The 72,089-nt window shown below is 44.8% G+C and overlaps 1 protein-coding gene and 1 pseudogene across 2 annotated transcripts; one reads left to right on the top strand and one right to left on the bottom strand.

Moving 5' to 3' along the window:
* Positions 1–14,678: 14,678 nt before the first annotated feature.
* LOC119187445 (S-adenosylmethionine synthase) lies at positions 14,679–54,980 on the bottom strand. Of its 2 annotated transcripts, none has more exons than XM_037435556.2 (9): positions 54,766–54,980; positions 53,041–53,118; positions 52,784–52,906; positions 52,408–52,520; positions 43,537–43,680; positions 42,098–42,316; positions 39,235–39,417; positions 37,533–37,666; positions 14,679–15,504 (listed from the first exon to the last, which is right to left on the bottom strand). In XM_037435556.2, the coding sequence occupies exons 1-9, from the start codon at positions 54,905–54,907 to the stop codon at positions 15,402–15,404; spliced, it is 1,239 nt and encodes a 412-aa protein (XP_037291453.1). In that variant the 5' UTR covers positions 54,908–54,980; the 3' UTR covers positions 14,679–15,401. The 2 variants fall into 2 exon arrangements, with proteins under 2 accessions (XP_037291453.1, XP_075734840.1); XM_075878725.1 differs by lacking the exon at positions 54,766–54,980 and adding an exon at positions 53,828–53,966.
* Positions 17,292–17,879, top strand: LOC142776006 (uncharacterized; annotated as a pseudogene).
* Positions 54,981–72,089: the final 17,109 nt, after the last annotated feature.

Here is a 72,089-nt window from a genome sequence, read left to right as displayed (position 1 = left end):
TTCAAGAATGCTTTCCTGTGGTATTCACGAATTTGTCGCCGAGTTTTTACTCTCATCGTGTGCCTAAGTTCTTAAGAAATCAGCAGATACAACCTTTGTGCCGGTGAGTGGACTTTTAAACCGTTTTTGGGACATTTTTACACGGCAACGCCACCGAGGGATTTAGGCCTAACCAAGGAGGCGATTGTCGCCGATGCGCCGGCCCGGCGCCATCGCGACTCAACGCTCGGCGCGTTCCAGTATCTGCAACTGAGAATGGAATACCAAGTAGATGGAGAGGAGATCTCTCCAGAGGATTGCACGGAAGAAATGGGTTGGAAGGAAGCCGAAACGAGACGCTCAAGGAATAAGCAAGCCGCGGTTAGCGTTCCTGCTGCCAAGGGTTCGACCGAGGCCGGCGTTGCGGGAGACGCTCGAGCCAGTCGTAGTAGGTATGACACCAAGCATACAATCGTGCAAGCTGGACGCATGCCGCCACTACCTAAGGACTTCAGCAAAATTGTGCTACGACCACGTGGAGGATTAAATATCTCGAGAATTGGCACTGGAGCCGTGGCAGACGCGATAGTACTGGCAGCCGGCGTCAAAGAGGAAGAGGCCATGCAGGACATCATCTGTTCCAACTTGCAGCAGAACATTTATTTATTTCAAAATACTGCCAATCCCTCAAAGGGATTATTACAGGGGTGGGAGTTGATTTATACATGAATGTACAGAAGTAATGCGGAGAGCATATTATGCGCTCTGTAATAAATAGACATATACACGTATAAACGAAAAGACACACTCTAAATTTACACACAGCAAGAGATTAAAACAAGCATACTACATCCATAACACAATAACAATAACCAGAGTGACATGTGTCTGTGTCACACAGCTCTCTCCACGAGTTCAGAGAATAATTCTAGCGTAGGCTGAGTAACAGTAATTTCATCTAAGGCATTCCAGTCTCTTACAACTCGTGGAAAAAAAGAGAAGCGAAATACATTATTAGTAGGACGAAATTCTTCTAACGTGAATTTGTGTTTGTGTCGCGTTTCTCTGGCAGAGCTGTATGTAACAAATGACCTGGGGTTGATCTTAAAATTATTTTTTAACAACAAATATAGGAATTTCAATCTGTGCACTCTCGCTCGGTTAGACAAGGTAGTGAGACCAGCCTGCCGAAGAAGTTCTGTTGGGGAATCGCTACGCCTGTAGCGATTGAAAATAAAACGGACAGCTTTCCTTTGTACGCGCTCAAGCGCAGCGATGTTGTATTTAGTGTGTGGAAACCACGTAATACTGGCGTATTCCAATGTCGGTCGGATAAGACTGGTGTAGGCAAGAGAACGTGTTTCAAAGGTAGATCCGGCAAGCGATCGTTTGAGAAAGAACAATTTATTCATTGCTTTTTTAGAAATTTGCTGCACATGCGCATTCCAGCTTAGGTCACTGCTTATCGTTACACCCAGATATTTGTACTGTGAAACATTTCGTAGTGGGGTGCCGTTGATACTGTAAGGAAAGGTAAGTGTTGATTTTTTGTTAGTAATGTTCATGTAGACTGTCTTTTCTGCATTTAACACCATTTGCCAGTCTGAGCACCATTGAGACACTTTGTACAGAGAATTACTAAGTTTTGTTTGGTCATCTTCAGTTTGGATTGTGTGGTACAGTACACAGTCATCTGCAAATAATCTAATGTTTACGTCGACGTGCTTAGTAATATCGTTTATATATAGTAAGAATAGCATCGGGGCTAATACAGAACCCTGCGGTACACCAGATAGAACGGGAACAGTATCAGATACATGGGCATTGTACTGTACGTACTGATAACGGTCTGAAAGATAATCTTCAATCCAACGTGTGAGTGGTCCTTCGCCTAATAGACATCTTAGTTTATAGTTAAGCTTCAGGTGGGAAACCCGGTCGAAAGCCTTTGAAAAGTCCATAAATATTACATCTGTTTGTAGTTGGCTGTTGACATCTTTGGCAAAGTCATGAAGCGTTTCTACTAATTGAGTAACAGTCGACAGGCCACTGCGGAACCCATGCTGATTGGAGTGTAATATGTTGTGACTTTCGACAAACTCTGTTAAATATTTCAGGATGATATGTTCCAGTATTTTGCAAGATGTGCATGTCAGAGATATGGGCCTGTAGTTAGCAGGGGAAAACGTATCACCTGATTTATGCACGGGTATTATCTTTGCTAATTTCCAGTCAGCTGGAAGATGACCAACGCGAAGTGACTTTAAATATATTAGCTGAAGGAATTTGCTTACAGGCTCAGCGTACCGCTTTAAAAAGGCATTTGGAATGTCATCTGGACCAGTGCTTTTCTTTTCGTCGAGGTTTAGCAAGAGGGATAATACACCCGCCTGCGATATGAAGGGGGTATCTAATGGTGTATCTACGCCACTTGGTCTGAACTGGTCGCGTTGAAGTAGGCCATTATCAGCGGTGAAAACAGACTGAAAGTAGCTGTTGAAATGATCGGCTGTCTGTTTTCCTCCCGGGGTAGGCGTATAGGCTTTGTTAGTATGTTTCACACTTATGTATCGCCAGAACTTATGAGGCGCTGTTTTGATAAAGCTGTGTAAAGAGTGACTGAGAAAGCGCTTTTTTGCCAAATTCACTTGTTTCTTAAGGGACCTAGCTAGTGCTGGGATTTCCGACGCAATACAACTGCGTGGGTGAACTTTCTGAGCTTTTCTGAGCCTTTTTAGTTTACGCTTCATATGAATTATGTCGCGCGTGATCCATGGATTGTGCTTTTTGATGCTTTTTGTAACTGTTGGAACAAAGTTGTCTATGCAGTGCCTGACAATATTACTGAATGTTGACCATATCATATTTACCGTTGAGTGTTCATTTGAGTAGAGGTCCAAAAAGTTGGAAAATTCGAGAGCAAGGTATGTCATGATGGCAGCGTCGTCCGCTCTTTTAAAAGCAGGTACCCGTTTTGTTGTAGCTTTCGTATGAATAGCGCTTGGATATTGCAAACAACACGAGACTATTTTATGATCAGATAGGCCTTCTAATGTTTCTACGTTAATAGGATATTTTAAAAAGTGATCACTTACAAAAAAAAGATCTAGAATAGAAGCGAAAGAGCCTTGATTACGTGTAGGAACTGTAACAACTTGTGTGAGGTTAAATGTGAACATGATATCAGCAAGCACGTTGCCAGTCTTCGTCGCCAGATTCAGCGAGTCCCATTTCACTTCAGGCAGGTTAAAATCACCTGCTACAATGATTTTTTTACCGCGAAGAGCGTGCGTAAGCATATAATCGTACAGTGCTTCTAAAAATGAAACTTCAGCATCAGGTGGTCTGTAAACGACGCCAATGTAGGTTATTTCATCCTTGACGTAGAATTTACACCATACTGCTTCGATGTCAGATGCCATGGGCATAGCTGTGTAGGGAATACCGTGACGAATTAATAAGGCTACTCCTCCTCCTCTCGTTTTTCTGTCCTTGCGTAGAATCGCATACCCTGGCGGTACTACCTCGTGGTCTAGGATACCGGAATGCATCCACGTTTCAGTGAGCGCTACAATATCAGGTTGATAAGACAGTAGGACAGCTTCGAGTTCATGTGTTTTATTGATAATGCTTCGACAATTCACATTCAAAAGTGTCAACGTGGATGGTTGCGAGTGTGTCGCGTTTTTGCGCGTCTTTGTTCTTCGTTTTTTTCAGCCTCAACGATGTCATTTCGTTCACTGTCCCAGGAGAATAGGCGGCCATTTATGCGAACTTTATCGTAAACTAATGAGACCTTCTCATGGCGCTCACGATTGACTTTTGTTTTTTGCCACAACTTTCTTCTGATGTCACGAATTGGCTGGGAGAAGTCTTCGCTAATCGAGAAGCCTGTGTCTTTGAGTCTTGAACACCGTTTTAGGATGTTAATTTTGTCACGGTAGTCCAATAGCCTTAGGATTACTGGTCTTACTTTTTGTTCGTTACCCGGTTTTCGAGCACCGAGTCGGTGAATTCTCTCTATTCCTGAGGTAGTGAATTCTAGTACATCTTGGAATATATTTTTCACAACCACATCGTGTAAAAGTTTAGACGTTTCATTCTGTTGTTCTTTCACACCATAAATGATAAGGTTAGATCGCCGGCTTCTGTTTTCTAACTCGTCGACTTTTTTCGCCATAGCCGAGAGACCGTTTTCCAGCTCCGATATTCTTTTCGTGCAGTCTACTATTTGTTTTTCAAGCCCGCCGATTTTCTCAATCTTTTTATCTATTGCATTCAACTTTTCGTTGATTTCAGTTTTTCCGTTCTTAATTTCCTGAATGTCTTCAGCTATCAGTTTTAGCTGTTCTGCTACTGTAGGTCCCGGATTTTCTTCGATGTCGCCACCGAGAAGCAACAAAAATGTTAGAGAATTAATGACATCGTGTAACATTTCACACAATAGCGTTATGGACCGTGGGCACGGCAGCAAAAGTAGGCAGACGTCATCGCTATGATAAGAATTAGCGTTGCGTTTTCTCACCTGCATGAAAAACAGCAGCGGGTTTGAGCACTGCATCTTGGTGTTGCTGCCGAGCCCACTGCCACACGGTCCTTGCGGAGCTTGCTTTATAGCTGTGATCCTCGATGCCGATAGATCTGCCGGTTCCAAGAATTGTAGTGTAGCGCCGCCCGGGACGCCATCACATGGCCGGTAGCGAAGCACGTCATGGGGCGGTAGTCCTTCGATCGTCGTGTTGGGCGCTAAATGTTGCAGCTGTAGCGCATCCCATTGTGCCGCTGTTGATGATAACCGCAGCAAGCCAAGCAATATCTGCATGAAAAACAGCAGCGGGTTTGAGCACTGCATCTTGGTGTTGCTGCCGAGCCCACTGCCACACGGTCCTTGCGGAGCTTGCTTTATAGCTGTGATCCTCGATGCCGATAGATCTGCCGGTTCCAAGAATTGTAGTGTAGCGCCGCCCGGGACGCCATCACATGGCCGGTAGCGAAGCACGTCATGGGGCGGTAGTCCTTCGATCGTCGTGTTGGGCGCTAAATGTTGCAGCTGTAGCGCATCCCATTGTGCCGCTGTTGATGATAACCGCAGCAAGCCAAGCAATATCTGCATGAAAAACAGCAGCGGGTTTGAGCACTGCGCACAGCGGGTTTGAGAACATAATGGTGGCAAGCACTCCGGACCAAGAAAGAGCTTCAAGATACCTCAAGGTCAAGCAAGTTGACATTGGAGGCAAAGTTTTCGAGGTTAGCGCGTACGCCGCGGCACCCCACGACACTTGTAAAGGAGTGATTCGCGGGATCCCCGTAAGCGATACTCAGAACATTTTGACCCGAAAGATTGTGAACGCGAACAACCCGCTCGCGCTGCAGGCCAAGAGAATCAAGAACACCGGGACAATCATCATAGCGTTCGAAGGACACAAGGTGCCCAGATTCGTGAGATATGGACCTTCACTTTTGCAGTGCTCCCTTTACCGCAAGAGCATCGATATTTGTTACGTCTGCGGAAAGCTGGGACATCGGGCTGACGTCTGTCCGAACCCAGCTGAAACAATCTGCAGAGGCTGCGAAATCAAGAACCCAGATAGCCTGCACCAGTGCAATCCAAGATGCAGGCTGCGCGACGGTCACCATCCCACGGCAGACAAGGAGTGCAAGAACAGGTTCTTAGTGCCATACGTCGTCAGACGCAGGCGTTGGGAAAGATCGCGAGCAGCCGCAGAAGCCCGGGACGCGTCAATCACATCGAGTCCAGACATCAATGACAAGCAGCTTATTCCAGCCTACGGGACCCAGAGCATCCAGACTACACAAGAACAGGAAAGGCGGCCCCACTCCAGGGGGAGGTCGCGTTCCAGAACAGGTTCTAGACCCAAGGCCCGCTCCCAATCACGGGGGCGCTCGAGTTCTCAAGGTCACCATCAGGGTCGGGAGCAGCCTGGGCGGCACCCGAATGGCCAGCTACCTGGCGTTCAGTTCGAGATCACGGCTTCACGCCCGGGGAGGACGCCTGCAGTTACTTCGAAAGGCAGCTGGGCTGAGCGAGTGCGCAACGGCGGGGCAGAGGTGATGACAGGTAAGCTGCCAGAGCATGATAGAATTGCACAGCTAGAGCAAGAAAACGCGAGACTTACAAAATCAAATGAGAGGCTATCAGCTGAGTTAAAGGAAATAAAAATTCTTCTCACTAAGCTAACCAGCGCGCAATCTTCACAGCCAATGCCTCAGCCAATTGATGTCCCTGTGGCTGAAAACGTGGGGGACTCGAGAACAGCGAAAAAGAGGGCAGTCATGGCAGAACACGTGGAAGCCAACCAAACGACCATGTCAGATATGAAAGAGGTGTTTGACACGCTCAGCAAAGTAGTAGCCAATCTCAGCGAGCAGATGGGTAGGCTACAATCAAGCGTGGCGGCACTGGAAGAGCATATGACTTTGCGCATTACAAAGGTCGAAGCATATCTGCACAACACAGCAAGGCCTCCTCATGCACCAAGCTCACCCCTTCGGCCACCAATACTAGTGGTACCAAACCTGTCGACAGGTGCAGCATCAGGCTCTGGCCACCCATGTAATAACCATGATGGCAGCGCTACGTGAAGCATTTCGTATCTGGCAATGGAACTGTAGAGGTTACCTTAAAAAGAAGGCAACCCTGCAGCAGTATATCAGGAGCAGCCAAGAAAAGCCTCATATTATATTATTACAAGAGACCCTTTCACCGCAAGCAACACTGCCTGGATTCCGGCCTGTAATAGGGGATACTGAAGGGAGGGGAGTCTGCACCTTCGTATGCAACCAACTAACGCACGTAACCCATGACCATAGATAGAAGCAGGCCGATTGGAACACGTCTTGGTAGAGATCGTGCCGGGTACCAGCAAGCGTCAGAGCATTTTCATTTTTAATATTTACAGCAGTCCAAAGGAACAAAAGCAAGGGTTCAAGGCGGTTCTAAAGAAAGCTGTTAATATCGCCGGGGAATGTCCACTCGTCATAGCAGGTGATTTCAACGCCCCTCATCATACATGGGGTTACAAGTACAACACTGGGAAAGGAAATCGACTTTGGCAAAGTGCCAGTGAACTTGATCTCACCCTAATCACAGACCCCAGCCTACCAACAAGGCTTGGTACATCTTGCTGCAGGGATTCCACCCCGGACCTTACATTTGTAAGGAACATCAAGAAGGCCCAGTGGATGAACCTTGCTGTAGACCTAGGGAGTGACCACTGCATTCTTGCCACTACCTTCTCCGTGGAACGTAAAAAGCAGAGAGAATTCCACTTCACAGACTGGGATAAGTTCAGGAAGATAAGGATGGAAAGGGAACAAGATGGCCACAGACAAGGCTTGGAGCAGTGGGTCAAACAGATTAAAGATGACATCAAATCCGTCTCCTCCACCATTACCACAGATCTTCCGGTTGAAAGAATGGATAGCCGGCTTGCTCATCTTCTTGAGGCAAAGCAAGCACTACTGAACCGTTGGAAGGGTCAGCGCCTGAACCGAAGACTGAGGAAGAAGATAGCTGAGGTAAACAGATCAGTCGAGGAACATTGTCGCGCACTATCGAGGCAGCAATGGGACGAAATCTGCAACTCTGTCGATGGTCAGATGCGCAATGGCAAGACATGGAATATGTTAAAGCATCTCCTCAACGAAAACACCACCAAAACAAATCAAAAGCATGTTATCGCTCGAATTTTGCATAAAGAGATAGGGCGCACTACAGAACAGCAAGTTGTCCAGCAGCTCGTGCATAAGTACCTCCCAATCAAAAGAGGATTGGCACCACCAAGTAGACAGTACCAGGGCACGCCAAATCCAGGTCTTGAGGGCGACTTTAACATCGAGGAGATCAGAAGAGCCTTGCATGATCTCAACGGCAGGTCGGCCCCTGGCCCGGATGGTATATCAAACAAGGCCCTGCGTAACCTTGATGACGATTCAATTGAAACCCTGAGGGATATGATCAATTCAGCATGGAAAGAAGGCAGGGTGCCAGAGCAGTGGAAGCTGGCCAGCACGATCCTTATTCCTAAGCCAGGAAAGCCCCCTAACTTGGACAACATGAGGCCAATATCCTTGACATCATGTATCGGCAAGGTCGCAGAACATGCCATACTGCCCAGGATAAACAAGTACTTGGAAGATAACAACATATATACACACAATATGGTTGGATTCAGGGCAGGGCTATCCACACAAGATGCATTGAAGCTTATCAAACACCAGGTCATTGACAATGAAACCAGAGACGTGAGAGCCATTCTGGGCCTAGATCTAGAAAAAGCGTTTGACAACATCCACCACTCATTCATACTCGAAGCACTTTCCAAGCTTGGTCTAGGGAAAGCCTTCTATGACTACGTATGGTCCTTTCTTACAGATCGGAAAGCCGTGATGAAGATTGCAGATATCGAGACCGCAGAAATCGAACTTGAAGCAAGGGGCACGCCACAAGGGGCAGTGATTTCACCAATGCTGTTTAACATTGCCATGATTGGACTGTCAAAGAAATTATCGAACATTGAAGGATTGAAGCACAGCATCTACGCAGATGACATTACCATCTGGTGTACAGGTGGAAGCGAGGGGCAGATTGAGAGCGCTCTGCAAGAGGCGATTGACACCGTAGAAGACTACCTTCGCCCTTCCGGGCTCAAGTGCTCCTCGAGTAAGTCAGAACTTTTGCTTTATCGGACTGCACGCCGGGGACCAAAGCCCAGGGGATGGAAGCCGTTAAACCAGATAGACATCCATCTCCGTACAAATCAAGGGGATGCCATCCAGAGGGTCGACTCCATCAAAGTCCTGGGAATGCTGATAGAGTCTACCGGCGCCAACAGCAAATCTATAGCCAAGTTAACTCGGAAATCAGACAGTGCGGTGCACCTCATACGCAGAGTGGCCAACAAAAGAAATGGGATCAAGGAAGACAACCTCATCAGGTTGATGCATGCGTTTGTTCTAAGTCACTTCACATACGAGGCAGCAATGCACAACTGGTCAAGAGCAGATACCGAGACACTGAATGTGCTCCTCAGGAAAGTTATCAAGAAGGTCCTGGGCTTACCCATACATACCAGCACCGAGCGTCTGCTTGAGCTTGGCATACACAACACGCTCGAAGAAATAGCAGAAGCCCAAGAGAGAGCACAGTTTGCAAGGTTATCTACTACAAGGTCGGGGAGAATGATCCTGCAGGAGCTGGGCCAAAACCCAATAGCAATCAGACGCAATTACAATGATATCCCTGACAACATCAGGGAGACTATCACGGTATCTCCTATACCGAGAAACATGCACCCAGAACACAACGTCGGAAGAAGAGTAGCGAGAGCCAGGACTATACTTCGTCAAGTCTCAAACGAGGAACGAGGGGTCGTATTTGTTGACGCGGCTTCCTACGCCAATGGGAAAGCGTTTGTGGCAGTGGTAGTCGATGGGGCTGGCCATGTCGTCAACTCAGCGACGGTCAGGACGAAAGACCCAATCATTGCGGAACAAGTGGCCATCGCCTTAGCACTCAAGATGGATAACATTGAAGTGGTCTACAGTGATTCCATGGCAGCACTACGGGCGTTCGCCAAGGGGACGGTCTGTGAACAAACGCTGAAAATACTGCAAGGCAAGAACATAACACATCATCTTCTGAGTTGGTTCCCAGCTCACCTTGGACAAATCAACGATTCCCCTCCCAATCTCAACGAAGCAGCACACGAGGCGGCGCGAGAACTCTCCAACCGCGCCTCCCCGGGTATGCGTTCTAGCGGTGAAGGGGATAACCGGGAAATTCTTACAACATATAACGAGCTCACTAAACATTTCTACCTGTCTAGAAGGATTTTCCCTCCACCTCACAAAAATCTAACCCGGCCCCAAGCACTTACATTAAGGCTTTTGCAAACGCGGATGTACCCTACTTTGAAAATGTTACACATCATGTACCCTGACCTATACCCAAGTAATCTTTGTCCACATTGTGGGAAAGTGGCTTCATTAGAACACATGCTCTGGCAGTGCACCAAATTCGCTCATTTATCGCACATCACCTCTGCCAGATGGGAGGCGGCAATCCGCAGCTCATCCTTGGCAGATCAGCTCTGGGCTGTCCACCAAGCCCGCGAGGCGGCTGAGGAGCTTGGCATCTCAGTCCCCACGTGGGAGCTGCCCGCAACACAGTGATCTGTGTTTTGGAGGACCAAATAAAGTTTATCCAATCCAATGAGTGCACCGCTTCATGCCGATCGACCGACGATGTCGGCCGAAGCAGAAATCCCAAAATGAACTTTTAGCACACTGCTACAGTCATCCCCATCCCCTGATATCTTTAAAATGGTGATTTTCGTCTGCAGTAACGTATCACACAATGAAAACTGTCTTCTGTATCGACTGATCTGCTAGTCAAACTGACAGTACACCCGAACAGCGTAAAAACATTGCAGATCATTTTAGTGCGATAAAAAAGTTTCTTTACAGCTCATGGCGTTCATAGCTTGTCATCGTCGCAGTCACGGTCAGCAGAAACAACACACCAACTTCTAAAGCACTGAAGTTGGACACAGAGGTGCTTTTTTCAACGAAGCGGTACAAAAATGCGCGTGTGCCGTTGCTAACCCGCGTGGTGCGTCGAACCGGAAGCCGTCGTATCCCACAGTTCCCTGCGATTGCCCATATTACCGGTCACTAGACCTGTCACGCCGGTTTCGAAGCACGCGGCGGGCCATATCCATGTGCTTTTTCATCCAGCGGCAGTGCTAGGTAACTCTATCTATACAAGAGCGGCCTCCGAGATGGCAGGAGTGCGACGGGTGTACACGGCGCGTACTTACCATCTCGAAGGCCATTGTATTCGTAGCGCCACACTTGAGAGGAAGTTCAAAAATTAGCGGAAAAATAGACAGTCTGTCGTAAAGGGCGAAAAACTGGGCTACGAATTCGGGTAATTTTTTTTTCTACATGAATTTAATCGAAACAAGCACTTGAGGCATTAGGCCAACGACAAAAATGTTTTTTTTTCCCCTTTGTAGAGCCTGGTGACACATTAGTTACCACCCCGTTTCAGAGGACACAGCACCTAACCATCTATCCAACCATCCACCGCGGGATTGCAGGAAGTTTTGAATCATGCTAAATATCGGTGACATAAGTCAATAAAACAGATCGCTATTCATCCCTCAGTTGCATTTTCGGTCACGAATCATGGCTAGGGCGTCAACAACTACTTGCGAATTCAGAGCTCTTTTAACATGTGTAAATTTGATGTCTGTCCTTCTCCAAAAATCATTTTGCGATACGAGTGTCATTTTTTAGAGCAGACAAGAGGAGTCTTGAGGCGACAACCAAATGAAAACGACAGGAAGGAGGTCAAATTTACAGTTGCTGCGATGAATTATTGCAAGTGTAATCTCTTTTGCAGTCACTTCAGATAGGATAGCGAAATCCAAGAATGAAATTTTCGGAGCTCTCTGTTACGGCAAGCCTTATCCTCGTATTGTAGTTTCGGCACGCAAGACCCCAGATATAATTACTGAAGTTTGGAGAATCAAATCCTGAATAGTAATCCATACGTAATCCTAGGGAATAACACAAGCAGTACGACAGATATGCATTTTTCAAAGTCTATGAAGTTTGATCACACTTTAGATATGTTCATGCATGCGGTTCTATGTGTGCGCATATATTTGTTCGCGAAAGATCCCCGGCCAAAAGTTTACGCCCCCCCCCCCCCCTCCTCCTCCGGCTATGCCACTGATTTAGACTGTCTACAAAATGAGGCCCCGTGAGGCCATGTTCTCAGGGTTCCAGTCATATACGCGCCAAATTTTATTCTACGAGGTGGAAACACCTTTGAAGCCACATTTTCAAACCGCATACTTGAACACCAGGGACTGCAATGTTAATTTGGCTAACATTGCGGGTGCAAGAAAGTAGCCAGAATGTAGTCAACACTTCTGTTGCACCATCAGCCTAAAAAAAAGTAGTCAAATTGGTGCACTTCAGTAAAACCTTGCAGCCCTCGTCTCATTTTGCGATGTTGAATTCAGTGGGTAGGTAAAACATGGGTGAACGGGCTCCTTTTTTCTAGGGTTTTGGTGAGCACTTTTTATTCTGGGTTGCGGTGCAATGAAACAATGGAGAAAAAAAATGAACAGAGCACGAAGTACAATACAACAGAGCTAACGATCAGTGTGAAGTAGTACAATATAGCATCGTTTCAACACTTTAGCATGTTTATGCTGCCAAATAAAAAATTAAACTGGCACAGCTGCTTTCCCTGCATTCTCTAAAATTTAGAAGTTTCTATTCAATGTGAACAGAGCACAAAGTACAATACAACAGAGCTAACAATCAGTGTAAAGTGGTGCGTCTCTCATAATCATATGGTGGTTTCGCCAAAGGATGTTAAACCCCACAAATCAATCAGTGTAAAGTTGTAGAATATAGCATCTTTTCAACACTTTAGCATGTTGATGCTGCCAAATAAAAAATCAAACTGGCACAGATGCTTTCCGTGCATTCTCTAAAATTTAGACATTTCTATTCAATGTGTTTTAACAGTTATACTGTGCATCTTAGCTACTTAAAATAAATAAAAAAGAAAGAAGAACCTAAAAGACATTCTGTTTCAACCTACCAACAGTGTAGCAAACACCTTGCATAAACCTAATGCATAATTATGTTGGTATTATTCACTACACCAGTGAAAACTCATTATCAAATTTACTAGCAGAATTTCCAAAGCATGTATGTAAAATGATGCATAACATTTTTTCTAGCTTGCAGCATCTCCCCTATTCTACCCCAATTCAACTTTGCAGTGGAATACTTGAAGGGCACCTAGCCCAAGCATGATAGTAGCACTCTCCAAGGAGTTTCAAGAGAACTGTATACAATGGCTTATTTAGCAACCACAACAGAGCAACAAGCAGGCAATTGAGAAGTTCGTTGCCACTGTAGACAAGCAGCAGGATAGTGGCCTGATTGAATATGCACTGTAAACACAGAACTGTAATTAGGTGAACATGGTGCAGCAAAATTCACAGTCTCTTTCTTTCCTCTTGACTTCAGAGCCTCAGGCCGACAAAAAAGATTAAAAAAAAAAAGAGTGGCCACACATCAATGGTCTCGCAGCATCAAACAACTGTTTCTTCATCACATCAGCTGCACACTCGCTCTGACAAAGTCTGGGCACAGCGATACTTCTTTGAAAAAGCACCGACACATGTGCGAAGTGTGCAAGCATACATTTGTGTAGAGCGCTGGAAACAATTGTATGCAATACTTTCGAATGCAACATGCCATTTGAGCTTAAAAAAATATGCATGGAATCAGCAAATCAGGCAATTATTTATACAAAATATGTAATAAATGCATCAAAAATTTACCTGGTTGTACAAGGAACATCTCTTTAGCTTTTTAAAAAATGCTGTTGCAGGGAAAGTTACAGGGACACCCAGTAGGTATGATAGAGCACACATCAATAGCAAGGCACCTCACAACTATAAAAAGAATTGAAGTAAAACAAAAGGCTTGTGGCTGGGCTATGAATGCAGAGTGCTCTATGATTGCACAGGGTGAATTTCATGAAGGAAAGGGGGGCCAATAAAAAAAGCCCCATTACATTTTATAAATACACTGTATACTGAAGAGCCTCGCCCATTAAGGATTTCACTTTGTATGCTAAAGACTATTGCAAGCCTACATGCCAAGAATTCATACGCAACTGAACCAACTTGCGACATACATTGGCACACATCATGTATATACCTGTTCTAACTTATTCTAACTTATCCCTGCACTTTGTTCAGATGTTAAATGACTTGATTAGCTCGCACTACTACAGCAGAACTCCAAAGATGCATGCCAGATTCGAGGACAACACACTGCACAATGTTCTTGACAAAGAGGATAGCAAAAACGATGCAGTCGCATGCGAATGCCCCACACGCCAGCATGCCATAAACAGACTTCCAGAGGATAGGATGCCCTCTCTGCATAATCATGCATAATTATTGCAGTATTTTACCTAGTCGCATTGCATGGCTTAGCTGTACAAACAATATGGTAATCCACTGTGTGGCACCTAGGGTTTTCCTAAGGAAGCAATTACCATTCACAACTGAGGCCAGCAGGGAGGAACATGCAGTGTGCTGAAACATGGTTTTACAACAGTATGTTTGTTCTAAAACAGTTTATAGCAGCTGTTGCACCATTGCTCTGCAGCTGTATTATCACAGCAACAGGTTGCACTTATATACGCGTTTCTTTGGTATATTGAGAGGATCCTACTATGAAAATATGCTGGTGTGGGGCATTCAAATAAAAACATTTATAAGTGAAAACCAGGTTAAAGTAATGACCCATATGAAAATTTAAAAATTTGTAACGAAAGTACAAAAAAAATTTCCAGCCAGCAAAGTTGGCCTCATGGTAGTGTGTTAGAACAATGCAAGAAAGCTGGCTACATGGGGATCATTTTCAGGAGATTATCCACGAATCATACTTGCAAGTGTGCATTATATGCAAGAAAATACAGCATTTGTGCTTGACCAAACCAAAATGTGTACAATGTGTTACCATATGCCTGGTGTGCAGCACTGCACATAGTCTACGGTTATCAATTTGCTAGCAATTATACTTACCTATATTCCTTATTGACAAACATTTACAAAGACTGTCATAGGACATAGCTGGTCAAAAGGACCTTTATTCACAATTCACTTCCTGACAGCAAAAGATCTGTCAAATGAAGAGCAATGAGTGACAAACAGGAGTTTAGAATGTGGCATTTGTTTTTGAAAGAAATACTGGTATATACAGATTTCTTTTCAGTAATATTATGAATGCCCATACAAACAATTGCTTAAAGCATTCAGAACCCCTGGTAATTAACGGTACTACAATTCATTTATCAGTCACCACTGAAAAACACAGCTCATGACTGTACAAAAAATAACATAAGCCAATATTTACCCATAAAAAGGAGACAATAAAAAATAAGCTAAAAACAAACATTGACAAAATACACTACAAGAGGTTGACCACTATTATAGATCTTCGTAGGGTATACAGAAACCTTATAAAAAAATTAAGACAGCACAAACAATATAACAACATGCTTCATTAATTGGGTTCTGCACCACGACAAATTCGAGCAAATAGTAGAAATCTCAACCCCCATACTTCCTAGAACACTAAGACGACGATGGTTTTGTGTAGTCGCACACACAACATACACTTATCTCGTGGCTATTCACGACACACAGGCAAAGAAATACGTGGCAGAGAAATTCATTATACATGATTACATCCTTTCGTTTAGCAAGGTGAATGAATGCAAAACCTAGACATGGCACAAAACAGTGCCCACCTGAATAGTATGCACAAAATATTGCTGCACACAGCATGTGTTAAAGAACCAGTTTCTTGGGAATTTCCCACGGGAATTCTTTGCGACCAAAATGTCCATATGCACTGGTGCTCTGATAGATGGGGTTCTTCAACTGGAGGTCCCTAAAAGGTAAGAAATCAACAATTAAGTACATTTCCAATCAAACTGTCAAGCACAGAGAATATACAGGTGCGACAAAGAGGAATCATGGGAGAAAAGTACTACAGCAAGCAATGGTTGCCCCTCATTTTGTGTAGCGCCCAATGCATGAGAGGAAGCACCCTTCATGCATGCATTGAGAAAAAGCCAACTCCTTTGGGCATATCACACTGTCTCACGTTCTATATGTCATGTGTTCCCGCTATTTTTGTTAGATGTAGCTACTATGCCAGTATTTGTGTTAAAGCATCACCACATTCACAAATTGTCCAATATGAAAGATAATTCGATACTACAGTCAAACCTCAATATATTGAACACGGATATATCGAATTATTGCCTATATCGAACGGTTCCTATATCACGCGGGATATCGCATGCATTATTGATTTTTTTTATTTCGAACAAAGTTTGACATATAATGGATATATCGAACTCAGCCACCCCAAACCGCCAGCGCTCCATTGACTGGCGGCGAGTTTTCCCGCAACTCTCGTCCCGCAACTCTCGAAAGTAGCGGTAGAGCGGCGGGCGTTTACGAAGCCTGCACACATCGATGGCGCCGAGAGCGCCACTTTAACGTAGCGCCGTATGCGCGCCGCAGCCTTGCAGCTTGCAGTCGTTGCAGTCTCTATGGTGTCAACGGCACACTGCGCACTTGTTGCAAGCTCTTCCCCCGTAGCATCGGCAGGCATCAGTCGTTGTGCTCGCAGTGTTCGTGCGTTCGGAGTTAGGCCTGTCGCGCGCTGTGGTGTGTGTAGTGCAAACGCGAAGAAACGGAAGACCCTGACTTTTGCTGCAAAACTGGAAGCAATACAGTGCGTCGAGAATGGCGAGAAGAAGTCGAGCGTTGCAGATGAGTTACGCATACCAAGGAGCACATTGAGTACCCTGCTCAAAAACAAAAGAGACAAAGGCCAAAGCCGAGAAGAGCCAGCACTCGGGCGTGAAGCGTGCACGCAAAGTTGCTTTTGAAGATCTTGAGAAGTCGCTCCATAAGTGATTCATCGAGGCAAGGGCCCAAAATATTCCTGTATCAGGACCGATGTTGCAGTAGAAGGCAAATAACTTTGCATTCGTTCTCGGCGCTGAGGATTTCAGTGCTGGTAGCGGTTGGCTGCAACGTTTCATGGCTCGCTTCAACATTGTTGGGAAGACTGTGTCGGGAGAGAGTGAGGACGCCAATGACGAAGAAATTCAGAAGTGGCTTGATCACGAGTGGCCCAAAGTTCTCGCCAAGTATGAGCCGAAGCAGATCTTTAATGCTGACGAGACGGGCCTATTCTGGCAAATGCTTCCGCAGCAAACGCTGGACACTCGCGGGGACAAATGCCACGGAAGCAAGCAAGGCAAGGCCCGTGTGACGGTCCTATTGACGGCCAATATGGATGGAAGCACGAAGCTGCGGCCACTTGTAATTGGCAAGTTTAAAACCCCGAGGTGCATGCGGAACTGCCCCAATATTCCGGTGACTTATGCCTGGAACAAGAAGGCATGGATAACGAGGGATATTTTCCTCAAGTGGCTTAAGGTGTGGGATTCGGACCTGGCGCGTCAAGGACTGAAGGTATGCCTTATTGTCGATAATTGCACGGCACACCACACCGACACCCAGCTGAGCAATATCGTAGTGGTATTCCTGCCGCCTAACACTACTTCGAAGCTCCAACCGTTGGACCAGGGTATTATCCGCACATTTAAGTCTAACTACAAGCGTCGGCTGATCGACATTCTGCTTGTAAAACTCCGGATGGGCCAAGATCTGAAGATCGATCTCTTGGGAGCCATCCAAATGCTCAAAGCATCGTGAGAAAACGTCAAGCAGTCGACGATAGCCAACTGCTTTCGGCATGCGGGCTTTGGTCGCACTAACGAGGAATCAGTGGAAGAATTCGAGGAAGCTGGGTTGGCATGCGCAGATGAAGAAAGCGAGCTCGCCGAAACGTGGAGCAAGCTGGAGAGCTTTGTAGGTGACGAGCCGCAAAGCATGTGCATCGAAGACTTCGTTGGGGGTGATGACATCACTGGTACAACGGCGGAGCTCACGGATGTTGAGATTGTCGCCGAAGCTACTGCTGAGCAGCCAAATGAAGTCTCTGCCGAGGTGGATCTCGCAAGCGCTGATGGTGCCCCGCTCCCGACATCAGCTGAGGTCGTAGCTGCCTTGGCCCTTGTGCGCCGCCACTGCGGTGCCATTGAAGGCACCGGCTTAGCACTTATGGATCGCCTGGATTATATTGAGGACGCAGTCGTCAAACACGCCATGGCCAACAAAAAGCAGGCTACTCGTTTTCAATATTTTAAACCAACACAATAAATACTATGTTTCAATCTTCAAGTGAGTATTTACTGCACCACGCTTGAACGGTTCGTTGGTTGTTTTCAGCAAGCTGTTGATGCATTTATTTCGCGATTTTTTTATATCGAATTCTGGATATATTGAACTATTTCGCGATCGCCGCGCCGTTCGATATATCGAGGTTCGACTGTATACCCAAGTCTCATATAGTCTGGTCTGACTGTAATGACAACTAAGCTTTGCTACAATTGACAGTGAAGCTGCATACCACACCCACCATTTCGCTGTCACAGTACAATACCATATCAAAATAGATTTGCCACTCTGACTTCATATTTATTTAATTACAGTGACGTTAAGTTATATATATACACAATGTTATGTTGGGTGTCGTATTTACCAATGCGTACACGTTCCGCACAGGAATGGCCAACAATGTTGCATGTGACCATTGCGACAGTGGCGAAACAACTTGGCATATTCTGTGCGAATGCCTACAATACTGCTCGCAGAGACAGTCATTCTGAAGGGCACTAAATGAAATGGACAACCAGACTCTTTCAGAAGAAAGAATTCTGCACTACCGACAGGACTTTACGTCTCGGAAGAAGGCTGTAAAGGCGCTCCTGTGCTTCTTGCGTTCAACTGGCCTCTCCAAACAACTGTGATCAGAACGCCCTGCATGTGTGTGCATGTGTAGTTCCTTTTCCCAAATTATTTTATATCTATCTCTATCCTCTTTCCAACCCTCATTTCCACACCCCTGTACAGGGTAGCACAAACCGGTTCTTCTTGGCTAACCTCTCCGTCTCTTCCTTTTATTTATTTCTCCCTCTTATTGAATAGAAGAAACGGTGGCAATGCTTTTCGCACTTGCCAACAATGCAGTCGCTCTTTAGTTGTGAATTTTTTCATATTTATCAAGAACACATTTTTTCTTTGTACACACAAGACCACCTTATCATGGTGAGAAAGTGTAGCAAGGTTCGCACAGGTTCCCAAAACGAAGGACTTTCAAGAACTTTCCAGGACCTGTCACAGGTTTTTCAAGAAATAAAAGTGGCATGCAATGTTGAAAATTTTTTACTCTAAAATTTTCAGAATTGACTCACTTTTATTGCACTTGCGTAGTACATGCATACTGCAATTATAACAAACATGTATAGTCTGCACTTTAACTCACTTTAGATTCACCGCTCGCAATTTAGCAAAGGAGCCAGCATCGAAGAGTATTAGGAGTCTCTCACTTCGTTTGTTCACGGCTTGACGCAGTCAAACTTTATTCCCCTAGCAGTTTTGATAAACGAAACTATATCAACTCACGCCAAATTACTATTCCAAAAGTCGAGAGTTGGTCAGGGCAATGCCGATGCATACCTGCCAAGTTCAAAGATATTGAATGTCGGCGATTTATGCAACGGTAAGAGTGATGGGGGGGGGGGGGAGGGGGGGAGGCGTTGCGCTCTTTTTTTTTTTTTACAAAAAAAAACATAACGAAAAAAATAGGGATGGGGGGGGGGGCAGTAAACATCGGCGTTGTGCGGTCTCACACCGACTGGCAACTCTTGAGGGTAGGGTTTCATAATTACAGTAAAAAGTGCGTGTCTCGAAAGGGAGTGAACATACTACTCCTATCACTAAAAATTTTCAACATCAAAACAACTAGAAAATCTAGTTCTGTCAAAAGAACTCGAATATGTCTCCCTGGGACAAACGCGAACGGACGGAACGACACAGTCGGTTGCTGGGAAAGCGCAAGTCCAAGCTTTGCTAAGGCCGACTGAAAACTTAACGTCTAAGTATAGCCAAAGTACCCAGATAGACAGGAACATTGTTAATTCTTTGGAAAAGAACGCCAAAACGCTTTTAGCATTGTTGACATCTTTATCGCCTTTACCGCTGGGTTAGCCATGTCTGCAAGCGCGGTTTGCCCGCGGCGGTTGTGGAAACCGGTACTTTCATTATCAATCCACAAGCATTGGCCGCGCACATACCTTCAAAACCATGTAGTTTTTTAACTATCTATGATCGCATCTGCCGCGATTTTGTCTGCAGCGTTTGTGGAACGCAACATCGCTTTAACTAGTCGAGCATTGAAGGCGCGCGCACTTTCGCAGTTCTCCAACGTCATCGCCACACATAATCGTTTCAAGAGAGACCGTGGTTTCGTCCACAGTGGTTGTGGCAAACGATAACCGCAATTCTGACAGTGCGCGCTAGCTGCGCGCGTCCTTCCGAAGCTTCGAGCGCGCTGCTCTCGGCTTTCGTTCCATAGATTCGGCACTTAAGTTCATACCACCCACCGCAATGAGTAAAAGAGCTTGGAACATTCGAATTATGGCTCAATGGACAAAGTGAAACTTGGCTGGGGAATATCACGAATTTGTATATGTGCCAGTTTCACATCATTGAGATTCTTCAGCACGTTAGATGAATGCCTCCTCAATTCGTTCATAACAAAATGCGATGGGTTCGCTAAAATCCTGGCTTATATTGGGCTGCATTTTTGTCAATGCGGCTAGGTCACACACAGAAATTAAATTTCCGGGAGATTTTCTCGACAACCGTACAAACGTAAGAACTGGTCGAAACCCAAAAGACTTGGCAGGTATGCCCATCTACCACATAAAGGAGGCCACAATGTCGGTTGAGAGTGCTCAGGAAATTCAAAGATTTTCAGGGATGGGAAAAAGTTCCAGGACTTTCAAGGGCCCTGAAAATGCATTTTTCAAATTCAAGGGTTTTCAAGGACCTGTACGCAGCACCCTGTGTAGGGCGATTCCACATATGAACGAAGTATAACTGATTGACCTCTTAAATTTCTTTCAAAATTTCATATATTGTTGCCCGATGATTGGAAAAAAAGAGATCCTAAATTGGTTTTGCTGGCAAAATTTTATGAAGTACAGTAAATAATAATGACGAAAAGGTGGAGTGCCACGCTCACCTGCTCTGCTGCGTTTTTTTTTACTTTGACGATGAATCACACAAAATACATTAAAAGCTACGTACCTCATATTTGTTCAGCTGAATATAAGCGTACTTGCACTTACGTTCAATTATATTTCGAATCTCGGCATAGTGTAAATTTTTAACGAAAATTCTCAAATTTGACATAAATTTTTTTTTTTTGCCGAGCTTACAGGCCTTAATTTCAAAAAGGGGCCTATGACAGAGTGGTGAAAATTCCGCATTATTTTCTCAGCATCACACTGCCAAGTTCAAGAATGTTGAATCCGGGAGATTTTTCCATAGGGGGGGGGGGGCGGGGGGCCTGAATTATTTTTCTTTATATTTTTTGCCACCAAACAAAAAACAGACAAACACACAAATGAGAAAAACATCACGAAAAACAAGAGGGGGATCTCATTCGCACACGCCAACATGAGCGTTGCGGTCTTATAGTGGCTTGGAGTGGCCAAACACACAAGGGTAGGGTTTCCCACTCAGGTGAGAATCTCAAAAGATCAACAAAACTAGCAAAATCTATTTCCATCAAAACAACTCGTGTACGTCTTTTTATTTTGCCAGCAAATTGTGAAGGGCTGTCCCCATACGCTTTTGCACAAGGTTGACACTCCTCCTTTTGGATGTCAATGTATCCGTACACTTCCGTCTCCTTCAGGGCAAGGAACATCCTGCTGTCACCTTCTGACAAACAGTTGTGTATCTTAGTTGGTGGCTCTCCTAAGATCTTTTGAATAGAATAAGGCCAGCCACAACTTCTATTTCGCCCAACTTCTTGTCAGAGTTTTTGAACTTGTGAGTGGCCTTCCACTCTTCATAGTAGGGGTCGTTTGGTTTAGGTCCGCTTTCACAACCAGCGCAGAAGTTGTTCAGTACAATGTGGTCCGAGACGAATCTTGAGAATAGTTCAATGACAGCGCCAACTGGAATGTGGGATGTTCGTGGGTAATTCATGACCCGTCGAAGGACACTGCGATATTGCCAGGATTTTTCACATCAAACTCGCTGTACAGTTTCTGGACCCCCTCCAAGCTCTTATTTTTTTTTTTGCGTCTCAACCGCGTGCATCGCGACCAGCGTCAACTTCGTCTTTTGATAAGCCTGCCGTGTTTTCGTGTGAAGTCTGCGGTGAGAAATATTCATAGTGGCAAAAATAGCGTTCAGGGCCATTTATCTGTTGCCAGTAGTTTGCAGCGCATGCCCGGCCGGAATGTTTATGGCAAACAGACTCACTTTTTTTTGTCCCCGTCTATGCACGGCGAGCTTCGCACAGTGGCTTTTATTACAGCAGTTGCTGCAAAAAAGCACCAGTTTCACAGCAAGGTCATATTCTCCCTTGTCTTTGTCCACCGCATACTTTCTATTTCTTGTGCCGGGGAAGAGTGTTCACTAAATCTAAACACACTACGGTAAAACAGGTCTCGTCAAGCGGGCAGGCACCGGAGTCGCTTGCAGCCAGCAAGTCCACTTTTCCTTGTGTTGTGGCATCGACGCTAGTTCTAACTTCATTTTTGGCCCTGTTTTTCCGCTCATCCATATTTCGAAGAGCCAAGATGACAGTGTCGCAATGAACGCAGCCGACGTCGGGGTAGCGATCATGGGTGTTTCTTGTCGGGCACGTTAGGGCTGCCCCTGTAGGGCACTCCTCAGTCGGCTCGGTGGCTCCATCGCTCGATGCCTACGGTTGCTCATCTTCGACGTCCCCGTCATCCTTAACGACACTCGATCGTTCTGCAACTTTTCGAATGCTTAATATATGAGACTTTTTTTCTCTTCTTGCCATACCTATGGTCGCACGCAAACTTTCAGGGTGGCATCGTTGTTGCAATGCGGGCAGCAGGAGAAAAATGGTGGCCGTATCAATGACGCACTCGCGCTTGCAGACGATGCTTTCAGCCAATCGCGTAGCTAGTTTTTGTCGTCGGCATGCGAAAATTCAAGACGAAGGAATGCTGTTTTAAATGAGACCAAGGTAGTTGTGCGAGAGGCTGTGGCACGAAAGCTGTGCATCTTTGAAACCGTGTTGTTCTTGGTTCTAAAACTATGCAAATTGAGACAAAAAAGTGATATTGTGGTTGAAATAGATGTGTTTTAGATATGATACTTTTCAGATAGGAACAACAGTACATTAGATACCAAAAATAGCATTTTTGAAAATTCTATTTTTTTGAGATTTTTCAGTGCCAAAGACCCATGTTCCCTTATTTAACACGCAATTGTGACCTGAATTATCATCAACCCATGAACACAGAAGGAGTGTGAAAACGTCGCTAAGTAGCTCGATTTTAGACAGCCACGACCTGGAGACGTACAACAAGCAGACGACTATCGTGAAGGCGTATGCCAAAACGAGCATTGGACCAATGGCAAGGCATGCTGGAGCAATGTGGCAGAAGCAGCCAATCAGAGGCCCAGAAATTAATTTCAAACGTTTGCTTTTTGAACATTGAATGCTCTTTACGAAATACATTTACGACAAGCCCAGAATGGTAGCGGGTAGTTGTGCCGCCGCTGCAAAGCTATAATTTTTTTAAATGCAGTTTTTGACTTCCACAATGATTTTCACCCCCTCGACAGGCAAAAAATTTTACAGCACTTCTATACAGTTTTCAGTGAATATATTTTGAAATCAGATAAATCAGCTACAGAAAGTGAAGATGCGATTATCAATTTTTTTATGCCCCATTAAGAATTCCTGATTCCCTCCAGTTATAACAAACTCATTCAGTGTTTCCATAAAAGTCTGTTGTAACAGTACTTGGATTTGATAATGATTACTAACGATAAAAATAATCCATGGTTCAACAAGACTTTACGCAGACTTAGAAACAAAAAGAAGCGGCTTTATAGGTCTCCCAAATAATTCACGTTCACAGACTTCTTGGGATGGTTACGAGGAACGCCTAAAGACATATTGCCATGAATTACAACTGCCAAAAATAAATACTATTCTCAGAGTTTGCCTTCACTCCTGAAATCAAGAAGTCCCGACCGCGAGGATAACATCATTTCATAGCACGATGAAAATAACACTCCTTTCGCAGACACCGATTGTCCTCATGTCTTGATTCATTCTTTTTATCTGTGTTTACTAGCGAACATGACCATCTTCCAAAAATTGTCGAACACAATTACTCATTCATGTCACCTCTCAAATCACAATTAAAGGTATATCTAAAATGACGGGAAACCTGGAGATATCTTAATCTTCTAGTATTGATGATATCAATTTTAAAACATTAAAAAACACTGTTTATGTCTCTAATATCAATTCTAAAACATTAAAAAAGACTATGTCTCTAGTACCATCCTGTTTCACATTTTTTGGCAGTCGCTCACTACAGAAATGTTGCCTTCCGACTGGAACATAGCGAAGACTACCGTAATTACTCGAATCTAACGCGCACCTTTTTTCCGGTTAAGCGAGCTCATAAATCGCATGTGCGTTAGAATCGAGTACGAAAAAAAAAAAAAAATGAATATGGTCGTTCTATTGCCATCGGCACTCCGAAATGGCCGCCCCCTATGTGCATCGGCCATTTCTGCCTATGTGTTTCCCATGGGCGGCACTTCGTACGTGCTGAGGAGTTCGTCATCTTGGTGTGCATTAGCATCGACGGCATAGAAGGGCCGACTCCAAAAACTCGACGAGTGCACCACGGTGCCGCTTTTAAAAGAAAAGTCATCGCGTGTGACGAAACGGACATAAATCGGGCTGCATTGCGGTCGTTCGGAGTTCCCGAAACGTGCGTGCGTGCGGGACTGGCGGAAACAAAAGCACAAGATTGTCGACAGCAAAGCTTCACGCAAAGGCTTCAGTGGACCACAGCAAGGTCGGTTTCTGCAAATTAAAGAGCTGCTCGGAGAGTATGTGCTTGAGCGGCACGGCAGCCCGTGACGACAGAACTGCTCCAAGTGCGGGCTATGCAATTAGCCTTAGAAAAAGGTCTAATGCTGTGGGGGTGCTGACACCCCCCTGTAAAGTTGTCTGCGCCGCATGGCGCACGTGTCTCGCCTCAAGGCTTTATTTCGGTGGCGACCACCGCCGGGCGATAGATGGCGTTGTGTTCGCTTTGAGTGTCACTGTTGGTTGAGTGGTAGCGCCGGCGGAGGCCCCTGGCAGAAGGCAGGCCTTGGTGGTGGGCGAGAGTTGAGCGAGCCTCTTCTGCGCGTGGCGGCTGCCGCGAACGGTTGTCTGTAGCGTGGGTCCCCGGTGCTCGGCACCGCGGGCTTCGCGCCGGGGTCCCACGTGGAAAATCAGGCGTTGGCGACGCCGCCTTCGGTATGTATTAGTGTGTTTAGTGTGTGACTGCGTTATGTTGTTTGTATGGTAGCGTGTTAATTGAAATTGGTGTATCATTCGGCGGACGATATCGTCATCTAAATTAGTTAATAAATGTATGTATGTTGTGTGCTTTGTACCGACCGCGCCTGCTGTGTCCGTTCCCTCCAAGAGCGTGGCGTGGCGATGCGCTCGTTCGCCTCGCCGAGACCCCACAATGCGGAGCCAGTTTAATGCGAGCAGGTGCTCGCTAACTAACTTTATGAAGAGGAAAGGCTTTTTCCTCCGAAGGGGAACGGGCATATGCGAAAAGTTTTGCGGAGGAGTACGATAAAAGCTTCACAGCTTTCAGAGGTTCGTCCTAAACTTGCGGCACAACAACGGCTACCTGTTTAAGCAAATCGGAAATGCCGATCAGGCGCCTCTTTACTTCGACATGCCTGGCACCACAACTGTCGAGAAGAAGGGGGCGAAGCAAGTTTGCGTGCCGACATCGGTCCACGGTAAAACTACAGTGACGGCAATGCTCTGTTACACGTCAGATGGGCACAATCTTCGCCGTACCTCATATTTAAATGGAAGACGCTCCCGAAAGAAGTCGTTTTTTCGAGTGGTTTGATCGTGCGGGCCAGCAAGAAAAATGGGTGTGCATTGCAATCGATGTCTTATGTTTTTTTTTTTTTCGTCGTGGAAATCGGGTGCGCATTACAATCGAGGGCGCGGCAGAATCGAGTAAATACGGTACTGCCAGTCCATAAAAGTGGCAGTGAAAGTTCACCTGGAAATTATCGCCCCATTTCCTTGACATGCATGTTGCAAGATGCTTGAGCATATCAGATTCTAGCATTTATGCACATCTAGAACCTAACAATTTGTTTTTCTCTAACCAGCACGGGTTCGGAAAGGGTCCTTCTTGAGAGACTCAACTCCGACCTACATTGTAACATGAACAGTAATCTACAGACAAATTATTTATTTCTTGACTTTGCAAAGGCATTCCAATGTGTTGCTCATTGACGCTCGATTTTAAAACTGTCATCCCTAAAACTAGATCCACTAACGATAACATGGCCCAGAAACTAACAACCAACAATTCACGACCACGAACAATAACTCATCACTTTGTTACGTTTCATCTGGTGTTCCACAAGGCAGTGTTCTTGGTCCCTTAGCTTTCCTCATCTACATTGATGACCTGCCTAACAACTGTATGCGTATATCTGCTGTAACAGCATTATTTATCGTACCATCCGCAACAGTAGCGATCATCTAACCTTTGAAAAAGACCTCAAGCGTATTAATGAGTGGTGCGAAACATGGCAGATGACGCCAAATGTTTCCATATGCAAAATGTGATAACTTTAATGGTATATACATAATTGTTAATAGTGTTGTAGAATGTACTGAGCATTATAAGTACCTAGGCATAAATTTAACTTTTACGCTTTCTTGGTCCACACATTGCAATGAATGATAATCTGACGAGTATCATTATGGAGTGTGCAGTGAAAGTTGGAGGTACGGTTGGCGGTACGGCAGTTAGATAGGACACTGGCAAGCTGTCTCAGGAAATGAAGAACCTCATTAACAAGCGTCAAAGCATGAAAGCCTCAAATACAACAGAAAAAATAGAGTTAGAAGAGCTTTCGAAGTTGATTAATAAGCGTAAGTTACCCGATGTGAGAAGGTATAACATGGAGAGAATTGAACACACTCTGAAGAACAGAGGAAGCGTCAAAGCAGTGAAAAGGAAACTTGGGAGTGCACCATGATGCCATGCCGCTTTTAAAAGAAAAAGCACCGACTGTCCAGAAACGGACGGCAATCGGGCCGCATCGCGGTCATTTGGAGTTCCCGAAACATGCGTGCGGGACTAGCGGAAACAAAAGCACAAGATTGTCGACAGCAAAGCTTCACGCAAAGGCTTTAGTGGACCACTGGAGGGTCGGTTTCCGCAAATTGGAGAGCTGCTCGCCGAGTGTATGCTTGAACAGCGAGCGGCACAGCGGCCCGTGACGACAAAACTGCTCCAAGTGTGGGCTATGCAGTTAGCCTTAGCAAAAGGGTTAACGCGGAGCCAGTTCAAAGCGAGCAGGTGCTGGCTAACTAACCTTACGAAGAGGAAAGACTTCCCTCCCAATGCGAATGGGCATATGCGAAAAGTTTCCGGAGGAGTACGAAGAAAACCTTCACTTTTCAGAGGTTCGTCCTCAACTTGCGGCACAACAACGGCTACCTGCTTGGGCAAATCGGGAATGTCAATCAGACGCCTCTTTACTTCGATATGCCTGGCACCACAACTGTTGAGAAGAAGGGGGCGAAGCAAGTTCGCGTGCCGACATCGGGCCACGGAAAAACTAGAGCGACGGCAATGCTCTGTAGCAAGTCAGATGGGCACCAGCTACCCCCGTACCTCATATTTAAACGGAAGACGCTCCCGAAAGGAGTCGTTTTTGCGAGTGGTGTGATCGTGCGGGCCAACGAGAAAAATGGGTGCGTGTTACAATCGATGCCTTTTTTTTTTCGTCGTGGAAACCGGGTGCGCGTTACAAACGAGGGCGCGGTAGAATCGAGTAAATACGGTAGTTGAAATCAAGAAGAGGAAATGGACATGGGCCAGGCACGTAGCGCGTAGACAGGATGACCACTGGCCACTAAGGGTAACTAACTGGATTCCCAGAGAAGGCAAGCAGGTTAGAGGGAGACCGAAAGTTTGGTGGGTAGATGAGATTAAGGAGTTTGTGGGTATAAAATGGCAGCAGCAAGCACAGGACCGAATTGACTGGCAGAACATGGGAGACTCTTTTGTCCTGCAGTGGCCGTAGTCTCGCTGATAATGATGGTCCACACATATCACTTCCATCTGTGCTAACACATCTAGATCATTAGGTTTTCTGTGCCGAAACCTATACAGTGCTCCCTCCGATGTATGTGAACTGGCTTGTCTTTCTCCAATTCGTCCTCAACTTGAGTTCGCATCCTCCATTTGGTCAGGATATCAACAATACCTCATAGATAAGTTAGAATCTATACAGAGCTAGTCAATCAATCAATCAATCAATGTTACTTTATTAGCATCAGAAGTGTACATTGTGAGTAAGTATGCAGGAGGAGGTCCCAAGGTAGTAAACCGCAGGCGGGACCTCCTATGTTATTACATGGAAAAAGCTAAAATATGAATAACGAAAGAGCAAGTCACGGAACATTTCGAAGTTTTTTTTTTTTTCTACAAACAAAGCAAGATATCAAAACTTAACAAAATCTAGCAGTTATACGTTTAATAGAGACTTTTTCAAGTTCCTCTTAAAAACATGAATGTGCATCAAGTCTTTCACAACATGTGATAAAGAATTCCATAATGAAATTGATGAAAAAACAATGCTCATTTTTCCATAATTAGTGCGACCGCGAATCTAGTATTATTGAAATTATCCAACAAGGTAATAGGAAACATGTCGATAGTGAGGGTACGGTGGAAAATTTTGAAAAACAAAACACACACATTGTAAACGTACATTTGGGAGATCGGTAATACGTAAAGCTGGCGAAAAATCTCATGTGATGGCGCTTGACGTGAAGCGAAAGTTATGAGTCGAATTGCTCGTTTTTGCAATACCTTTAACGGCCAAATGTGCGCCGAATATGAATTACCCCATGATGTAATGCAATAACTGAGATGACTGTGTATGAATGCATAATACAATGCCTTCAAAGTTTTGATGTTAAAACACATCCGTGACTTGACCAATGCCCCGATACTGTACGAAATCTTTTTACAAACAGCATTGATATGTTGCTGAAATTTCAGGTGTGTGTCCATTATAACTCCTAAAAATGACATATGATCACTTAAAGGAATAACTACTGAGTTCACATAAAGGTAAGGAATAAATGCTAGTTTTTTGTTTGGTGAATAAAAAAGCATAAAACAGGTTTTGCAAGGATTAATCAACAATCTATTAGAGTTGCACCAGTCAACAAGACAATTAAGGTCAGCTTAAAGTCTTGACACAAGAGTCGCTAAATCCAAGTGATGAGAAAAGAAAGTCGTGTCATCAGCGTAAAGTAAACAAGAAGAATAATTAAGGCAATGTGGTAAATCATTTATGAATAATAGAAATAATAACGGACCCAAAATTGAACCTTGCGGAACACCTCTTGTAATGGGGGTGGGACTGGATGTAAAATTATCGACCGAGACCACCTGCAACCTATTAAGAAGAAAGCTCTGTAATAGCATTAATGCGGGACCAGTTATGCCATAGTACTGGAGTTTGCGAAATAGGATGAAATGATCAATACTGTCAAATGCTTTAGTAAAGTCGACGAAGGCAGATCCTGCGATGTTACCATTATCAATGAATGTTCCGATTTTGCCAGTGAAACAAGCAATTGCAGTATCAGTGGAAAGACCAGCCCTAAAACCAAACTGACAAGGAGAAAGTATGTTAAATTTGCTTAAATATTTAGATATTCTTATTTCAATTAGTTTTTTCCAAAATTTTATCCAGGAATGGAAGGACAGATATGGGCCTGTAATTGCACATGCTGAGGGTATCACCTTTTTTAAATACTGGCACTACCTTCGCAACTTTTAATTTATCCGGGAAAACACCGTTCTTCAAACAGCGGTTAAAAACGTGGCTTAATATAGGCACTACAAGAGATCTTACAAGTTTAATGTGCTTTGAATGGATATTGTCTAACCCAGCTCTGGTAGCTTTTAATCCAGAAATAATTGAGGAAATTTCAGAAGCACATGTAGGAAAAAGAAACATCGACTCAGGGCTGTGAGAAAACGGAGGTACATAATCTGAGGCGAAGGGGACTGCAAGGCTAGTGGAAAAATGTACATTAAAGGCGTTGGCCACGTCCCTGACCGCAGTGAGGGTGACGTTGTCGACACGAATAGAGGTCACTTTTCTGCGCGACTGAGTGGAATTTAAAAATTCTTTTAAAAGCTGCCATTTTTTCCCCGAGTTATGTCCACAATTCTGTAGTTCCCGCTCATAATAACTTTGTTTAGCCTTTCTCAAAAGTGTGGCTAATGCGCTGGAGTAAGTTTTATAGCGCGATTTCAAGCGTGAATTAAAAGGCTGACGTTTCGTCTTTTTATATAGGTTCTCTTTTTTGCGAAGAGATCGTATCAGTGATTCTGATAACCAAGGGCACCGTGGGGCGAAGTAGCGTTTGTTAGATGATTGCAATGTAGTTGAACGCTCAACTGCTGAATAAATAGCGTCGTAGAACCTGGTCAAGGCCTCTTCAGGATCATTCGCGGCATATACACTGGACCAATCTTCATCGGCAATGAGCATGCAGTACTTGTCTGAATCAAAGCGATACTTTTGACGTATTATGTTGCTACGAGTGATGACCTGTTCAAAATATAGGAATACAGGAAAGTGATCTGTGATGTCACTCTCAATGACACCAGCGTGACTGACGTCATCAATGTTTGTGAGGATGTGATCGATTGATGACCGTGAGCAGTTATCAGAACAGCGTGTTGGTACAGATATTAGTGATTTAAACCCAAAACTATGAAAACAAGTCTTATACTCGAGAGCAGAATGGTTAGAGGAATCTAGTAAATCAAAGTTCATATCGCCCATAATTATTATATTCTTGCGCTCAGCAGTAAGTTTATCAAGCAAGTGATGAAGCGCATTACAAAAAGCAGAGGGGTCACTGGAAGGGGATCGATAGACAGTAGCAAGAATAGTTTTTTGTTGATTCTGACAAAGACCCGGCAGATCGATTTCCAACCAAAGAGATTCACATTTCGCCACATTTAGGTTTAAATCATTGCCCCTTTTATACAGAATGTTTTTTGATATATAAATGGCGGAGCCACCATGACGATCATCAGTTCGGTCAGCATATTCGCTTACATACCCGGGAAAGCCATACAAGTCCCCATGACCAGGCGATAACCAAGTTTCGGAGCAACAGATAGCCGAGAACTGATTAAGGGAAGTTAGTAGAGCGGTAATACGGTCATGACTTTTAGGGAGGCTACGAGCATTGAAATGAATCGAAGAAACACCCCAGTTCTGCGAAGAAATGTTATTAAAGTCACCCGGAAGAAAATAAGCCTTTATGTTTTCTTTTTTTCAAGATTACGTTATTTCACACCTATGAGTTGAACACATGTAGATCGACATCACTGACAATTCTGTGCACTACACTATCAAGAGTTTGTCTTGCCTTAATAACACAATTGTCAGTCCACAAAAAAGCCCATTTCATTTGTTTCTTGAGTGCAAGTGCTTTAGAAAACAGCCGCTTATTATCAGACGTCAGGTGCTCATTAACGTATATTGGCTTTTCCTGCGCTGCCGAAAAACCGAGCAAGTCTGTTTTTTGGCGGAACTTCCGAGCCTTCTTCAGAAACTCTGTGCGCATGTCGCGCGAGCAGAAGGGCACAATGATGTTTTTGTTATTTATGTCGCGCGTTGGTACTCTGTGTACAGTATCGATGTCCTCAGGTTTGATAGGACAACCGACCTTTTTGCCGAGAAGCTCGACAATGTTTCTGCAGTTTTCGCCTTGCGTTGTTGGAACACCTCTTATTTCCAAATTATTGAGGCGAGAATACTGTTCCAAATGTCTAATCTTTTGTAGCAGCATCCGATCATTTTCATTTAGGTGCTCATTGTCAGATTTGAGGCCGCTGTTTTCCGACTTTGCAGCCTCAAACTTACTGCTCATGAAATCCATGGCTTTTTTGATGTCATCGATCTCAGATTGCAGTTTGTTCACACTTTCAGGATGACACCCAGTCACTGCAGATTTTACAGATTCCAACGTGTTATGAACGGTAGCTAATTTTCTTTCAATTGACACCTTAAAGTCTTCAAACTCTTTGGAAAGCGATGCAACGGTAGGAGCCATATCAAAGTCGATTCATAGCACGTAATGACAGCTACCCTTCCAGCATAACACAGATGAAAAATATTCTTGCACTCGAGCCACTGAAAATTCGCCACGACATTTCAATTTTACCACTATTCCACAAACTCGTCCACATCGGCATGATGCCATCTGTTCACCTTAATCTAGGTAGCTCATCGAACTTCGAGTAGACGACATAACAGCTTTAGTTTACCTCGCATGTACGGTATTACCAACGCTTTCAATCAGTCTGCTTTTCCCAGAGCTATTCGTTTGTAGAACGATTTACCATATTATCTTGCATCAGAGCAAGAGCACACAAAGTTCTGTCATACTCTTAAAAAATACGTGTGCACGGAAAACTACTGTATCGCATCTTCATAATCACTTGAACTTATAAGACTGTTGTCGATGGTTTTTTTTTTTTCGTCCTCCGTTCTGCTTTTGTTTTTGCCTTCTGTACATTTACTTGCAGTAAACTCAATGTCAGTGTTTTTTTTTTTGCACTATTGCTGGTTTGTAGTTACTGTCAATTTATCTTTTGTATTTCACCTGCACATACTGCGACTTACTTTTCTAGTATGTATTGCACTTATATGTTCATTAGTTGAATTGTATTTTCTAGATTAATCAATATTTACCTATGTATGTATAGAGATATACAGTGAACTCCTCCTGAACGAAACTCGTAGGGACAAGAAAATTCGTTCCATTTATGAGAAGTTTCATTTAAGCAAAGTTTACAAAAAGAATAAAATGCCACTTTATTTCAAAAGCACCAACTGTCGCTGACTGAACAAAAAGACTTTGAAGTATACAACACTACTATAGTTGATTACAGAAATATTGCTAACATTGCTGACTTGGAAAAAAGGAGGTGACCACTTGCTCAGCCTTGTTCAAGCACTTTCTCAACATAGTAGGAGTGCATTGCTGAAAGGCTGGGCAGAAACTCTGTGCCACCATGGTGTTCAAAGTAGCGCTTCAACAGGATGACAGCATCTCTTGCTGCACTGTCAGCGACTGAAATGAGCTCAGGATCCCACACCATCTCGTCACTACTTGAGCACAGGCCCTCATCTTGAACTTCAGCTATAGGTTCCTCAAGGCTGTCCTCAAGTTCACGACGAGACGTCGATTGCTGCTTAGCGCGCCCGAACATGTGCAATCGCTGGATTGGCTTGGCCCAGCTAGGCTAACTTTGGCATTTGTTTCATGGTTGCTAGACTTCCGTGGCTACTTCCGCCATTCATGAATTTTGCCCCTTTTAGTTCCATTTAACAGACGTAACAGAAAAAAAAAAAAAAAAATGTTCCGATTACCCGAAACTCTTTATCAATAAATACAGAGGAGACCAACCAAATGTGCCTGGATAGTTTCGTCTATGCGTCTTTTCCGTTTAACCGAGTTCAGTTTAATGGGAGGCCACTGTACATTTCTCACGTATAATCTGTACCACCCCCTTACACAATGCCTTTCGAGGGCTTTGTAAGGTAGTGTAAATAGTATGAAATGAAATTTTACAAATGGGTCGGGCACGAATATAGGTCGACCCCTACTTATACAGCCGAACTCCGCTACGAGCACTGCTTATACGAAATTTCCGCTACAACGAAAAATTCACGATTCCCCGTCTGCAGTCCATAGGGGTATATGCATAAATATTGTCGCCCCAACGAACACTTTTTCTTTGATCGTCCCGCCCCGCCGCGGTGGTCTAGTGGCTAAGGTACTCGGCTGCTGACCCGCAGGTCGCGGGTTCGAATCCCGGCTGCGGTGGCTGCATTTCCGATGGAGGCGGAAATGTTGTAGGCCCGTGTGCTCAGATTTGGGTGCACGTTAAAGAACCCCAGGTGGTCGAAATTTCCGGAGCCCTCCACTACGACGTCTCTCATAATCATATGGTGGTTTTGGGACGTTAAACCCCACATATCAATCAATCAATCAATCAATTCTTTGATCGTCCCGCTTCAACGAAATTTTACGATGCGATTCCAGGCTCAGATACTTATTGCTATGCTGTAAACCGAATCTTTAACATTTCAATGCATTTTCAGAGGCTGAAAATGCGTCAACGAAGTCTAAAACACGTGTTGGCCCCACCAGAAACCACCGCAGTTCAGCAAGCATGGGCGCCACCATTGCTCGATAGCGATGGCAATGAGACTGCCCTGCTTTTGTTTTGCCACTGGCTTGCTTTAGAGCCGCAGAAAATCCGAAGCTGAAGCTCAGTCGCTCAGTTCACGATTTCCTTTTCGCACCTGCTCGGTGCAACCGCAGCACGATGCCTTTTCCGATTCAGATGCTTATCATTATGTTCGCGCTTGGCCAGTGTGGTAATTAATCAGAGCGGCTAAATGGTAACTAATCAAATCAACAAAATCAGCTAGCCACGAGTGATGGATGATAAGAATGGCATAGAACAAGGCAAAAGTCACCGCTCCACGATACACTGCTTTCATCTCGGCGTTGGTAGATACTTTCGATGGCAGTCAGCTGCTGGTGTTAATGTGTTAATGCAACTGTATGGTTCGTTCACGAAAGGGGGTTTAGGCGTTTCAGCGCGCTTTTCACCATGGCCTCGCTATGCACGGGTGAGAATCGCGTCATGACGCTGCTGGGAAAGAATAGGAAGCAGTGGACAGTTTTTGAATTTTGAGAAAACGTTCCTTTGTTTTGCTGGCTCAGATCAGCAATGCTTCCGCCAACCCCTAATCAATGTCTCGTTTACACAGAACTTGTGCTGCATGGCAAAATTGCTCGAGTCCTCTGTAAGAAGTATCACTTAGCACTTGAAGTCACCTGTGTAGCTCTGCCGACGTGACATCGTCGTAACCGTGCACAACCAAGTGGTGGTGGTTGTTAGAGGAAGAAGAAGGCGCCCAATTTCTGCAGCCCGGTAGAGAGCACGACGCAGCGCCTAAAGCAAATGCGAACCGTCACCCTGTCACGTCAATTGTACAATGAACAAAGCGCGAGGCGAGGCCTCAGGCCAGTGCCAGTGCGGATGCGCACCGGAAGGCAGTATCCGAAGCACGGCTAGTGAGCTAGAGACTTCCCAGCCAATATCTAGGGAAATCGTGGGTTTCATTGCAAACACGGTGGAGCGGCTGCATTTCACGGGGGCAGTACGCAGTTATTGCTTCTATTGCTTAAATAACTTTTTTTCTCAATTACTTAGGTAGTCGGAAAGGAGGAGGGAGGTCTATTTCATATTTTATGGTATATAACATGCGTATGCAGCAGGAACCGCTTGAAGAACAGCAGGCACGGCAGTTGAACGCTATAAGCTCTGTGCTTTTGGTTGGTTTGATAGTGAATATAGATCAAGATTCTTTGGTCACGAATATACAGTGGACTCCCAATAAACGAAACTCGCTTAAATGAAAATGCCTCATTAACGGAACTAAATGGGCTCACATGGCTGGATTTTGTCATATGTAGTGTTGCGCAGTAAAAGTCATCGGTTAATAGAAACAGTGCTTATTGGTCACCTACGGTTAAACGGCACAAACTCTAAACAAAGCATAGACTCGCTCATGCCAAAGGTAGTCTCACAACCATGGCGACACTTCGAGATCGAGACAAGCCAATCTAGTAGCCATTCTCGCTTGTGGCTGTGGGAGCACAGTCAGAGAGTCAATTGTGCATTAGGCCTATTTGTGCGGCTAAGTGCGGTGGATCACGGTGTTATTTTAGCTGGATAGAAAGGAAGCGGCTGCACCATGCAATCTCGCTTAAAAAAAAGCAGCTGCAAATTCTTCAGGAGCTCGATCGAAGCGACCTGCCCAAGATGGAGGTGGCAAAAAAATACATCCCGAAATCGACGCAGTCGCGGATCTGGAAAGACAGAGAAATTGTTCAAGGCACTGTTGAACGGGACCTTTACATCTCAACAGATGCGGATGATGCTTTATGAACAACTAGAAAAAGTTGTTTTTTTATGGTTCAAGCGTGCACGGAGGTCCGATTTGCCCTTAAGTGGACCAATTCTCGAGCAGAAAGCTGGAGAGATCGCCATGCAAATGGGGGTGAAGAACTTTGTCCTAAGCGACGGATGGCTCAGCCGCTTCAAAACACGCCATGGCCTAGTCTTGAAAGCAATCCCTGGTGAGAGTGCTGCAGTCAACAGGGACATTTGCACCGACTGGAAACACGGGTGGCTTAAGGAAATTTTGATGAGCTTTGAGCCACAAGATGTCTTCACCGTCGATGAGATGGGTCTTTTTTATAAGGCGCTTCTATCAGACTCTCACCTTCAAAGGCGAAACCTGTAGGTAAACGCAGTAAAGATCTCATTACTGTGCTGGTGGGTGAAAACATGGCAGGAGATGAGCAATTGAAGGTGTTGGTAATAGGAAAATTAGGACACCCATGTTGTTTCAAAGGCATTCGACATCTTCCCGTTGCGTACCATGGGAACAGAACAGCGTGGATGACCACGACCATTTTCGAAAACTGGCTTTGGGAGGAAGACGAAAGATTTACGAGGCAAGACAGGAAGGTTGTCTTCATCGTAGATAATTGCCCAGCCCACGGTCAGGTTCAAGGACTCCAAGCCATCACTCTGGAGTTTTTGCCAGCCAATGCAACGACAGTGATCCAGCCAATAGATGAAGGGGTTATTCAGAACAATAAAGTTCATTACCACAGACAATCGCTCCATCAAATGCTGCTTAGAGCAGGCAGCGGGAAATTCTGCAGCATAGATTTATTGGCAGCCATCAACATTTCGGCTTGTGCCTGGGAGCAAGTGAAGGCAACAATACACAGATGCTTTCACCATGCTGGCTTTCAAGTGCAAGAAAGCAGTACCTGATAAAGAAGAAAGCCCTGCTGATGCCGACATTGAGACAGTATTCAGTCAGGTCGTGCCCTCTGCCCCTTTCACACTGCAGGACTACGAATCAATAGATGAAAACGTTCGTACTTGCCATCAAGAGACCGTCGAGGAAATGATTGCCGAAAAGCAAGATAAGGATCAACCTTTTAGCGATGAATGTGATGATACTGCCAGTGCAGTGGTGTCACCGGACCGATCAGCTGACGAGGCTGTTGAACTTTTGCAGCACTATTTTGAGCATGAGGCTTGTCCAGAATTTCTAGCTAGTTTGTCAGGCATGGGTGCGTACCTTGTGAAAAAACAACTCAAGCTTGCCAAACAAACCACTCTTCACTCCTTTTTTTTTCCTATTCATCCTCATGAGTAAGGTGAGGTTTGTGCAATTTGAAAAAAGGTCTTAATTCACTAAGTAAGTGTACTTTGCTTAAATGAAACTTCTGATAAATGAAACAGTTTTCTCGATCCTCTTCGAGCTCCGTTTATGAGGAGTCGACTGTAGGTCGATAGCTGGTTATAAAAAAAGTTTCGAAAAAAAAAAAAAAAAAAAACAGGTCGACCTATATTTGAATAAATACGGTACTCTTTTTACAAAAGACTAAAATTCTCTTCACTACGGAGGTCTGTTGTAATGAGGTTATACTGTATATGCATTTTGCCAGTCTTGCCGTGGTTCAGATGACAGAAATCAACTGCAGTAACTTACCTAATAATAATACCAGGTCGCAAGTCAAAATTCTTGTTCACAATGTTCAACAGTTCCTTTTGGGAGTACTTGGAGGTACCATACGGCAGCACAGTGATCGAAAGTGGTTCAGCAATACCTATGGCATAAGAAACCTGCACAGAAAGAATGTGGAAATGGTCTGCTTAGACAAAACAGAAGTGAAGTTCAGATATGCAATTTGACAGTAAATTGAGAGACTTGGCAACACTTCTTGAGCATGGTCAAAAAACACTGGCAGTCGGTAATCGCGGCTCCCAAGAACCCGCGAGTTTAACATTGTCACTCAGCACGCAGCCACAATTTTACAATTCATTCTCAAAGTCAGAAATGTCTCCCTCTTCCCTCAACAGATGATGCCTCAAATCTAAAGTCCACATTCACTGACTGATACGAGCATGAGCTATAGCTACTGCGGCCGCCGCAAAATGCAGTTACATATCTGCATGCGTGCTTGTGATCTCAGTAGACGCAAGCTCCGCATTCAAAGAAGGGGAAAAAAAGGAGGAGGGAGGGGAGGGGTAAGGCAGTTTTGCACCAGGAGTGCCAAGGATGAAGGAAGTGCAAAGATGGGCAACCTTCACTGTTTCTCTTTCTTCCTCACTATTATCTCATCTCTCTCTTTTTTTTTTTTTTTCAATCTTGTTGGTGTGTTGCCTTTGCTGTCACTGTTGAACTTCACACCAGTGTTGTCACCAGTGCTGTCACTGTTGTGTTTCACACCAGTGTTGCAGAATAGACTCTTCAATTCCATTCCAATTCCATTGCTGTAATCCCCAAATGCAGGAAAGGCATCTTGATAGTTTTATAAAGTTATGAATGAATGCCCACAAAGCTGATGTTACCAGATGCATGAAAAACTGCTAAAGTACACATTACACACAACTCCAGCGCTAGTTCCTCATACTAGTACGATCATAATCAATACAAGTTTGAACAAGCGAATGCGTGGCGAATAGCCTCAAACCCTATATTGGCCGATTTGCAGTGGCCGCTATCAGAAACAAAGTGGAAAGGATGTCGCACTTCTGTTAGCTGTTGACACAATCGTTGCAGCAAAACACAGCTTATAGCAAGTCAGTGGCTGCTAGCAGTAATATACGCTAAAATTAACACACACAACCACAACCAATGATCCAACAGGTTATGCAGATGCAAAGATTATGGCTGTGATTTAGCCTGCAGTGATGCACAAGTGATGCTTTAATTACATCTAGGTGGTGTTTCGCCGAGAATTCAATACGCATGTGCCACATGTTCTTGCTACATTTTTTTTCTTGTCATCATTACTGGCACGCGATGAGCTGCCGTTTCACAGCAACGATCATGCCGAAGTTCCAACACACGGAGGAAGAGCGCCTTCCTCTCCCTTCCGGTTTTGGCAGCACCATCCACGTATCGCGTAATCTCAGTTTTGAAGCTATTTGCTACGTGCTCGCGTGTTCAGGCTCATATTTCTCACAATACATACCAATTTGGCACACTACTTTTTCACATTCTTTGAAATCAACATTTTTTGTAAACTAAAGTGATTAATAACAAAAAATTGTATTCTTTACATGGGTTCAGGTGCATTAATTTTGAAAGCTTGGTAGCATATCAAAGACCACTGCTAGTACGAGCAAAGAGCAAACTACTAAAACTCTCAAGGTTTCTTGGCTACAAAAGGTGAATGCTAACCCACCTGCACCAAGCATCGCTTGCAAATGCCACCTTTGACAAGTGATTTAGCCACCCATCGAGCAGCGTAGGCAGCTGATCTGTCCACTTTTGTAGGATCTTTTCCAGAGAAAGCACCTCCACCGTGGGCACCCCAGCCTCCGTAGGTGTCCACAATGATCTTACGACCAGTTAGACCAGCATCTCCCTGTGAATCCACAAGGAAAAAGAAAAGAGTACACACAAGATAAACATTCAACAGTTGCAAAAACAATTCATGCTAAAATGTGGTGGATTTCTAGTGTTACCAGATTTATAAAGCACACAGTGACTAAGAAATTAATAATTTATAAGAATTCAATAAGGGATGTGAACATAGCACTGCCTGAAGTTGGGAAATGCAAAAAGAAGCAACAAAACAAGCAACATCAGTGTATAATCCCAGCATAATCCATAATAAAATTTAGAATACACACACTGATGAACTTGCCCAAAAAACTGGTACAGACTGCCTAGAGAAGCTGGTGGCATGAGCCTGCACTACTCCATGGAAAGTAGATTGAGCTATTCGCAGAATAGAGAGCCAAGAATAGAAAAGGAGATATGAGTAAGTATTGATTCTTGCCTTTAAAAAACCAAATCCAAAGTTGGCCACCATGGTGATGAAGCACACTTCACGCAAGCTCGAGGGAGATAAGTGCGTGTGCTACTGTAACATGGTCATACCTGCTTACAAATGAATGCGACTGGTGATATGACGCCTCAATTTTGAATCTTAGCAGTACCAATTCACCGTACGATAAGTAAAAGAAATACTGTATTGTCGTGGTTGGCCCAGAGCTTTTCAAAATTTTCTAGCTGCACGAGTTACTCACTATTAGTAACATCATGAGATGATTAAAGTGGTTAAAGCATACCTTTAACAGGCGATAAGTTGCAACTAAAGAATACTGTTTGCTGTTCCTTTCTTTAAAAAGAAGAGTAGGATCCGTCGGAGAGTATTGGCAACAGGAATGAAGTCCTACTATAGCTGCAAGGGCCCCACGGTATGCTCAAATGGAGTGCTTTAACAGCTTTGCAAAATATGCAGTAGAGCTAGGCCAATGTGGTGTACATGTACCATGCAATAAGAGAGGTCATTATTGAATGTATTTCATAAGTGGCATCGACCAACTAACAGTGAACCTGACCTCTGCTTGACAGATATCGCTATTGGCCAGTTGGCTGACGACCACACTTTTAAGGAACGTTCATGTAAAGGCAAACCAACTTACTATTCATTGTACACAGTTCACAGGGCACCATGCAAAGGTGATGCGGCTCGCGCACAAATAGGATGAATTAGGCTGCCTGTAATACACTAGCCTGGCTGGCAGCACAACCAATAGGCCGAACACCAATAATGTCACCAGCCTATTCAATTCTAGGGCTTTTTTTTTTTTTCACAACCAAACATATATATCTGGATAGGGCCTTATCCGGATCTAAATGCTTGATTGTGATGAGCTTCTTTACACAAACTGCAGACAAACTGTTATCACACTTCGCGCCGGTCAGCTCCCGAAACTCTGCCATGTGATAATCGAAGAGGGCAGCTTTCGAATTTGAGATGTCTGTAAAACAAAAGTATGTTTTAAAAGAGTGCTGGCTATATAATTAAGTCAATTAAACCTGAATGAGTGTTGTACTAGAATTAATTGCATACAAAGCTAAATCAATAAAGGAACATGACGCCACAAATGGGTGGCACAGCGAATTATCACTTGTACAAAAAGTCTGTCCAATGAACATTTCGAGATAAACTTTTGGCTTTTCCCCAGTGGCTTTTCTATGCATTATGTGCAAAAATCTTTCAGTTAAACGTATTTATGAACAGTGAATATTTCTGTACAATAAACTATCTGTAGACCCGGGGTCACTTCTAAAATCCATTAAGTTTAGCACTCTGCTGCACTGGCCTAGCCAATGCGAGCCACCCCTGAATCGTCCATCCATTGGCAACGGTACAAGATCGTTTGAGCATGCAGCGCCACTGAGGCAAAGCGGCTGGAAAATGAAAACGAGCCACGTGTGCTTCAGTACCGTGCAGAACCATCGGGATTTAGAAATTGTTACCAGTGTTAATCTGAAATCAAATGAAGGGTGCGACGAAGGAATTGTAATAGCCGAGGCAAGTTGATATCCTGTATCACTAGCAGAGCCATAGTATTTGAAAAGTTCAGAAACTTCACATCAAAGCAACAAGCTGTGCCAGAGGCACTGCACAGAAACTTACTCTCCCGACAGCTTCCTCTCTTTCTGTGACCCAAGGACACCAGTCCAAATGAAATCTACAGGATTCTTTTCATAATTGCATTTCACACTTTTGATTTCACATCTGCTGTGTCCAATGGTGTGTATTCTAATGAATATTCAGCTTCATGAAATTGCAGTTAAGTGAACTATTTCTTTGGGTACCTTGAAGTTCGCTCAAGTGAGAGTTCACCAAGTGAACTGTGAGAGATTGTCTATTGTAGCTGACAATGGGCATGCCCAAACCCCCTGCACCCCTGCTTGTGTACACACCTTTAATATAATGGTGTCAGCCTAAGCTAGAATAAATATCCCTAGTGAAAGAACTGCCAAGTTTGAAAATTTATTGGTGCCACAATGAAAAGGCTATTATTTAGGAAGTGCCTCACACAAACTGGCAAAAAGAGAGCACCAGTTACGAAACATGATGTATACGATTACCTAAAATGCACTGTGTCATTTGTAGTATTTACTGCAACGTCAGACAAGTGCCAGGCAAGTGTTGTTAATCCTACAAATGACACTGCACATCTGAATTGCCAATGCTAGTTTCACAAGTGCCGAAAAGAATGTTGAGCCTAATTAATGAAGCTCACCATTGGACCAGCCTGCACAAATTTCCCACAGGGGTTGATATGATAAACAGTGCGACTGTCCAGATATCTTGAGGGGATCACATCCGCAATGACATGCTCCATTACTTGCTTACGAAGCTCATCTAGTGAAATGTCTTCGGAATGCTGCGTCGACACCACGACTGTGTGGACTCTTATGGGCACTGCCCTGCCATGGTTGAAATAGTACTCGCAAGTCACCTGCAAAGTGAAAATGGGAAAACATGGCTTGAGGACAATCGTGATAATTACTGCACACTGGTGCACAAAGCAGAACACTAAATTAAAAAAAATTGGCCAAAACTTGAAACTGATCGACATTTGTTATTTGACCTACACCTGAACCTGCCAGATGCTTGTGGGACTAGCATATGCCACAGCACTACATGTGGCACTGCATTGCTTCTGGCAGGCCTTTTCCAGCTTAGACCAAAACCTTTTGCAGAATCAACTCTTACAAGTAATGGCACTGAGACACTAAATGGAAAAAAAAAGTTATGGCAATGTACTTTTTTCAAAACTATATTCATTTCACAAGAGGAGGTTCGCTACCAGAGAACCTCCTTTGTGTAACTACTGGCTGTTCAATTCACATTAAAGGAGCACTGTAGCAGCTCGTCGCAAAGTGAAGGGAGCAAATGCGGCTGTCGTTGACAGGCGTCCAGTCCCTCCATCCAACGGCACGTACGAAGTTAATCAATTGGCTGCAATAAGGTTCGTGGCTTGGAAAGGCATGAAACGCCACGCACTTTCCGCTTTTTCCGTGCCTCGACGTGCAGGTTCTCACTACGCAGCAGTTCCCCGTCATTCTGGCACGCATTGTCGCTCTGAATGATCGTACTCTCACATAGTGGAGCACAACGCAATTCAGTCAACGCGACACGATGAATCCCACGCACGCTTCAACACAGCAAGGAGAGCTACTAGTGGTAGCATGGCTGGGAATCGGCTGCAAACACTCCGAGATCGTCGACGTCATCGTTACTAGCGCGTCACTCAGGATGGTATTTGTGGAATTTATCACACCGAAGACGTAGCACTAGTGCCGATTTTGCAGGGCAGTCAATTTTTCGTTTTTTTCTCCTTAGCTTTTCTAAGCTGTTTGACGTTGAAACAAAAGAAATTTGACGAGACGGACACTATTCAAATTTCGCCAAGAGGACCTATGCATAGCAAGTGATTAAATGATGGGCACATCTCGATCTTGAAATTTGATGCCAGTGCTCCTTTAACTTGCCAAGCCTGTGCTCCTCCACAGCAACCTTTCCCATATGTGAAAAACAATTCACCAATATGTATCCCACTTCAAAATGATACTGTGCTATAGCAGCAGCTCAAGAGAAGGGACTCTGAAGCCAGCTACAATCTAATATTCTACACTCCATAAAGTTCTGGAAAACATGCAATCCGGCTACACTCACTTGTGTTTTGGAGTCGGGTCCTGCCCAAGAAAAGGTGCCATCTCGGCGAAGTTCGGCCAGCCGCTTGTTCAACTTGTGTGCAAGCACCACAGTCAGTGGCATGCATTCTTCTGTCTCATCTGTGGCATAGCCAAACATGAGACCCTGCAAGGAAGGTATATTAAATCATGAAGTTTAGTCTACAACAACAAAATGATTAGAAGGCTTCACAGTGAAAAGCTCCAGATAAATCTAATGCACTTGGGGCTCTTCAATGTGCACCCATCTAATGGCACAAGTTTGTACAACTGGCCCACATCTGAATGAATAACATATGCATCACCATTGTCACAATCCCGACTACACCTATCACAGGGCAAATGATGATGATGATGTGTGGCACTTTATGGCGCAAGGTCCAATTGATGGCCAAAGAGTGCCATTTCAAAGACTAGAGATGTGGACAATGATATGTTGCGTGGCTGTATAGGGGCCTTAAAATTCCTCGCTATAATGCGGGTAAAAACATAAGTATCACCGTATTTACTCGCGTAATCCTCGCACTCGCATAATTCTCGCACCGCCCACATTGCCCCCCCCCCCCCCCCCCCCCCAAAAATAAGATTTTTTTTTCCTCGAGTAATTATCGCACCCCCGAAAACTGCCACAATAATGTCGTCTGCTCATTCCAGCTATTGATGATGATAGCACGCACCATCTGTCGCCATCTTTTAAGCATCAAGCGTACTATTGCACGGAGATTCAATACAATCCAAGCCAAGCCGAAGTGGCCAGTGCGCTTTGCGGCATGTTTTGTATGTTGTGTCGGTAATCTTGGCACGTTATGGGGCGATACTGAAGCCACACGGCTGCTTCAAGTTGCAAGTGATAGATCATGCACTAAACAACGGCAACCGGGCCGCCGGTAGGCCCTTCGGAGCCTACGAGTTTTGTGTTCGCTACTGGTGACGGCAGCTGAAAGCCACCAAGACGCGTTGGGCCTGCCGTGTGCATAAAACCGGGATTGATGGTAAACTTTATTTCTTCAGCAGGAAACTGCGGACGATTCTGTTAAATAGCCGTCAGCCCAATACTGACGTCCTACGGTTACCTTTTGAGGGCTCCTGTTGAGCGCCGACCGCTACCGCTACGCCCGCAACGTCCACAAGCTTCGCGTATGGTATTTTAATTCTCGACTATTGGCTTCCACTTTTTGTGTCTCAAATAAATTTTGCCTTGTGTTGAACCTCTGCTTTTATTGTTGAGGTAAGTTCTAATTAGTATTTCTTAAAGCTTGCTGTAAGTTGCTGGAGTGAGAATCCCGATTTGCGGCCACTTCATTTTCTTTTTCGCTCTCTGCATTTTCGTGGAAAGTTTTCCCCGCGTAATTCTCGCACCCCCCAACTTTGCATCGATTTTCTGGTAAAAAAGTGTGAGGAATATGCGAGTAAATACGGTAAAATCATGACAGTGGCATAATATGCAATAGTAAAAATCGGTGACAAAAGGTTTTGATAATAAAAACATGTGCAAAAATATTTGGCACTAGCACAAGTGCCTCATCAGCGCCCTTGTGTCCAAGGGCTGCGAGGCAAGTGCTTTTCAATGTAGTCACTGCAGCAGCAACCTCTCTTGAGAGGTCATGCTACGCAATGCCTGGGTACATGACATGGTAAAAGCGAACATCTCTTAAAAAAGATAGCACCAATTTATGAGTGAACAGTGGTTCCCTACCGACGAACATTGCAGGGTGTAAAGGTATATGTTGTCGGTAGGGTAATGGGAAGTGTTGTTTTCTTAGAGTGTCTAATTGTTTGCACTGGATTAAAATGTGAAAAACTGTTAGTGCTTCACCACATCTGTCACACAATGGTGGATCACCACCGGACAAAAGATGCGTGTGTGTCGTGTATATGTGTCCAATCCTGAGTCTTGTTAGTGTTACCTCTGTTAGACGTGATTTTGATACTGGTGACCAATGGCCAACGTGTGGCTTAATAATGTGTAGTTTGTTTTATGTGTGTCTATCCCACTTGCTCTGCCAGTAGTCCCTGAGCTTTCGTTTGAGAGACAGCTTAAGATCAAGGGCCGGGATTGATATGGGTGTAGTGGCAGTGTTTTCGTAGACGGATGCAGCAAGTTGATCCGCCATCACGTTGCCTTGGATCTTACGGTGCCCTGGCACTTAGCACACTACAACATGTTGTTTGAGTGTGTAGAGTGTGCATGAAATGGAGTAAAGTGAGATGAGGACAGGGTTTTTTTGTTTTATAAGAGTGTGCAGAGCCGTTACCACACAAAGAGTCTGTATAAATTACTGCTTTTTGTAGTTGTAGTTGTATGATGTGCTTAGTGGCCACAAGTATTGCATAAGCTCCCCCTGTGAAGATACTCGTATCTGGATGCAGAGGGCCAGCATTCGAAAAGGATGGGCCGACAGCAGAGTAGGACACAGAGGAGATAGACTTGAAGGCATCTGTAAAGAACTCAGGACGTGTGTATTTGTGTTGAAGTTGCAGGAAGTATGTTCGGATATGGGCAATGGGCGCGTGTTTTGTAATTTCTCGGAAAGACACATCGCATTCTATAGTCTGCCACTGCCAAGGTGGCGGGTACGCTACAGGAGCCAATAAACTGTGTTCCAGTGAGACACCAGTTTTCTCAGACAGACCCGTGAAGCGAATCGAGTAGGGCGGCCTCATCGAAGGCCTGTTCTGAAACAGTATGGAGCTCGAAAAATCATTAATAGTGGAGTATGAGGAGTGCTTCTTGTCTGCTTTCACACTAAGGAAATATACAAAGGACATGCAAGTTCTATGCAGATGAAGCGACCACTCATTTGACTCCACGTAAAGGCTTTCTATAGCGCTGGTGCGAAAAGCACCTGTAGAAAGGCGGATGCCCAAATGGTGTACGGGGTCCAGCATCTTCAAAGCACTGATAAACAGCCCCATAATCTAAGCGAGTGCGAATGAGGCTTCTATACAGGTTCATGAGACATTGCCTGTCCCTACCCCACGTAGTACGTGAGAACTTTTAGAACCTTCATGGCTTTTAAACATTTTGTTTTTAAATACTTGAAGTGCGGTACGAAGGTTAACTTGTTGTCCAAGATTATGCCCCGCATTAACAGACAGACATTGACCGTTCAGTTCAATGTCTGGTTTTGAGTGCATGCCTCTCTTTCAGGAGAACAAGACACACGTGCTTTTTTTGTGGGTTCAGTCGGAATCTTTTACGCTGCCCGTTTGGAGACCTTGTTTAAGCCTAACTGAACCTGCCGCTCAGACATTGCCAGGTTGCATGACTTGAAGCCAAGCTGGACGTCATCGACATATGTACAGTAGAACATGTTGCGGCGGATGGACAGGTGCAAGGAATTCATTTTGATAATAAAAAGTGTACAACAAAGTACACCACCTTGCGGTACTCCCGTTTCTTGGACAAATAAATAAATAAATGTTTGGGAGAGAATACTGCCCACACGAAAACAGAATGTCCGATTGGACAAGTAACTCTCGATTATGGAAAGCATTCTACTGCGCACGCACACCCAAGTGAGACAGGTCTCTTAATATGCCAAGACGCCATGGTGTGTCGTATGCCTTCTCGATATCGAGAAACACAGAGAGGAAGTATTGTTTGTGGACAAAAGCGTCTCAGATCTCTGCCTCAATGCGCACCAGATGGTTGGTGGTGGATCTACCCTCTCGAAACTCGCACTGGAATCTCTCGAGCAGATTGTGTGTTTCGAGGAAATGTAAAAGCCGGCGGTTTATCATCTTTTCAAAAAGTTCTCAAAGGCAGCTTGTAAGTGCAATGGGCCTATAACACGCAACTGAGGCAGGGTCCTTGCCCTGTTTCAAAATAGGGATAACAATAGCCTCTTTCCAGGAAGAAGGGATGGTGCCAGAAAGCCAGATAGCATTGTATAGGGAAAGTAAAGCTTTTCACGTTTTGAGCGGCAGGTTTTTCAACATTTCATACTTGACACCGCCGTAGCCTGGGGCAGAATTGCTGCAGGAGTTTAGTGATGTTAGTAGCTCAGCTGAGTGGAAAGGTTGATTGTATGCCTAGTAATTTGTGCACTTGTATTCAAGTTTCTGCTTTTCTATCCTTGCTTTGTATCTTTGGAAAGCTTCAGTATAGTGTGACGAGCTAGACACCTGCTCGTAGTATGTACCGAGGAAGTTCGCCTGATCTTCCAGGCTATCACCCTTTGTGTTTACGAGTGGGAGTGAGTGTACTTGTCTTCCTGCTACCCTACCAATTATGTTCCAGACTTTAGTCTCTTGTGTATAAGAATCTATCCCTGATAAAAACTTGTGCCAGCTTTCTCTTCTGGCCTGCCGACGCATTCTCCTGCCTCGAGATTTTATTTTCTTAAAGCTCTCAAGGTTTTCTCCTGTCGGCAAGTTCCGCAGCAACCTCCATGCCCTGTTCTGTTCCTTTCGCGCATTACAATACTCAGTGTTCCACCATGGGACGCGTCGCTTGCCCGGCAGTCCAGATGTTTGTGGGATGCACTTGGCTGCTGCGTCAGTAAGAAAAGCCATGAAGTACTGCACAGCTTCATCTATGCCTAATCCGCATATGTCAGTCTAACTTAAGTGAGTAATCTTTTGAAACTGTTCCCAGTCGGCTTTGTTTATTAATCATTTGGGAACATGTGGAGGACATTCATATAATGTTGGTGTACTCAAAACTAAAGGAAAATGGTCACTTCCGTATGGATTATTTATGACTTTCCACTGAAGTAATGGTAAGGTTATAATAAGTTTTGTTGGCAAGGTTATAATAAGTTGCCTCTTTCCTATTCTACAGACAAGCACCTGATGAAATGAGGAAGTGTTCAATGAGACGACCTCGTGCATCACAGCGAGTCACCCCACAGACCGTTATGTGCGTTCAGGTCCCCAAGGACCAGATAAGGTTCAGGTAGTTCGTCTATTAAAGACTGGAATTTAAGCTTTTCAAGACGGTGGTGCGGAGGTATGTACAAAGAGCAGACGGTGATGAGTTTGTTTAGAATAACTGCTCGGACAGCCACCGCCTTGAGGGAAGTTTGAAGGGGTAAATGTGTACATAGTATACCTTGACTAACTATAACCACTACACCACCAGATGGTGGCATGGCATCATCCCTATCCTTTCGGAAGATTACGTAGTTACGTAAAAAGTTTTTGTTTGTTCGTTTTAAGTGTGTCTCTTGTACACACAGCACTCTAGGATTGTGTTCATGGAGGAGTTCTTGTAAGTCATCGAGGTTTCGAAGAAGGCCTCGGATGTTCCACTGAAATATTTGTCTGCATATTAAAAAAAAAGATGCTGCTGTGTGTACAGAGAGTATCCTGTGTTGGAGTGAACTTGTTAATTCAGGTGGCAGGACGGTCGTCTGGCCCCGTTATTGATTTTTTTATTGGCGCACTCCAAGGAGCCACGCCGTTCTTTCGGCACCACGGGTACCGTTGTATCCATTGCCTCCTCAGAGGCACTCGATGCCCACACATGCGAGCTGGTGGTTCGAGCTGGTGAGGTGAGGCCTTGAGACCAGAGGACCCTGGAGTCCCCGGCCTCGATTCGCTAGGAGGCGGAGTAGACTGAACTACTGCCGCCTTGGGGGCCGGCGCCACAGCCGACGGCTCGCTCTGCGCTGGCCGAAGGAGTGGCGAGGGCTAGTGCGGCGTTGCCCCCTGACGCGCGGCATCAGCACATGTAGCGCCGTAAAATGGCGACACTCTTCGTCTTGCTTCTTTGAATGTGATATTTTCTTTAATTTTCAATGTGAAGATTTCTTTTTTCCAAAATGAACAAGACCGTGAGTATGCGGCATGATTTCCACCACAGTTCACACAGTGTGATGGTTCTTCGCAGTTGTCAGAATTGTGGCCTGACAATCCACACTGTGCACAAGTTTGGTGACCATGACAGCTTTGCGAGCCGTGGCCATACCTCTGGCATTTAAAACAACGACGTGGGTTAGTTATGTGTGGTCTGATTGACGTCTTCGTGTACCCAGTTTGAATAGTTTCTGGCAGATCACTGGAAGCGAATGTGAGTACAAGGTGTTTTGTTGGTGTTTGCTTGTTGTCTCTTCTGATGATAATCCTCTGTACATTGGTCACATTCTGACTCTACCAACCCTCCAGAAGTTCTGCTTCGGTCAGGCCAAGGAAATCAGTGTCAGATACCACTCCACGGGTTGTGTTCATAGATCTGTGTGGTGTTACAGTGACCGGAGTGTCACCAAAGCTGAAAGATTCTGTAGCTTATCAAACTGTTATTTTTCTCGACCTTCAAGGAGGAGGTATCCGCTGGCCATTTTGCTAACTTTGTACACGGCCCCAAGAGTTTCTGTAAAACACCTGGCTACTACAAAGGGGGATACAGTTCTGGCTTGCTTGCCACTTATCTCACTATGTATAACATGAAAATGAGGGAAGTTTTTATTTGATCGGTTGAAAAAGCCCAAGTCTTCGGTGCGTTTGCGCTTTAAGGCGGCACGATCACTTAATAAGGAAAAAGCTCTATGCATGCCGGTTTAATTTTCTTCAGAAGCGTTGGCAGCCACCCTCCACGGAGCATAACGAGGGGACGCTACAAGTTTGCGGATGCTAAAACCTGCAGACGCCAGACGTACAACGCTACTATAACCCAATGCACCTAGACCAAGGTAGGCTATTTGCACAGGGTTAACCCTAGCCGCCAGGAAGTTTGGAAGTAAACAGAAGAGAGTAGAAGACAGGATAGATAAAAAATGAGAGAAAGATGAAGATTAGGGGAGAGAGATAGGAAAAGGCCACTGCAGATTTCCCCTGGGTGGGTCAGCCAAGGGGTACCGTCTACGTGAAGCCGGGGCCAAAGGGGTTCGTTGCCTCTACCGGGGGCCTTAAAGGTCCGATCACCCAGCGTCAGCTCAACCCCCAGGATCCCCTTTTCCCCAAACACTGCAAAGCCACGCACGGCTAGGCGTGAGAGGGAGCAGACCCCCCCCCCCCCGTTAGCTCAGGTCCGTGGTGTCGCTACACATCAAACGCCTGCTTGCACAGACGCCCCTGCGGGGTATCACAGGGCAAAGGCCTCTCCTACACTTTCAAGTAATTAATCTAAGTCCGTGCAACCTGCGGCCACGTTATCCTCGAAAGTTTTTTAACCCTGCAATGCCCACGATAAGTTATGTCTTCAGAAAAATTGCGAGAAAAGGCCTACTGTTTTTATCCTTCTTGGGCACTTCATTTTAGAAGAAACATTAAAATTTTGTTTGAGGCAGAGCTTATTAGTAATAATTTAAAATAATTAATTATATATAATATTGCCACCAGGTGTTCTGTGCCATTAAACAGTGAACCAGTTCTGTGCCAGTGAAGATGAGCAACCCACTCCAGCCGGAGAGATCCTTTCACAACGTGGAAAACCGGCCCGGTTTTCCTACCAGACATGTGCCCCGTAATTCAAACAAGTTTGTCTGCGTCATCCTACATGTTATGAGCAGCAATGAAGTCATAGTGGACTAGCAAATCCTAAACATTCTCATGGGCAGCATCCTGAAAGAGATTCGGCATTCATGGTTTGAACAGCGTATAGTGCATGGGCGTTAAGCCTTCCATAGCAGCTGGGTTGGAGCCGCATGGGACGGCACTGCCTGGGATAGTTGAAACAGTCATCTTCTCTGGGAAAAGTTCGAATTTAGGGTCCAGTCGACAGATCCTTCGGCTGGCACGATGAACAGGCGTAATTACCGGTTACGCCTGTTCTGGAGCTTCTTGTACTGGGAGGGGTTCGGTGCATAGAGTTACCCAGCACTTGCACCAGTTGTCATGCGCTAGGGGCTTGAACAAACGTACAAGGAGACGCGACTGTCAAAATGTCAGACACAAAGAAAAACGTCTCCGACTGGTGCGACTTGCTCGTCTTCGACTTCTTCGTTCACTGGCACAGAACACCAGGTGGCAATATGCAAGTAACTGTACCTTCTTCATAGCACGTGAAATCTGCAATAGCTGCTTACCGCGCCACCTATAGTAGCTTCATTGAGGTATTATAATCAATGTATCAAACACCATACAGTGGGCATTATAGCACTAATGTCATCTGCCCACTACACTTTCTGCCTTCTTTTGTAATCTAGTCTGATAATCTTATCTTGCCTTCTTAGGACATGGCCTATCCTAGCCCAATTCTTCGTGATTTCAACTAAAATTTCCAACACTCATTTGTTTCCTGGCTCACTCTGTTAGTTACACGTATTATTTTTTTCCTTTCATGGTTCACTGTGCCAGCCTCAACTGCGGCCGAGCCCTTTACGTAAGCCTGTTGTAAATATCAGTACCACAGGCAAGTACCAGTGGGATGCAGCTATTATATACTTTTCTCTTCAGGGATACTGACAAAATAGAATTTATGATTTGACAGTCCTTACAAAATGCACTCCACTGCATACTACTATTTACTTGAGGCTTCACTACATGTCTTAACAGGCACATTCTTTTACAACTTCCACGGCCTCACTACCCATTACAAACTAGTTCTCTTCAGAGACAGTTGAACTAGCTTAGATTTTAGCATATGAAAGGCACACTACAGAGCAAAACGATTTGTCACGTATTAGTAAAGTACAATTTCACAATCTGAAAACACTGCTTTTGCTGCGACATGACGCTTAGTGAGCGATTAAACACATAAGAAAATGCGAGTGGAGACGCCACCTTTAGATTCCCGCACCAAACATTATGACGTCATAGACTTTGAAGGAGTCTATGACGTGTTCAAGCCCCACTATTCTGCTTCACTGGCCTAATAATCATGCTTTGCAATAAACTGGCTTTAACAATGATAAGGAGCAAAACTTCTTCAGAAGTCAATCGTTGTTCTCCGAAATACTGAGTGTCTCACCTGATCTCCGGCACCAATGTCTTCCTCCTTTCTCTGCTGATGAACACCAGCTGCTATTTCAGGACTTTGTTGCTCAATAGCTACCAACACATTGCATGTTCTGTAGTCAAAGCCTGCCCAAAAAAAAGACAAAAATCAAGCAGCTGCAATATCGACAAAAACAATTTGCGTGACTATTTTTCTCCAAAAATGCCTAAGGATGGTTCTGGCATAACTATTTCTTTACTACAAGTGCATCCAGACTGAACAGAGAAGCAAAAGAAAAGGAATACCACAGTACTTGTACAAGCCATGAAGATCTAGCAATGGTGATAGACAATACTTTAGGCAATACAGCATTGGTTTAAAGAAGGTAAACAAACCCAATATGCATTACCTTTGGTGCTGCAGTCATAGCCTATTTTCTTTACGGTTTCCCTCACAATGCGCTGGTAGTCAACGACTGCATCAGATGTGATTTCACCAAACACCATAATCATTCCAGTTTTAGTCGCCGTTTCTGGAGTGGAGAGACCACAATCAACAACACTGCATAGAAATTTGAGGATCAATACCAAGAGTCTAATGAGTAACTACTTTCATGGGTGGAAACTGTAAAATTAGCAACAGTGCCCACATAAAAAGAAAACTTACCACATGCTACCTTGGCATTTGGGTCTTGTCTCAGGTGGGCATCAAGTATGGCATCGCTTATCTGGTCGCACATTTTATCTGCAAGGAAAGTTGCCACTTTTAAATTAAATCCACAGGAAGAAAAAAAAATTCATTACCACGATCTATAGCCTGACAAAACTATCAACATCTTTTTTTAATAAAGTAATAGTGACACGAGGCGTTCTGCTTAAATATGCCCATGTACCACAACATGCTGAAATACACATGAAGTAATTTTCTATTTTTTAAGCCAACGTTCTGTTGTTAAGGCAACTCATTTGGCAAAGCCTTCTTTCCAAAAAATGTGGGTGTCCTTAGTAAGTTGTTTGAGCTATTAACGAGTGTATGACAATTTTCCCCTTGCATACAAACTTTCCTTTGCCATGCGGTCTTCAAATAGCAACACCTGCTACCACTACCAACACCTAAATAGCAACACCTGCTGGTTATTGCACAGTCCTGTCAAATCAATTTTCTGTAAACTATGCCAATTAAAAACGCTACTACCCTTGCCTGCATAACGAGATGCTGGTACAAAACTCAAGGACTAATCTAGTGTAGCCAACCTCTATAGGCTTGCTCAACGAGCACAGCAGAAAGGCAAATCAATAGCTTTAATTACCTGTTCACTGAATACATATGGTACGAGCAACACAGTGCAAAGTAAGGCGAAGGGAGGAAAAAAAATAGGAAAAGGAAGAAGCAAAGCGTGCGCCCGCCAAAATCCATGAATATCAAGAATATCACGAGTATCATGAATACTTACCTCAACTGCGTACTCAAAGCGAGCGATAAAAGCCCCGAAAAATAAAAATCCACTTTAAACAGTCATCTAGGCAACGTATGACGAATAAGCGAAATATAAAAAATATGCAGGTTTCATTACGCAAATTAAGTAGCTCCCACAAATGCTCCACATGTCACTCCAGTATTCTGTAGCAGGCACCATCCAATACATTATCACAGAATGCACCCCTACACCGCAGAAATTAGCGATGAGCCTGATCTTTACCGATGAGATGACATGCGAGCAGCGAGAGCATCGACAACGTATTGAGGTAACGAATCCGAGCATCGTGGAGAATCGCGCGTGGGTGATGACACAGGCTGAATTCGCGTGAAAGTACCACGTGATTGGTACCGCGTAAGAGTACCACGTGATTCGTAATTGGGTGATAAGAAGTTTCGGCGGTGTTCAGACTGAACGGTGCATCAGCTCCACTGACACTGCTCCTTGGATGCCGCTCTTGGGATCCGGCATGCGTCACATATTACGGCGGTGCTCCGCAGTTGTGGCGATCACGCCGAGAAATTCAGCATGTGTGCCCCTTCATTAAGCCAGCTAACCCTAACACAGAAGCGTGTTCACACAATAACCCGCGACCCATAGCTGTTGTGCAGGTCATTATGTACACGACTCGATGCCCGCGCCGACGCCACGGGCGCAGCTACTCGAAGACGCAAAATACGGGTCGCTTGCAACAATGTTTGTGGACCTGAAACTGAATCAGTGCTCCTAAAAGCTGAATGCGAGCGAGGCACGTTTATTTCGACTGTGGGAAAGTTCCTCGGCGCTGTGGCCCGCTGTTAGCGCGGGAAAATATTTAAGTGCTGCAGAACGGTCACGAAACGCATTAGGAACAGCATCCAACTAAATATTAAAATGGAGGACGGGAAGAAACGAAGATTGTATGAATCACTCACCGGTGTGTCCCTCGCCGACGGATTCTGAACTGAAGAGAAATGTTTCAAGCGAATCATCGTCAAGTTCCTCATTATCGTGTACGTCGTGCAACGCTTCTCCGTTTGTTATAACGTGGTTCCCAATATTATTGTTCAATGCCATGATTATAATACAATCGAAATCTTCAGAGCGCGCTCCCACGTTCTGCGTTACGAATAGAGACCGACGGGAGGGCTGCGCTTGGTTTTATATACTGACGCTTCAGACCACATGATCAAGCTCCGCCTTCGTGGAAAAGGCGCCGTGTTCAACAGCTGCCGGATGGAGACTTCCTGCAATGGGATCGTTCGAAAGACAAATTGACGTCATACAAAACTATCCGCTTGATGTTAGAAGTGTACGAGGGTTCCCGCGCTTGGAACACTTGTACTTTTGCGTGGAAGACAATGCTTTGGGTATTGATACAAATTCTCTGGGCGAATCGGGAGTGTAGTTCGATTGGTGGGGAACGATCATCAACACGAACGGGGGGCTGGTGGGGGGTTCAAACATACGTTGTTATGGAGCCTTCTACAGATCCCCAGCAAAAATATCAAGGCAATCATTACTACGCAGACTACAGCTTTAAGCTTCATATGAATGACACGCATCACAGTGTATTCCTGAGCATTTGTTGAACTCACGTTACACCGAGTCTATTCTATGATAAAAAGAAGTACACGGCACCGCATTCAAAAAAGTGCAGCCGGTGCAGACACCTGGTGCAGCAGGTGTAGCTAGGTGTCTCCGCACCCATTTCGTGGTGCAAATGCAACGCATCAGTAGCGCCACCGCTTAGTGTCAATCGAATGTTGAGGTGCAAGCAGAGAACACCTGTCGTCTGCTGCTCGGTGACCAGATTTCCAGCTCCTGATTTATTAGCATGGAGGAATTCCACATTGCTATAGAAATAGCTGAGTCCGACAGCGAAGACGAAAAACTGGACGCAGTGTTGTGTCAAATCGGTGCGAGAAACTGGTGAGCAGCCATCGTAACCGCACACCTAGGTACAACGAGGAGGTTGTCGTCCGTTATTTTGACTACGAGTTCAAGCGCCTTTATGCCGATATGGCCGAAATTCTCTTTATATTTATCAATAAAAAACGTCGTCTTTCTTCCGCTCCACAGCACTTCGTCAGAGTCGCCATGACGTGCAGGACTTCGATCAGCGCTCTGACGAAGCACGGCAGCTGCTGCATTGGCCGCTTGCATCGTCAGCATTGCGTGGTCGTTTATCGAGTCAGTGGTGGCAAGTTGGCCCGACACGCATACAACCCGCAATGTTCTGCCACCTGAAGAAGAAAAAAAACGAAAAACAACGGAAAACGAAGAAATGTCGCCGTCATGCATCTGAGCGAACTTCTAAAAAAAAAAATGCTATCACTTCTGCACAATTACCCGCTGAAGAGTAGAGTTCGCAGTCGCCGTCTAGGAGTATGACGCCAAGATCGTCCACAATTGGAAAATTTTCCGTCGGTACACCATCGATGTCAACGACGTCCCACAGGCATGTCTCAAGGTGTTGTCTGCTAGCGCGCGACAGGAATGTGCGAGGCTGCACCAAAATGCTGCACCCTCGCGCTAGAAGGTGCAAAGGTTCAGGGCACCACGGCGTCACCCAACCAACACCCTGTACAATCGAGGACGCAGGTGCAGGGGGCACAGCTGCACCTTTGAGACTCGAAGAGTGAGGTGCAGCGCACCGTGAAAAGGTGCAGAGAACCTAGGGTGAATCGAATAGACCTATAATCTCCTATTTATTGAGTTCCGCGCCCAGATTCCTCGGCGGAGCTGTATATTTCGTTCATCCCCAATGCACCACATTATTGTGTCCAGCAGTGTGTGTGTGTGTGTGTGTGTGTGTGTGTGTGTGTGTGTGTGTGTGTGTGTGTGTGTGTGTGTGTGTGTGTGTGTGCGTGTGTGTGCGTGTGTGTGTGTGTGTGTGTGTGCGTGTGCGTGTGTGTGCGTGCGTGCGTGCGTGTGTGTGTGTGTCTGTCTGTCTGTCTCGAGCAATGACTATAGACCACCGCGGCGGGTGAATTCGGCGGCAGACCAACCACTGGTAGCCGTCTAAACCTATTCTCCCTGTATTCAGTACGTTGGGCGCTTCTCAAATATTATGTTTCGCTGAAGAACAGACTTTTTGGGGCAAGCGAAGCGGCGATATGCACATAGTTGAGCATGCAACTTTTCATTTTTGAGATAGCTATACGGTACTCTAACATGCACGAGGATATAGATTATAGTCTATACAAGATTTTGAGGCAGTATGGTCATGAAAGAAATGAATAAATTTTGGAATATGTTGTAATGGTGATGCTATATAGCTTGTTGGGGTATGGAGAAGGACCATAGATGATTTGATTGATTGATATGGGGGGTTTAAAGTCCCAAAACCACCATATTATTATTTTGTGCCGAAGCTGATCGCAGAATGTCACTTCTGTCCCGCACGGCGCGCTGGTAAGTTAGCGTTCTACCGACGCTGCCCACGCCAGCTGCGAGGTAGATGACGTGAAATGAGATGACAGAGCGCACAGCCACAAACGCGTGCCCTCGCCATAGATTATTTCAATCTTCTTGATACGCCCGCGGTTCCATAAGCCTTGCTCCATTCCCGGCATTGTTGCGCATAATAAATCTTCCTTCTTTATTGAATGTACAGAAAAAAAAGGGACCCTTTTGCTTCGCCTTTAAGAGTTGAACGCCGGAAAATGCGGGGAAGCTTTCACATACGGCTGCGTTCTGTGAAATGGAAAGCATGCTTTGAACCAAGAGCAATTATGCGCGTCGAATGTTTTCGAACATGCTGTGCACCCACTATGTGATCTTAATGGAAAACGAGCAGCTACACGCGTGTACCTTTGGGATTGCTGGCCGGCTTTAAACCACCAAGTCGTTATGATAATCACACGTTATGATGCCCGATGGCAATGTACGCTTGTGCCAAGCAATATCGGCCCCCATACATGTCGTATGGTGAAGCCTGTACACGAGACGCGGCTGTTTTTAAAGCATGAAAGTTATTTTCACTGCATGTCCAGGCAGACATTATTTTTAGTGTATTTCAAAGCAGATAACGTGGCTGTTTTATAGAACACCGTCTCGCCACGCACATGTGACGGTCTGGGTTGGATCCTAACTCGCGCTCGGAAATTGTTATTTATTTGATTGGAAGCTTACTTGATTTTTCGGTCACGGACAAATGTTGATTTTTCGCTCACAACCAGTGACGCCGGCGCTGGAATTTTCGCTAAACGAGCTCTAAAACGATATCGCGTTAAAAGAGAAAGGAGTTTGTTCGAACACGCGAAAATGTGGTTGCGTTTAAAAATTGGCAGTGAGGAGGAAAATTCGCCCATTAACCATCGCTCGCAAATTGTTTATCACTTCGCTGGGCGCGAGAGAACTTCGTGGAGAAAGCCAATCTCAGTTTATTAGGGGCACGACTAGGTTTGAGTAGTTTCTGTCTAAACTGTTCCAAGGACTACGAGATGTCTCTCGATGCTTCTCATGCTGCGGACGCTCGAGAGGAATAGCTCGAGACAGTGTACATCCAATGTTTCACTGCCTGTCTCCGAAATGCTTCTCTATTATGCGTAATGAATTAGGCGGATTCACAATGACGAACTTTTCATAACTTGATGGCCGAGGCGTCCCGTTAGATGGCGGTGGTAACTCTCGGAAGATATGAGTCTAGTATACAAAAAAGATTAGAAACAGAGAAAGTGTGACTTTCAAGGTTGCAGTACGTAACGCTGTTGTAAGTTCCGAGACACGTATAGAGGCCCACTGTGATGGCTTAGTGGCAATGCGCTGCGTTGAGAAGCGCTATCTATATATAGGTTGAGGTTGCGACTCACAGCAAGCGGTGAAAAAAAAAAAAAAGCTTTCGTGTACTTTTGGTTAGGTGCGCCACGTGAATAAAATCACCCTAGAGCAACTAATGATGAGATCGCGATATTGGCATGGAAAGCCTCAAAGAAATTCTTCTTCTTCTTCTTCTTCTTCTTCTTCTTCTTCTTCTTCTTCTTCTTCTTCTTCTTCTTCTTCTGTATTATTATTATTATTATTATTATTATTATTATTATTATTATTATTATTATTATTATTATTATTATTATTATTATTGCATTGTCGGAGAGTTTGGCTTCAAATGGTCACGGCTGCCGGGAAGCGAATTCACCGTATCGCCAGCAGTGCCAGCTGCACTAGGGCAGCAGAAACAGCGCTGAACTTAACAAAGGTTACGCCGGCCTTGACGGAAACACATGCTTCGCTACTTTCGTGCACATGGAAAAAAAAAACCACACGAGAGCATGAACCACGGCAACTCGCAGCGAGTTTATACGCGAGCTCTCGCACGTGCGCGCAGTGTAGGGAGTTCACACCCCGCCATCATTGCGTATCCGGCCGCGGACGTCGCCCTGCAGAGAGAGACCGAAACAGCCCTACCGCTGTATTACCCGGGCTGACCATGATAATAATAAACAGCCCGCCCGATCTGGCTGCAAAGTTAGGCCGCTGCCTTGCGACTTGTTCTGCTGAGCATGTGCGTTAACCGGAAGCACCTCTGATTCTTTCTGTCATCTCTGCATTTGGGTCGCACTGGAAATGCCGAAGCAGCCAAAAGCCAGTCAGATGCTGCAATAAGTGAGAGGTGGACCTTAGGGGCTTTGGTCTCCACCGTACGAAGTAGCTAACTGTGAAAAGCCCTTGTTGTGCAAGTTAATCGGAATGAATTACTGACATATAGAAATAATAGGGCACTAGAAAACGAAAGAGAACGAGTAGATGTCGCAAAGGTCCCGTCCAAATTTTGTTTATTTTCGTTTTCATTTTGAGATTAATACGCCAGCATTCCAATCTCAATTTCAATTACTACTTCGCACGGCCTAATTGTCTGTTATGCCCTGAACCATTAAGTAATACGAACAGAGAGCTTTTACAATATAGCGAGATACACTGAGAGAGACAGGAACGAGATTGGAGAAAAGCCCGCTTTGAGTCATCCTTTTTCTTTTGTCGCGTTCTTCGCGATGCCTTAAAAATGAACCAACTCGACGTGGGGCGCACGGGAAAGCTATTTCACCGGCCTGAAGTCGCAATTTTTCGGAAGATGACATTGTACAAAGATGCTGCGTTGTTTTTAATGTAGGTCCCTCATTGCCACATTCACTAATTCTTTTATTCATTCACGCACATTACACGATATATATATATATATATATATATATATATATATATATATATATATATATATATATATATATATATATATATATATATATATATATATATATATATATACACGTGTCTGTAATAAAATAGACACATGACACTGACATGTGTTGAAAAGCGGTGAAAACGGCGAGGACGTTGCTGAAACGCTGTTGTAGCATAGAGAAGCATACTTACATAAAGTGCGGACACTCCCGTAGGGCCCAGCGGCCCTGCTAGTGCGCTGCTTTCAGCGCCACGAGTGGTTGGTCAGACCCGATAATGTCTACAGCATGAATAAAGTAACAAATTTTTTTTTTCTTTGCGACGCGGGGATTTGAACCCGTGTCCTCATGCTCCGAAAGCGAGTGTCTTTACCCCTACGCTACGCACTCATGGGTCCAAAAAGGGAATACATGTGCAGTACATCTGAACCATATGAATGTGCCTCTGTGCAAAACAAATGCAGAAAGACAACACTTTCTAGTCACACTTTACTGTTTTCTGTTCTAAGGCATTAAATGTCCTCAGTGGCACACGATGTAGATAAGATATGGAAAATTAATAAAATTTCTGCTTTGCGAAAAATGGATGCCAAACTTGTGTATTTATTGTCCTTCTGAGAAGACTCTTACACGTCTTAGCAAAAGAATAAAATCGAGGACGGGTACGCCATCTAGCGGCTGGTCAGACCTCACCAGTTAGCGGCTGGTCAGACCCTTTCTTGTTGTGCTGTGAAAAGGCTCCAGTGGCCACTCTTTATATAGTATGTTTATCTGTGGTTGTAGGGCAGGAGGCGTTGAAAAATCCGGTTAACAAAAGAATAAAATCGAGGACAGGTACGCCATCTAGCGGCTGGTCAGACCCCTTCTTGTTGTGCCGTGAAAAGGTGGTGGTGGTGGTAGTGGTTAGAAGATGAGAAAAGGCACCTAATTTCTGCAACCCTCTGAAGTTGTATCTCGGCACAAGTGACGCAGTTGCAGCCGTCGAGGGGGAAACCGTACACCCGTGCTCGCCGACTCCTTTCCTCCGATTGACGACGCGTGCGGCGGCGCACTTGGGGGAGCTCACGTGTCAGCCTATTGGGGAGCCACGTGCGCCACGTCGACAGGCGCCTCTTGCGGTTCCGCGGCTATACGGCTTGTACATGCAGCCACCCCGTTTCCTCCAAAACGCGGCATTTTCCCCGCGACTTCGTAGTTTTCAACACGACGAGATAAGCTTTGTTTTTTGGTACTCCAACGTCGAAGCATAACAAAGTAAAACGTGAATTACGCGGAAAGACTTCAGATCTCCGCTTTAAAGACACTCACATCGTGACAGAATATATAAGGTCGCACGCAAGATGAACGAGAAATTTCGATATTAAAATCCCGCAATGTCGCGTCATTGCGATGTTCACTACGCGTCCACGTTTCTATGGCCCTGCGTTTTTTTCCCATTTTCTTTTGAAGTCACACGAAATTGATTTCATTACGGTGGCTTGTCGGACAAGTTGGTATTCTTAGTGGCAATACCAGCAGCACCAAAAGAAAGCCGGAGAAACCAAAACAAGAAAAAAAAAGATACAGGGACAGGAAGGATGCAGGACTATCAACTGACTTCAATTCGAAGAAAACGCGAGCAAGAAACCCATATGAGCATGCACGCAAACAGCTATCACACGTACCCCTATCACTATGCTAGAATCACTGTCAGGACCAAGTTTGTAGATCTGAAACGCTTCAATAATGTCGCGCTGCTTCTGGGTATCAGCCCTTCCAGCCACCAAAACGTTGCCGAATAGAGGGTCGCAACCGCAAGTGCACAGATAAGGGGCCTTTCTGTGCGATTGCTGTTTGCGCGCATGCTCCTATCGGTTTATCATTCACGTTTTCATTGAAGTCGCACGTTAAAGAACCCCAGGTAGTCGAAATTTCCGGAGCCCTCCACTACGGCGTCTCTCATAATCATATGGTGGTTTTGGGACGTTAAACCCCACATATAAGTAAATAAATAAATAAATAAATAAATAAATAAATAAATAAATCGACTTGAAGTCAGTTGATATCCCAGCATCCTCCCTGTCCCTGACTTTTTTTTTTTAGTCTCGGTTGCTTCTGGTTTCTTTTGGTGCTGCTTGTATTGGCCCCAAGATTATGAAATTTAGTTCCAGTGCCCGACTCGCTGTAGAACAATCGTAAGCTTGCGCAGGATTTTCCTTCAGGAGAAGCGAAGGTAGATCGCAGCGCCCCCCCCCCCCCCCCCCGCCTCCCTCAATGGGACGCACTTTGAAAGTACTTATTCGCATGCAAAGAGTCGAAGAAATAAAAACATGATATACGGTACTCCAAGGCCAATTGGCGTGTAGGCGCAATCAGTGCAGACATGACTCATATCATAAAGAAAAAAACATCATTTGAAGAATGACGTCAAGCATAGTGCGCCGTCTTAGCGCAGCGTGCATGTAATTTTCAGCGCTCCCCCCCCCCCCCCCCCCAAAGCCCTCCGCAGTCACCTATGTGTCATTGTAGTCGCTGTCAGCGACGTAACGGGTATGTTTGTTTTCACACCTCCGAGCCTGACCTACAGGCCAGTGTTATCAAGAGAGCCAGAAGATGCCGCCTGGTCACAGGAGCCTGTGGGCGCCTAAACAAACAACTCGTATACCTTGATTTTTAGTTTTTACTCACTGGCATCATTGCATTCAATAGAGCAGCGCTATGCATACTTCAACGTAACAATGTATGAATCTTAGAAATACGTTGTGGTCGATGTAATATTACAAAACCGGAAGTCACTATGTTTTTTGGAAGTCACTAAATCATGCACAGTGACTTTATCGACACGGTGTCCCTGACATGCGTTGAAAATAGTTAATTAGTGGGCATGACAAATGACTCGAGGATCCCAAAAGTCTGTCCTTTTTTTTTTAACGCCGTGTCTCTGGAGGAATTTCCTCAATTTTTCGCTTTTTTCTTCTACGGAAGCAACTGGGGAGAAGAGGGGATAGGGGCTAGTGATGTCTTATTAGTGCACTGACCGGATTCATTTATCTCTTTGTTCTGAAAGCTGGTCTCCCGTTTTGTTTGCCTTATAACCTTTTTAGTTCTTCGTTGCAGGGATTATAGCAAATTTCATGTTGATTTATCTGTGTCTAGCCTCTTACAAACTATTTAACGAGACACACTATAGGCCTTGACATCGAGACCTTTGACAAGTATACCGCAAGCAGTAGGTCGAGTGTCTCATTACTGCCAGTAAGCAAAAGGAATAAAATGAGGCTCCCGAACTTTTGAGCATCACCACAGAGCTTCTGACTCAAAAGAAACAACGTCGAGGCGGGAAACAAGTGTAGCTTCGTAAATACCGACAGCGTGACGCCGATCGAGTTCCGTGTCAACACAGCACTTCCGCGGCGTACCTGAGAGGGCCACTCGCAGCTGCCAACGTTTGACCCTGGGCCCCGCTCGCTCGGCCCGACCTCGACACAGTCAGGGGGACGGGCTTCGGGCGCTGTGTGCCGCGAGGCGAAAAGAAGACGGCCGTTGTTTGCTTCAGGCGGGTCATCGTTGAATACCGTGTGTATGAGAAACGGCGTTTACTTGCACCGAAATGAAGACATTTATGCCGGATAAAAAAAAAAAGATAAGTGTGGTGCTGCAAGCATCCAGAACCACATTTTCCCACGATAGCATTTAGCGGTTTTTACATTCCAGCCTGCCTTTGTTATCAACTCCTGCGATATTATGGGGCACTTGATCTTGCAAGCTCCGGTTGGTAGCTCAGTGATTGCGGGTAACCCCAACCTAGCATGTTGTCCCGCATGCGTTACTTTTCTTTAGCCGCTTAACGCTTTATCGGACTTATCATTCATGCTATCACTGATGAGGAAAGCACCAGCTTGTAGCGTCAAACAGATTGTGAGTGTTGTGGCTTATGTAGCGCAGAGAACATGTATACATAATATTAGAGTGTCTTCTAATCTTAGCCACAATATTAGCGGAGAACATATTGTAGTCTCATTATTTGACGTTGTTTCGCATATGCTTTCTTTTCGCATTTTGCCACTTGCCGGAACGCCGCCAATATCGGCGAGATCGGCCATGCATGTTCGACGAGACACACAACAAAAGAAAAATGAAAGCCTTTATGGATCATTACAAAATGAGGTCCCTTAGAGACTCCATAATTAGCGCAACACGCGGCGATTATTTTATATAGTGCTATAGAATTTAAGAGGACCTATATAACTCAAGGAAACGACAGCCTTCAGGAGCCTTGAGCAATCTTCTTCAATTCGAGTGGTGCTTCATCTTCCCAAACGTGCCTTCATTTTTCCATCAATGCCCGGTAGACGGTTTCCTAGTTCGAAGTTAAGTTGAAAAATCATGAATGATGAAGGTTGACATGCCACTTTGAAATCAACACGTTACGAGGCCCATGGATGTAGTACAGAGTAAACATAAGTAGAAATGTTATGCAAACTGAGGTATCTAAATAAGATGCAAGTATGTTGTGTATAGTCGCGTAACGACGGCACCATTATAACGTTTGCAGTAGCAGCACCAGCAGTGGCAGGCATGTAAATTATGCCGCATGATTATCATGTTTGCACCTGGCATTTGTGTTCACCGCTCATTCACGTCACCTAATACCCAATTGCTATATGTAAAGCTAGCAAAACAGCCGCGAGCGCGCAATGAGCGTAGCATGAAGTCTTTGTTTATATGACACGCATGTCATGATTATGATGTATGGCCATGTCATTCACCTTCGTTTTCTATTGACGTCACGTAATATACAATTTGGTATATGTGAAACTAGCGTAACGGTCGCGAACGAGCTATGAGCGTAGCATGTGGGGATGTTTTACATGACACGCATGTCATGATTATCGTGCTTAAACGTGTCATTAACCTTCGTCATCTGTTCGCGTCAAGTAATGTCAAATTTGGTATTTGTGAAGCTAGCGAAACGACCGCGACCGCATCACGAGCGTATGGCCTGTAATCATGACATTCATGAGATGGATGTCATGATTAACACGTTAGGGCCTGCCACTTATGTTCGCCATACAGTCATGTCCTACCATATCAGTTTTTCAATACCTCATGTGAACGAAGCCATGCACTGCAAGGGCATTAAGGCCATGACATGTAAATCATGACGTTCGTGAAATACATGTCATGATTTTCATGTTATGACTAGTCACGTATGCTCGTCATACAGTCATATTACGCCATACCAATTTTGGTATTTATCGCATCATCAAAATGGCCAGGAGAGCTAAAAGTTGTAGGCGGCTAGATAGATAGATAGATAGATAGATAGATAGATAGATAGATAGATAGATAGATAGATAGATAGATAGATAGATAGATAGATAGATACGCTAAAAGTCGCCGAAGTTCGCTAAGAAATGCTTCGCATTTAAAAAGTGGTCAGCGAACGCTATCACACAGTCACGTGGCGCAAAACTGACAACACCACGAATTCAGAGTTGACGGGCAAACAAGGAAAACATGATGTAATCAAATTCTTAAACACGGGGCTGGCAAGAAACAAAAGAAGATTAGCTACCAATGTAAACTGGCAGTGCGGTGGACGTCAATAAAGTTAACTAATATTTCGCACATAACTGCCATATATGAGTCATATATGGCACATATTGCAACTGATGTAGCTAACATTTTGTATATAACTACTAAGTTGTTACATTATAGCATACATTGCAAATTGTGGATTATAGGCGACTAGATGGTGTGGCATATTCACTGTGAGCGAATTTTAAGATTTTTAAACTTTGATTGATATGTGGGGTTTAACGTCCCAAAACCACCATATGATTATGAGAGACGCCGTAGTGGAGGGCTCCGAAAATTTCGACCGCCTGTGGTTCTTTAACGTGCACCCAAATCTAAGAACACGGGCCTACAACATTTCCGCCTCCATCGGAAATGCAGCCGCCGCAGCCGGGATTCGATCCCGCGACCTGCGGGTCATCAGCCGAGTACCTTAGCCACTAGACCACCACGGCGGGGCAATTTTTAAACTTTAAAACAATACAAATAACGGCCTTTCTAGGCATCAATTTTTGCCGTTTTTCAGTCATATTGTGTCAGAGAAGTGAACCCTCGAAAAATTTCCTTTCTTTAGTGAACTAACGGCATGGGACGTCAGCGCACGGCATAAGTACACTTTAAACACAAATGTGAGCAATGATTCAACGGCGCGATTAGAACTGTGAGGCCTATGGTAGCGAAGCCAGGTGATCTAACCTGTACACCGCTAATGCACGCCACATCAGGCGAAAAAAAAAAAACGCCTTTAAGAACACACCGCGTTCAAACAAGCCCGTTCAGGCACGTTCCCCACACTGCGGATGGTTGCCTGAGGAATTTCCTTCGAGCAAGTCAACGTGTTGAGAAGCTTGGAGCGTTTTTTTTACAACGTTTACGGAGCGTCGTCGAGTCGCCTTTAAGTTATACCCATTGAGAGTTGGAACTTACACCAGGCAAGGTGCACTGACATAGTCTCGGAGACCAGACTTCTAGAAGACATTCCACCGTCTATCAGAGGCTTATATGCATGCCCAGGCACTGTACGTATACCATATCTGCAAGAAAGGCATATGTTGAAGACACTCTCTAACGCTGAATGCTACCAATCTCCAGCTCATACGCATAAACAACATCCTCGGTACAAACCACTGAGTTGGTACCTTCTCTATTTCGAAAGGGGTGCGTATTACAAATTTAAATTTTGTTTTTTTGTGTGTATGTCGCGTATTTGTTGAGCAGTGCATGCGGGTGACAGCGTCTGGCAGAGAATCTCTCCCTTCAGTCTCGTCATCTGAGAGACAGTTCATCTTTCAAAGGTTATTATAAGTAATGAAAGTATGTCAGCCGAAACGAGGACAGAGAGTATAAGAGTGCATCATTTATTGGAAATGAAGATTTCCTTTCATCCCCCATTTCATCTGTTGGATGAAAACGGACCGACGTTTTTCCTATGATGCGCGTATACCAGACATGATTTGATTGATTTGTGGGCTTTAGCGTCTCAAAACCACCATATGATTATGAGAGACGCCGTAGTGGAGGGCTCCGGAAATTCCGACCACCTGGGGTTCCTTAACGTGCACCCAAATCTGAGCACACGGGCCTACAACATTTCCGCCTCCATCGGAAATGCAGCCGCCGCAGCCGGGAATCGAACCCGCGACCTGCGGGTCAGCAGCCGAGTACCTTAGCCACTAGACCACCGCGACGGGGCGCGTATACCAGACATTGCGTCTCAAGCTTTCCATGTGTCTGTGCCTCTGCACACATGGCAAATTGCGAGCAAGGTTGCCGGTGCATTGACGTTCAACGCGCATTGGTCGGAATGCTCTTCTTCCTCTTTGGCGCCTTGCACACGCCGAGCTGCAGCTGCAACCCACGCTGACATTTAAAAGGGCGAGTGTTTGCTTCACCTCTTCGATCGATAAGCTCCGTGCGGCAGCTGCAACAGCCCACTGCAACAATACACTGGGCTAGGCAAGCGAGAAACTTAGAGCAAAACGGGATGCATTTGACGAGTTTAAAGAGTTAGTGAGAGCAGATGCAGTTTCTAAAACACACGGTGGGAATATTCTTTCGGCATATAACAAAGAGGGGGTAAGTATTACATACACCGTATTGACAAAACATTAAGTAAATACAGCGAAGAACAATGCGACGGACAAGAACGAATGATCGGGTCGCTATAAATGCATGGTTACGAATCTAACGTCACAATGTTGAGGTCAAAGGCACCTGTTCCAACAATGAACGAGAAAAGAAAATCGTCATGACGAGACCAATGCATCGCAATGTGAACTGTTCTTGCATTAAACGTATAATTGTCCGAGGGTGCCTATGGGTCATTTCCTTTTTATCATTGTAATGGAAAACACTTCGAATGACAGTTGCGTTGCGTTTAAGCGGTCTTATCTACATATGAGTACCGTGTACCAACTGTGTTAGCAGTCTCGAGTGTTGCCTGACTGCAGACGTATGTGCATATTTATTTATTTATTTGTTTATTTATTTATGCAACAGCACAATATTGCCTCGGTGCTTGCGGCAAAGGGTGACGTTAGCTAAAACGTCGCCTGACAAGGCCTCTGGCGCCATATACACTTTCGATTGCGCAACCACTAAAGGCGTTACCACATTCTTGCGTTTGCCCTCCCCTTCCAGCACTCGCTGCGCAGCGAGTGCTCGAATCAGCAGTGGCTAGCGAAATCAAGTAGAAGCCCAGGGAAGGTAGTCCGTCCATTTCGACGACGATCGCGTGGTGACCCTGAACACCTCTGGCGAGTCTCGCGGTGATCCACCGCGATGTGGACTCGTCTTCCAGGGAGCTGTTCAGGGGTCGGTTACCTCCAATATGCAGACAGATCGCCTCCTGAGCCCGGAGGGCGTCTTCTTGGAAAAGTCGTTTGCATGGGGAGCTTGCCGACTCGCACAGGAGGGCACTGTACTTTTTCTTTCGCTTTCTTTCTACCGCACAGAAGTACCACCTCCCTATAAATCACATCAATAAAAAAAATAACATATTTCTTTCCTTAGTTAACTGAACATAGCGGGCGACAGCTATGATGATGATCATCATCATCCCTGTCCCACGTTGTATTCGGTTTAGAAAGGAAAGAAAGGTGTTATTTTTATTCATATGATATAAAGGAAATGCTAACTCTGTGGTAGCAAGAAATGTGTAAAAAGCTCGACTCATTTAAAAATAATAAAATAATAAGAAAGGATCGGAAACGTGGGAAGCCCAATCTTGAACACTAACTGTTATCTATATTGGCACGTCCCATTTTCACTGAGGCCTTGAAAGGAAGGTCCCCACTGTTGTCTCAGAGAAGGCCTGCGCGGTATTTCAAGCGCAACCACGAAAAGAAACGAAGTGCAGGCCTGAGAGGCGGTGGGACAGAGAGAATCAATGAATACAAGAATAAGTCGAGGAAGAGAAAAGGAAAGAAGACGTCGACGGAGAGTGGCTAACGGAACAGGAAAAAAAAATCTTGCTTCATCGGCACTCACTTACATTTGTTGGCTGAAAAGTTTCAGGACGTCGTCTCCGAGGCAGCAAAGGAAAGAAGTCATGCGCGGTCGAACGACGCAACGACTTTTAAGATCAGCGGCCAGTTTCGGCGCACTGTGCAGTGAGCAGCAGTGATGAGCCTTCGTTGTAACGAAATTCCAGTACATGTCGTTTTAGCAAGGATCTAATGCACTGAGCACAAACTGCCCGACAGAAATGTCAACCGACGAATCACTCGCATATTACACTGGTTCCGACGATCGAACGAAGTGACGTCAGTGTACCGTTGTATTATTCTGGGAGGATCGAACCGAACCATTGTTCTGGTCAACCGTAGCTGCGTAACACTGAAAGAACCTCTGCAGAGTGACCGGAGGTATATATACGCCTGTAATACCAGAACGTGTAGTACAATCTCTTTGTAAGAAGCGCAACTTACGAGTGTGCTCACATATTTTACCATGAGTTGATTATCACCTATAAACGAAGAACTACCGCAAAACCGGTCATTGTTGCTTATCTACAGCGGAGAAAAAAAAAGACAGCTGTACGTTTGTCTTCAACGCTCTCGACTGCGGTCACCGCATGGGCGACAAGAACGCGCGAAAGTTCACTATCCTCAACGTCCGTTTACTTCTGCACTCGTCAAACTATACGTTCTGTAGACACATAAGTATAGATGCATGAATAAAAATTGATTACTTGGGGCGTTTTTGCGTACGCTTGAGCATCGCATCAAGAGCAGAACGCGACAGCGGTATCGGGCCCCGTTCGCGTCACCTCCTCAATCGGTATTCGCTCCTTTGTGGACTCATCGACCATGTCGCAAAAACAGGAACGTCTGCGTGGGTGACATCGGCCGTTTAAAGCTATCCCACAGTGACTATATACTGTATAAGTGCTCCTGCACAGTGCCCACTAAATCATCAGTCCTTTTGCGAATCAGCGAAGAATTGATGCGTCCGTAAGGCAACACTTGAAAATACAGCTGCATGCTCACTTTGTCGCTTTTGCTGCCAATGATCTGAGCGCTTCTTCATGGGTGGGCATGTGAAAACCCCACGCATTGTGCAATCCATATTTCTTGACGCTTGTCAAGATCACATGCTCAGCTGCTTCGCCACATTACACATGTTAAGGAGACCCCTCGCATTACATGACCTTAGTGTTGAGCTTTTTTTTCGGAATGGTACTAAACAATGGCGTGACTGTGTCAAAACCACCCACTTGCCAGGCGGAGCACTTGGGCTCGATTCTCATTCAGACGGAAGTTTTCAGTATTCATGTATTTGCATCTATCTCGAGTTTTAGCCCACGGACAACGCCGATTTTCACTCGCAACCTGCTACACAGACGCCGAAACCGAATTTTCTGTGAACCATGCTGTTTAAAGCTATCGCGTTTATATAATATACCCTTTCAGAATCGGGGAACCCTGTGTGTGGCGATAGAGGTGGGCCGAATGAGTCCATCATTCACAAAGACGGCCGCACGTGCACTGCGCTGAACTCTTGCGCAATGTATTGCTTCGATTTTGCGTAAAGCACGTGATCAATTAATATGTGCTAAAATAAGGTATTAGCTATTATTATGACTTAGCTGTTCACGCAGTGAGCGTGGTACTACTACGCTGGGGCCTCGGGATTATAAATTGTCGGGGCCGTCACTGTTCTTACAGTATATTGCAGAGGATAGAGGTATAAAGTTTTAAGCCCCACCCCTCGGGCAAAAAAATAGAAAAAAAGTAGAATGGAGTTCTGGATGAAAACAAGACATCCCGCAATACAATTACGCATCTGTATTGAGATGTTCACACTAACCCTTAAAATATTTAACCTATAACTAATAAATAACTAAGCCATAAAAATTTTCATGCTCATTATTGGCGGCACGTAAACATAAAGATTCCCTTCTATGCAGAAGCATCTCTTCACTACAGTCGGGACTCTCGCAAGAGTAATTAAAGAAAGAAATTGGTCGCCTGAGAAAACAATAGCCACAACGTTTACGAATTGCACTATTCCTTTTCGCAAAGAAAATTTCAATTATGCGCTACGTGATTTCACTACAACTGGAGAAACAGCTTTAATAAGTGTGCCACCAATCACATCATCATCATCATCATCAGCCTGAAAACGCCCACTGCAGGGCAAAAGCCTCTCATATGATCCGCCAACCAACCAGGTCTTGTGCTTTCTGCTGCCACGTTATGCCGGCGAGCTTTTTATTTTAGTCGGCCCACCTAACTTTCTGTCTCCCCTTCGTGCGTTTGCCTTCTCTAGGAATCTATAGGCAGTTACCCTTAATGACCAGGGGTTATCCTACTAAGCGCTACGTGCCCAACCCATGTGTACTTATTCTTCTCGATTTCAACTATGATATCATTAACACCAGTTTGTTTCCCGACCCACTCTCCTCTCTTCTTGTCTCTTAAAGTTACACGTATCATTTCCCTTTCCATCATGATTTGAGAATGCTTGCCGAATGTGATTCACCCCATACTCATTCTTTTAGTTATTTCACTATCATGATTCGGCTCCGCGATTACTACCTGTCCTAAGTAGACATATTCTTTTACAACTTCCAGCACCTCTTAACCTATAGCAAAGGGCTTATTTCTGCCGAGACTGTAGCACATTACTTTAGTTTCGTGTATATTAATTTTCAGACCTGCTGTCCTGCTTTTCATGTCCACTTCTGTAATCATGAGCTGTAATTCGTCCCCTGAGTTACTCATCAAGGCAACGTTATGAGCGAATCGCAGCTCACTAAGATACTTTCTATTAACTCTTATCCCTAACTGTTCCCAATTTAGGACCCTCAAAACCTCCTGTAAACACGCAGTGAATACCGTTAAAGAGATGTGTCTGCCTACCTTACACCCTTCTTTATTGGGATTGTGTTGCTTTTTTTATTGAGAGGTATGGTGGCTGTGAATCCACTGTAGATTTTTTTCAGTATGTTTATGTAGGGTTCGCCGATGCCCTGATTCCGTACTGCTGATATCTCGAATGAGTCACACGCCTTCTCG

This window comes from Rhipicephalus microplus, chromosome X (assembly GCF_043290135.1).
Source record: "Rhipicephalus microplus isolate Deutch F79 chromosome X, USDA_Rmic, whole genome shotgun sequence".
NCBI lineage: Eukaryota > Metazoa > Arthropoda > Arachnida > Ixodida > Ixodidae > Rhipicephalus > Rhipicephalus microplus.
This window is presented reverse-complemented; position numbering and strand designations above follow the sequence as displayed.

Bases quoted from the DNA above. Each gene is read 5' to 3' on its own strand.
- LOC119187445 (XM_037435556.2), bottom strand. From the start codon at position 54,907: ATGGCATTGAACAATAATATTGGGAACCACGTTATAACAAACGGAGAA. The intron at 43,681-52,407 runs GTGAGACACTCA...CCTTCCTTGCAG, and splicing joins ACATTGGTGCCGGAGATCAG to GGTCTCATGTTTGGCTATGC. The intron at 42,317-43,536 runs GTGAGTGTAGCC...TTCACTTTGCAG, and splicing joins GACCCGACTCCAAAACACAA to GTGACTTGCGAGTACTATTT.